The sequence below is a fragment of the Odocoileus virginianus genome, chromosome 19 (assembly GCF_023699985.2).
Source record: "Odocoileus virginianus isolate 20LAN1187 ecotype Illinois chromosome 19, Ovbor_1.2, whole genome shotgun sequence".
Lineage (NCBI taxonomy): Eukaryota > Metazoa > Chordata > Mammalia > Artiodactyla > Cervidae > Odocoileus > Odocoileus virginianus.
Window position 1 is genome coordinate 5,550,278 of NC_069692.1, and position 72,089 is coordinate 5,622,366.

The window sequence follows — 72,089 nt, forward strand, 5'->3', positions numbered from 1 at the left end:
ATTTGTCAGTTTTGGACATTTTGCATGCATGAAATCATATAATTGTTTTCTGTGACAGCCTTCTTTCACTGAGCATGATGTTTTCAAGGTTAATCCTTGTGAGAGTATGTATCGGTACCTCATCCTTTTATATGGTTGAATAATATTCCACTGTGACACACATTTTGTTCATTCATTCATCAATGAATGGACATCTACATTGCTTCCACTTTGGGAAAATAAAAAATACTGCTATAAAATATCATGCACCAGTTTTTGAGTGAATATATTTTCAATTTTCTTGGGTATATATACGTAGGGGTAGAACTCCTGGGTCATTTGGTAACTCTTTCATTTTCCAAGGAGCTTCCAAAACTGTTCTCCAAAAATGCTGCACCATTTTACATTCCCACCAGCAACAAATGAAGGCTTCAATTTCACCAGGTGCTCTCCAACACTTATTTTCAATTTTTTAAAAGTTATCCTAGTGATTGTAAAGTATTGTCTCCTTATGAGTTTGACTTGCATTTCCCTAATAATTTTGAGCATCTCTTTATTTAAATATTGGCTATTGATACATATTGCTGGAGATGTGTCTATTCAAATCCTTTGCCCATTTAAAATTTTAAAATTGTTTATTGTTGGGTTTTAAAATTTTATTACATGTTTTGGATACTAAGTCCTTATCGGATAAATTATTTGTAAAAATTTTCACCCATTCTGTGAACTGTACCTTTCTTGAAGTTTTAAATTTTGATGTCCAATTTATCTAGTTTTATTTGGTTGCTGTGCTTAGAATCTCATACTTAAGAAACCGTTGCCTCATCAAGGTCATGAAGCTTACTCATAAATATAATCCTAAAACCAGCTTTCACTTTCTCTTCTCATACAAGGGAGAGATGTATAATCCCAAATTCCCTTTGCAGTTTTAAAAGAGCCTGAACCTCGACTTGGCATTGGAAAAAAAGGCTCATTTTCACTGAGGCATAGGAGCATCATAATAATATATTTAAAGAATTCACAAATTTTCTCCCAAATTAATTTATGAGAAGTGCTTATTACAGAGTAGTAAATAAATTATGGCTACTTATAATTATTATCTTAATCATTATAATTACTGCAAGATATTTTATACATGTGCTCTGGATAAAATAATAGAAAATAATAAAAGTTCAGAGCTCACAATTAAGAGAGAGGCATTCAAAGAGATATATTAGCATAGGTGACAGCTAAAAATTGAGATGCCTCCTTACATCTGCTGGGATTGGAAACCTGAAGGACAGCACTTGTACCTCTAGCTGAGAAAAACATCTCCTAAAATTTGATGACAGGGAAAAAAACTTTCATTTCATAAACCTGTTTCAAAATCCTTAATCATTTTAACATCCACCCAAGATGTTATAAAACAGTTCACCTACTGTTGGGCTGATGTATCTGATGAATCTTGACTTTTCAGTTCACACGATCTTTCCACAGAACATAAAAATGAGAATTACAGAGCCACTTGCTTCTCAAAGCCCACTCTTATTCCACCACAATCCATGGGCCGGCCTCAGGGAGAATTTTAGGACTACCCCTTACGACTGGACAAGCAGCGCACTGCTCAACCACAAGGCCATGCGATTTGACTCAAAGTCACCCTACATCCAGAGTTATGATTTTCCAGCAGGTTAGGCAGACAAGTGGGCTTTCCAGGTGGTTCACTGGTAAAGAATCTGCCTGCCAATGCAGGAGATGCAAGAGACACAGGTTCGATACCTAGATCAGGAAATGGCAACCCACTCCAGTATTCTTGCCTGGGAAAATAGGTTGCCGTTTTCCCTGGAGTAGAAATTGGTGACCCACTCCAGTATTGCTTCCTGGGAAATCCCAAGGACAGGGGAGCCTGGTGAGGGCCCATGGGGTCGCAAAGAGTTGGGCAGAACTGAGTACAGCACAGCAGAACACAAACAAGCATTTTGGAGGACGCCTGTTTTTCTAACTTGTGTACGTTCACTGAAGGGGTAAGCAATGTGGCAGTGGATGGGATTCCCAAACCTTCACTGCATTTGCAGGCAGCGCACTCATACCCTTGGCTTATCCTTAGGTCTTCAAGTTCTTGAGAAGCAATGCGGGCTTCCTGTATGTTATTTTGGTAGCTATCGGCTCTGCAGTATTCCTTTGTGCTAGTAATAATACCCAAAACTTTAAGAGACGTATACCAACGGCCTACAGAACCCCTTTGTGTCTGAATTAAAAGTAATGACGGCAGTGGCCATGGCAAATAAGGATTTAAAACACACTGATCCCCCAAGAGAAAAATATCACAATTCGTAGAGAAATTAAAGTAACGTTAAACATAGGAAAAGCTCAGTTTTACTAGTAACAAATTTAAAAATTAAAATAGTACAGCATATTTTTCACTTATGAGACTAACCAAAATAAGGGTGCTGACAAACGCAGGAAGAAATGGCATTTATATGCTGTTGATGGAAGTGGATAGGGACCACTTTTTCGGCAACAGTGAGAACATTGAATGTACATTCCCTTTGATTCAGACATTCCACTTCTAGGAAATTATTTGAGTTGAAATATGTTAAGTAGGCAAAACTTTCTGTGTACAAGAATGATTACAGCGGTACTACTGGCGATGCTGCACTGTTAGAGATAATCTTTATATCCTATTGGTTGAATTAAATTCAAAATAGAATGCACAGTATGATTCCTTCTTTTAAAATTATATGCACATATGTACACGTGCATGCAAGTGCTTATATATGCACATATACACACAGTAAAACAGAGAAAATGATGGACAGTGATTATCTCTGGGGGATACGAAGGGGAAAAAGGAGGAGTTTGACTTTATATATCTTTGTAATTTTTTTTTTTTAAAAAGATCACCAGCAGCACTTTAGAAATTAAATGTAAACTTATGAAGTTTATACTTCACTTCGGAACTGGAAGCTAGCCAGAAATGTACTTCAACTGTACATTAACTGCATGATGAAAATATTTTTGTCAAGTGGTCATAGGATACCAGCTATTTTCCTTTGGGATAAAAGTTCTTGGCATATCCAACACTCATCAGTCAAGGTACATTTCATAATAAGAAACTATACATGAGATTATCCTCTATATAATACGGTTCCTATCTGCAGATTAATGCCAAACTTGGGACAATGACACAGGTGTAAATTCTGAGTCCTGAAATTATACCTCGGAGGAGGGAGCTTGTTTTAGTTGATTAGCGAAAAGCATGGAAGGCCCTAGGAACAACAGCCTTTGTGCAAAAGCCTCAGAGCAGCACAGGCAATAACTATTCTCCAGTTTTTCATCCAAGAGGAATCCGCAGATTTCAGCTTTTCTTGGGGTGTTCATGCAGTTACCCAACTTCTCAGGAATGCAAACAAACAAATTTGCATTTAGAAAACAGCTCTTCCGCTCCTCTGTCCTTCCAGAAACAGAAAGACACTGCTATGGCTTGAATGTTTGTGTCCTCCCAAAGTTCCTATGTTGAAATTCTAACTCCCAAAGATGATGGTAGTAGGAGGTGAGGCCTCTGGGAAGAGCTTAAGTCATGAGCCTGGAGGCCCCATGAATGGCATCAGTGCTTATAAAAGAGACACCCCCAGCCCCTTCCCCCATGTGTGGACACAGTGAGCAGTCTCAGATCTGAGGGGTGCCTCGCTCGATCCTGCTGGCCCTTGATCGCAGACTTCCAGCCTCCAGAACTGTGAGAAAGAAATTTCTGCTGTTTATAAGCCACCCAGTTGGTGGTTATTTTTTTACAGCAGCTCAAACAGACTAAGGTGGATGCTATTCAAAAGATCAGGTTCATGTCCGGATTGTTCTCTTTCCTGAGGGCGTGAAGTCAGTCACATACTCTCCTACTTCTTAGCCTAGAGAGTGCTCTAGTGACATCTAGGCCAACTCCTTTTCCAAATGTGGCCAGTTGGGTAAAGAGCATTAGAAACTGTGAAATTCTCAACGAATGGGAAAGCATTTTAATATGAATGTAACTTACTATTGGCTTCCCAAGTGGCACTCGTCATAAAGAACCTGCCTGCCAATGCAGGATATGTAAGTGATGTGGGTTCCATTCCTGGGTTAGGAAGACCCCCTGGAGCAGAAAACGACAACCCACTCCAGTGTTCTTGCCTGGAGAATCCCATGGACAGAGGAGCCTGGTGGGCTACTGTCCACAGGGTCACAGAGCCGGACACGACTAAAGCGACTTATAGGGATTTCAACAAAATAATGTTGCATTAAGTTTTATTATATGGTGACTATTGCTGGCCACTTCTGGTATAAAGGATATTAGAAATAATTCTACACTGGCACTCATAGATGATTCTATTAAAATAACATTTTTAATGGCCAGAAAATTAAGAAACAACCCTATATGAATTATTAGAGGGACCATCATGGGACAGACTGTACAAATTCTTTCCATCTTCTGCAACAAGAAAATGAAACACTGCCTAAATTTAGCAAAGACACTATAAGAGGCAGGTAGTTTGCAGGCAGGAAAACCTTTTATTTTAAACCACAAATAATCAGCAGGTGGCCACAACTATCCATGTTTCATTAAAATCACATAAAACCTAGGTACAAAAGCACCACTGATTATTGCTCTAGAAAAACGGCATGAAAAAATCCAAATACGCACAGTAAAAGCACCACAGTATGCACAGGACTAAATTTTTAAAGCAAGTGCACGGAATGCTGAATCAATTTTACAGACAGCTTCCAATATTAAACCGGTATTTATTTTACTCAAGGATGATGGAAATTTCCAAAAAGCACGACTATGAGAAGGTAAAATGTCCATCCTTATATATTTTTGTATGCCAACTAGTAGAGTCCTAAAAAATTAGCATTTACAAAATACTCGGTAAAAATAGCTTTTAAAAGTTGTCCCAAGAGGTACATAAAATCAACCCCAATTTTCATGACCATTCATTCTCCCTCGTTAGCTACAGATTCAGTTTTCTGTGCCTGTGGAAAAAGAAAGGAAGACAAAAAAGACAGTTACTATTAAAACTACCATAAGCCAAAGAAGACTCCACCCGAGCAACACGCACAGTTTGGAACATCTGTTTTTAGCGGCTCTACTACAAAACCGAGTCAACTCTGGGTGTAAAAACAGACAGGGCAGGGATATATGACACGAACACTTGGCTGCATTTGTTGCTTTCTGCTTTGCAAACGACCACAGAAGCTTTGCCTGCGGGGCTCCCGCAGTTCATGATTAAAGAAAAAGAACACCACCACACTACTATCTGATGCTAGTCACTGCAAACGTGCAGAATTGTCTACTGTACCCTTAACTCTCACTGTTTCAATCTGCCCCTTTACTGACAGTGTGCTGGGTGGGGTACCTCTGGAGGCTGAGACATTAACAGTTGAGCGAGAGATGTGGATCTGCAATCACATTACGGGCAATAAAGAGACACATTATGAATGTGCGGTCGCCGGCTGAAGGATCCAGCAATTGCTTTCAAGACACTGATTCAATCGGCGGGAGGTGTTGGGGAAAGTACCTCTTCAGCTTGAGTGTCACCATTTTCAGCCGGTGCTGCAGTACCTTCCTTCCCAGCTTCCTGCTTCTCCTCCTTCTTCCCTTTAACACCTTTGCTAACCTTTGTTGCTGGTTCTTTCTAACAGAGGGTCAAAGCACAGGGAGACAGAGTGTGTGAGACAGAGTGGGAGGTGGTGGAAACTCAGCCAGCCTCCATCCAAACACAGGGGTGACGGGGTGGCTCTCAGGGAAAAACGGGAACCCGGTTCCGCTGAGCTGTGAGTGGGTTACTCGGAGGCTCCCGTGGAAATGGAACAGGCAACTTAGGAAATCCACTGGACTCTGACTTCTCAAGTGTGTGTCTGGTGAGCATCCTCTCTTGATACAGTGAGAAGCGGTCCTGCCGTGGGGAGAGCAGCTGCAGGGGGACAGTGAAGTCAGGGCAGACCCAGCGAGAGAAACCCTGCACGTGAGGACTTGGGGCTACAAGCTGGGAGAGCCCTGGAGAAGGCAGGCCCAGAGGAAGAAAAACTCCTATTTTAAGACCAAGCCGGGACTGCCCTGGTGTCCAACAGTTAAGACTCTAATGCGCTCCCAAAGCAGGGGGCCCAGGTTCCATCCCTGGTTTGGGAACTAAGATTTCAGATCCCACAGGCAGTGAGGTGTGACCCCCCCCCTTCAAAAAAGACCAAAGCCACAGAAATGAGTTCCGCTTCACAATCGCCTTTTCACACCTCAATACACATCATTTCCAATAATGCACACACAACAAGGGATGACGCTCTGAAGGGCAGAGTAAAGAAAAGCCGTTTGGGGGTAAACTTCCTACCCCCGATAATTCTGCACTGCACTTTCCTCATCTGCCAAACAGAATATGTGTCCCTACCTTAGTAGGACTGATGTGAGTGTCTTATGCATAGGATGAAAGTGAAAGGCGCTCAGTCGTGTCTGACTTTGTGACCCGAGACCACACAATCCATGGAATTCTCCAGGCCAGAATACTGGAGTGGGTAGCCTTTCCCTTCTCCAGGGGATCCTCCCATCCCAGGGATCAAACCCAGGCCTCCTGCATTGCAGGCGGATTCTTACCCGCTGAGCTACCAGGGAAGCCCGTGCATAGGATGAGGGTCTGGCATAGGACAAGAGGCTTCCCAGGTGGCTCAGGGGGTAAAGAATCCGCCTGCAATGCAGGAGCTGGAGCAGAACGTGGCTTCGATCCCTGGGTCAGAAGGATCCCTGGGGGAAGGAAATGGCCACCCACTCCAGTACTCTTGCCTGGAGAATCCCATGGACAAAGGAGTCTGGTGGGCTACAATTCACAGGGTCACAAAGAGTTGGACATGACTGAAGCCACTGACACACACACACATAGGACAAGGGCCATATAACTGTTTGCTGGCATTAATCTGCTGTGTGTTAATATGATTACTGTGTGTGTTAGTCGCTCAGTCGTGTCCGACTCTGCGACCCGGTGGGATGTTGCCTGCCCGGCTCCTCTGTCCATGTGATTCCCCAGGCAAGAATACTGGAGCGGGTGGCCTTTCCCTTCTCCAGGGGAGCTTCCTGACCCAGGGATCAAACCCAGGTCTCCTGCTTCCCTTGTGGCTCAGCTGGTAAAGAATCCGCCTGCAATGCGGGAGACCTGGGTTCGATTCCTGGGTTGGGAAGATCCCCTGGAGAAGGGAAAGGCTACCCACTCCAGTATCCTGGCCTGGAGAACTCCATGGACTGTACAGTCCACGGGGTCACATAGAGTCAGACACGACTGCGCACCTTTCACTTACACTTACTTACCTGCATTGCAGGCAGACTCTCTACCATCTGACCTACCAAGGAAGCCTTAATTATTTGGTAGTATTGACTAATTAACACTCAGCAGACTGGCCTCCTAAGACCAGTTCTAGGAAGCCAGAAGCCCCTCACAAGTCCTCCACCAGCTGTTGGCAGCAGGCCCAGGCTCACTGCTCTGGAGAACCATCTGAACTGTGTGTTTCATGAGGCAGCGACCAAACTCCACCTTGGACATGAGGCTTCTCAGAGCACCATATGCTCTGACTTCCTTTGCTGAATGGACCAAATGGAAAACACACTCCCAGTAAAGTGTAAAAACTGTGCTCTCTGCTTTTTTGAGAAAGCCTGTCTCCAGCTCGGGTGGGTTTTCTAGTCCAGGCACTGAGCCTGAATCATTAAATGTGATCTTTCCTTGGATGACTCTGGGACATGGAATTATAATTTATTCACTGTTGAAAAAGCCAAAGCGGGGGAGGGAGCACCTCTTACCTTAGCAGATGTTTTTCTTGGTTTAGGTTCAGGTTTGGGGGGAGCAGGTTTCTGCAAAGATAAATGAAGTTATACAAATACTGAAAAAGACAACCCTCAGCACCAAAGGAAACAGCAACAAGACTGCCAAAGACAACAGTCCATTTGGACTATGACGTTCATTTCAAAAGAAAAAAATGTCGTCCTCTTTTCAGCACCAGCAAAAAGACCTCCCCATTTCATGACTATTTTCATCCTGGGTTCTCAGGTCAACGACAGGTGAGATCTCAAAGTCAATTCACTATTCCCTGGGCCAGAACAACTCTCTGGGAACACATTTAAGCTTCTGTCTGATGTCTCTTTATTTCCCTTTATCACAGCAATGCAGCAAGAGGAACGACTCAGGCCCTCAGCCAAATGATGCTGTGGATTTGGTTCACACTGGCCTTCCAAACAGTCTAGAAATCCTAGCACCATCACAGGCAAGGCCCATCTGGAAATGAAGAGAGCTGCCCATGAAGTATTCCAAAACCAGTTCCAAATTCTCCCACCTCTGATGTGGGTTTCAAATGCCTGTCTGAGCTTGAGCTTCTTCCTACTTTTCTCTTCCAAGGCCAGTTCAAGGTGAACGGAATCTCCTGGCCACCCAGACCCTGGGCTCCCTAGAGTCTGTTATCAGGAACACAATTATAATGATGCAAGTTTACTGCGTGTGTGCGCGTTCAGTCACTTCAGCCGTGTCCGACTCTTTGCAACCCTGTGGACTGTAGCCCGCCAGGCTCCTCTGTCCGTGGAATTCTCCAGGCCAGGATACTGGAGTGGGTTTCTTTGCCCTCCTCCAGGGGATCTTTCCCGACCCAGGGATCGAACCTGTGTCTCTAATATCTCCTGCACTGGCAGGCGGGTTCTTTACCACTAGCGCCACCTGGGAAGCCCACAATGTATACAGTTAGCTCCCAAAGTTCAAGATCTTTAGGGCTAATAAGCCAAAGGGCCCACCAGGCGATTTTTTTTCTTGCCTTATGTGTTTCTCCCCACTCCTGGGAGCAGGAGTGGCCCCACGCCCCTCCACACAAGGCTTCAGCCCGGCTGCTTCCTAAGGGCCTGAGATGGGTACAAGGAGACACGGGGGCGGGAGGAATTTAAACCTGTGGTTTTTCTAAAGCTATCGTAGGGCAAATAGTTCTCTCATTGAGCTAGGAAAAAATTATATCTCTCTCCTGGCACCAGGGAGCATGGTTTTTAAGTAGAAAATACTGCCAGAGTACCTCCTCCGCCACCCCACCCCCACCCCCCACGGAGAAAAACACGTATTCCTCCCCAGCGATGCCACGTGTTCAGGTTCATACCGAATCCGGCCCTTTCCATCAAGGTCATAAACTGAAATTATCATCAGTTCAATTCTGGAAGACTGGTCGTTGGACATAGCCTCTCAAATAAGAAAAGGAAAGTGAGCTTGAAAAGCAGGGGCTATTTTCCTTAATCTTCTGACCACCATAAATTTGCTCCCCAAATATATCAGCTTGCATAGCTCCTAAATTTTCAGGATATAAAACATTTTACTTCAGGCTTCGATACATTGTACTGACATGTCCGTGTTTTCTCAATTTACAGCAAGATGGACCTTTTCCCCCTAAACTCAGTATTAGTGTTTTAATGGGACAGGAAATGGTGATGTTTTTGTAGTCTGTAATCCCACTGGCTTCCGAGGTTCTGCGTCAGCACTGAGGCCGTGATGTCAGTGGAAGGTATTATATTGCTGGACCCTGGTGCTCAGGAAAGGCCTTGTTTTATATTTCAGTTTTTGACTTAAACGTCTACTCCCCTTGATGGGCTAGATATCCATGCAATACAATGGCTTTCAGCATAAACTACAGTGACATCAAAAAGAGTTAAGACATAATGTTTCAACCATAGTGAAAATTACACCACTGGACAAGCATAACCTTTTGTGTTGGTGTATTGTATTGGTACTGTAGCAGAATCTGGATTAACTACGTATGCATACAAACGCACCTCCCAGGTCTTAACCTTCCAGGTGACTCTGATGTTGCTTCTTAGGTTGGGACTCATGTGGCTCTACTGGTAAAGAACCTGCCTGCCAATGCAGGAGACACAGGAGACATGATCCCTGGGTCAGGAAGATCCCCTGGAGGAGAAACGGCAACCCACTCCAGTATTCTTGCCTGGAGCACCCCATGGACAGAGGAGTCTGGTGGGCTGCAGTCCACGGGGTTGCAAAGAGTCAGACACGCCAGAAGTGACTTAGCATGCACACGTGTGGAACACTGGCTCAACCCAACCTAAACCTGGCTATACTTCCAAACTTGAGAATGGTTCCAGTACCTATTTCTTTCCTTTTAAATTTGTGAAACAAGTTCAGCAAAACTATATTGAGAAGAAAAGCCAGGAACTGATATGTATTTTTTTAATTTGTGAAAAGTTTGCAATATCCATTTCACAGCTTGGATTCCCTGCATTGTGCCAGGCACAGGTGTGGGTTGAGGAAGAAAGCCAGGCTTCCCTGAAGGTCCCAGTACCATCTAGTACGGGCTGTTAGCCAAGAGGTCAGTGCCTTCCCCACTACATCTCATTGGGCAGCACAAGTCCCCCTCCAGAGAGCTGGGCTGACCGGTCTCGGGAGGAGGAGGCCGGGCACATGAGCAGGGTGGGCGGGAGGAGCACAGCGGGGTGAGGAGGGCTGGGGCACAGTCTTGTCAAGGCTTGATCACTGCCCATCCCAGCTTCAATGATCTTAACCCACGCCTCTTGGCCCGGAGAGGGAGACCCCAGGTGGCAGAGTGGAAATGGTTCCTCTTTTAAAGATTGTCTAGTTCTGAAGTGAGGCTACAGCCTATGGATTCAGACGCCTTTCAGAACATTCTGACTACGGTATGGACTTTCTCTTTTCTCGTGGAGAGAGAATCAAGACTTCTTGTCTCCTTTGGTACATCAGGTGTAGGATAGGAGATGAGGGCTTTGCTAATAACGTCACTCTTCATTGCACGGCTCCAGCCATGGCAAACAACTCCCTGGGCTTCATATGCTTGCTCACTGGGCTGGCCACTGTTCTTCACCAGTGTATCTGATCAAGTGAATTGCTTGGCAACACTTGTCCAACCTGCTCGAAATTCTGACCCAGGCAATTTCCAAAAAGGAAATTAAACAAAGCTCAAGAGAAACACCACCTTAGTCTTCATTCTGCTGCCGTGGACAGGAGTGTGTGTTCGTAAGAGCTAACAACAGTGGGGCCCAAAGTACTCACCGCTGACAACCTGGCAGACCGTCTGGTGGGCTACAAAAGGAAAAGAAACACAAAACATAATTTTTCGTGATTATGCACAATCAAGCTAATTTTTAAAAAATTCATTCTTACTGTCTTACTTTGTTGAAAGAATAGAACGCATGATTCCCATTAACCCCCCACCTCCACCCATGGTGAGCACAGTGAAACATAACCCCAAGTACCCTGAGCACTGGAACATTCCAGAAAAAGTGTTTGTAAAGAGGTGCAGGTGCACTGTTCAAAGAAATGGCCTCTCACAGTGAAGGGTGCCGTGGGCAAGGCAAGGAAGATGCATTTAGGCTCCGACCCAAACCATCATCTACTTCTATTATAAAATGGGCAGCAGGAGCACTGAGGCGCTATTTCAGAACCAGTCCAGTCTGACGTGCATTTCTTACAAACGGAACCGAAGCTTATAAATTTATACAAAAAGAGACTTATATAATTGTGCAGAAACTGAAATAGCAGGAGTCTTCTCCCTGGTTACTATGTTAGAAAAGAGAATGACTACAAATCTTAGGCAGTTAACAACCACAGCTTCCTTTCACCTGTAATAAACACAATGATTGATCTATGAAATGCACATGGCTGAAAGATTTAAAGAGTAAAAAGCTCTTTTCATTTGCAAGTTTACAAATTTACAGAACCAGTTGAGATTAGAAATTCTCAAGGAAATCTTCTTCCTCAAGGATGGTACAAGTTCACAGCAAAGGAGATGGTAAAGAAAATTTCTAAGAGCGGAAATGCTCTACGTATTTCAGAAAAACACATACAACTGGTACTCTACTCCTCACCAGCCAAAGTCGGACCTCAAGGGGATTTCACTTTTTCAACTTCCTTTGTTTAAAAGTGTTCCAGGAGCAGATACTCCACCCATTCTCTTTTGTTCACAGCTCTATTTCTATTAGAACAGTGCCACCTAATATATAATGGATATGCAAGAATACTCATGAAAGAAAATAAAAAAAGAACTCAAGCTTGTCTCTAATTTGCTGCCTTATGTGGATGCTGCCTCATGACAACAGCTTAAAGGTCTCAAATAATCTTTTTGAGGGTCAGCCAAATGGTCAGCAGGAACCTGGGTCACAATTCCAAGGAATCATGGAATTCTCAAGTCAGTCTGGATGAGCTGGTCAAGGCCAAAGGGCCTTGGGGCATTTCTTGCCATCTCCACATCGAAGAATTTTCTTGCTGAAAATAGCCAGAGGAAGCTAAAGCCGTCTTTCTTTAAACTACAGAAGGAAATGAAGGGCCAGAGCCTCCAGGAATAACTTTAACCCTTCGTTAAAGTTCATGCGCACAGCTCAGAGCTGGACTTCAGGCGGGCGGGCAAAAGTGTTGAGTCAGGAGACTGTGCAGACACGTCACTGCACAGGGTCGGGGGATGCACAGTTCTACACACAATGTGGGTCTTCCCTCCCGCCCCTTGTCTGTACCCCTTCTGCATGGAACCATCTTCTCTTGCACAGAAACATCTTATCTTGCACTTCTGTAGCTCTGATGCCTGGCGGGGGACCTCAGCAAACATGGAGGTGACTGGACTGGGTGAGCACCAGACACGCACAGCAAGAGTGAACTCGCAGGGAGCGGTGCCAAGGCCACTAGTTACTTAGGATCCGGTCTAGAGCCTGCAAAGGAGCCAACAGCTTAACCATCATTTACAACTGGCTCCCTATCAACCAACGAGCTGTCCCGAGTAACAGCTCATTGAAGGGAAGCCAGATCTTGTGAAAAATTCCCCAACTCGACGGTTCTCTGCTCCCTCCCTCTCCAGGCAAGAGGGGAAGACTGAAGAGGCAGAGTGATGTCACACCCCTACCCCCACCCCCATCCCGGGATTTCCAGAGACATTCCAACAGAGCACTGGCCTGCCAGCTGCTCCGATCCAAATGACTCACTACCTTTTCATAATTCAGGTCCAGTGTAAGAGTTTCAAAATAAAAAGCCTACAAAATGCATGCAAAACAAAGTCTGCCTTTACCAGGCAATCTAAATGGTGCCATCTCTAAAACGCATATATTCTACAGTAAAATGATTTTATGACGTCCTACCTAAAACTTACCAGCTCTTCTATGTTAGGGAGAAAAACAACAACTTCTCTTAAGTATTCTTCTCTTAAACCATTCTAAGACATGCTCTTTCTCACTGCAGAGAGGGGAGGCCGAAACAAACTTTCGCTCACAGTCAGTAGTACTGACTCTGCACCAGGTGTGTATATCTTCCTGGAGAGTTTCATCACATTTCACAAATGACTGGATTCTATTTACTGGATACAAAATAGACCAGGCTGCTCTTCTTCCCTCTTTCAAACACTGGAATTTGAAGTATTCATTTGAGACTCAGACTGTGGGGCAAAACTACTATTAAGAAAAAAAAAAGAATTTTTCTCAATAAACAAGGGTTTACTGTATAGCACAGGGAACTATATTCAATATCTTGTAATAACTTATAGTGGAAAAGAACTTTAAAAAAGAATATAGATGTATATATATATGTGTGTGTGTGTATCACCAAGTCATTTTATGTGCCTAAAACACAATATTGTAAATCAACGATACGTCAATTAAAAAAAAAAAAAGAATGTCTCTCCATTTGTTGATTGTGAATTCGCAGGAAAAGTGGCCAAAAGAGCAGTTCTCGGGGGAAAAATTGGAAGGCTTTGAGAATGATGGGTCGCTAAGAGTTATAGAAACAGTGTGAGTGTTTGTTACTGTGGTCCACAGGTGCTGGACTAAATGGAATTATTCACTGAGTATTTATTGATTACCTGATAAACTTCTTAGGCTGGACAAAATTACAGTGAGGGCTACTATGAAGGATATGGAGTCTTTAATGTCCTGGTTGCAAAAGCAACACGGAAGTCTGATCTCAATATGACAGAATTCCCTGGGAGAGCTAGAGACAAGTAGAATCACCGGATCCCTGGACTTAGCTGAATATTGCTTAAAACATATGGGCCATTCCAGTGGAATTCAGAAGTATATTTACTTTTATGCGATTTCTTAATGCTTCTGTTCTTCACCATGCAGTTCCAAGCAAAGCCTACAAGTCAAGTTGCTTTTAACTTTCAAAAACAAATGGAAGAGCTAGGTAGAATTTCCCTTCTTTGCAGAACTGCAAAGTGGAGCAGGATGCGTATCAGGGTCTTGACTGGAGGATGGAGAAGATAGAGAAAAGGCACTGGGTGACCAGATTCTTTTGTTTTGTTTTTTTGGCCGAGACGTGTGGCATGCGGGATCTTATAGCTTCCTGACCAGGGACTGAACCCGGGCCCCCTGCACTGGGAGTGCAGAGTCTTAACCCCTGTAACACCACGAAGTCCCATGACCAGATTTATGATGACCCCAAGGGGCTAAGGACAGGGATTTTGAGTCAAAAGACTCAGACATCTTTCCTGGTGCTGCAACTGACAAGGTGTGACATGTGACATGTGACTATGTTATTTCTCTGAGAACCTTTTTCACTCTTGTTCAATGGGGATAATAATTGGTGCCTCTGTTGACCAAAACAGTTCTTCTCTGACATAAATTACTTCCTCTGATTGCTTTCTTTTTCTTCATAGCAGATTTCTGATCATTTACTCTTATCTTTTGCCCTCCTACAGTGGAAGCTCCATGAAGGCAGAGACTTGCTCCTTTGTTCACTACACAATCTGCACAGCCTGCTGCATTCAAGTGCCCCACACGTCTTTTGGTTGCTTTGGTTGAAATGCTGTTACTGTTGTTCAGTCATTAAGTCAGTCGTGTCTGACTCTCCGCATCCCCCTGGACTCCAGCATATCAAGCTTCCCTATTCTTCACCATCTCCCAGAGTCTGCTCAAACTCATGTCCACTGAGTCAGTGATGCCATTCAGCCATCTCATCCTCTGCCGCCCCCTTCCCCACCTGCCCTCAACCTCCCCCAGCATCAGGGTCTTTTCCAATGAGTCAGCTCTGGGCATGGCCAAATGTTTCTACGGAAATCCTGAAGGGCTCTCTCCCGTCGTTCCAGGGTTAAATTAAGGGTCAGCTCAAATAATGGAGGTGAAAGGGCTTAGGAATCTGCCCAGTGTAAAATGACTGTAGCCTATCACTTTGGTCATTTATTGTCCAGATACTATACTCTGCACTGTGCCCTTCAAATACCTCAGAGGAGATTTTCAAAAGGGGATCCTCCTTTGTAACTAATATTTATTGACTGTAGACTAGGCTGGGCACACTCAGTGACATAACTAGAAGATCCCATCAATTCAGCAGAGAAAATCAATATATGATCAAACAGTTCTTATCCCAAAGCACTTCTAATTAACCAACCTTTTCACTTCTTAAACAACTGTGTTGGTGTCCTGAAGACAAATCATAAGTTTTACTCTGGTCTTGATTTAAATGATAGGAAGAGTCTTTTTTAGGAAAGATTTCTGATAGCAGTAAGATAATACATGCAATCATATAAAATATTAAAAATAATAATGTAAAAAAAAAGTAATAAAAATTCTGAGGCTAAAAGAATATGCATAAGACAGTTGTATGAGCAAAAATGTTTTTCATATATCCTAATCAGCTTGCTGACTTTTAGTGTTGAAAGGGCGGAAAAGTTGTTTTCACTATCCATGATCTGCTGTACATAATGGTTTCTAGGTTTTCTGACAGATCAATTTAAATAGCAGTCCCCAAGGAGAAACCCAAATGCATTTGTGCCCAAACCTAAAAACATTAAGGCGTATTACACTTAGTCAACTGTCCTACAGATTATGTTTCACCATTTTCCAGAAAATTCAAGCACTGGGACTTTGGTATGATAACATTTTTTTGTTTGCTTCTACCATTTGTTTAGTGACTTGACCTTGGATTGCCAGTTTTACCTCCCAAACTCTGCTAGACACCGAAAACTGGGTAAATGCATGGCGGGGACTTGGCTATAAGCAGTTCTGTTTGTTCTGCTTTTGAATTATTTCTTTACAGATTCTGTTGAAGATTTTCCATTCGGCAGAACGAACTTCCTTTTACAAATCACGTGTAGGGGTTTTGCTCTCTTGACAACCTCTGAATTATTAACACAATATGAGTCACCCAATCAAAGAATATGTAACTAGATATTGTTTTCGTCTCTTTCATGACCCCTTTTAGTTTATAAGTTCAAGGGTTAAGAGCTGCACTGTTTCCACACATTCTAAAGTTCTGTGCAAAAGGGAACGGCTGTCATCACAGTTACCATCTCATTTGCTGCTTTGCTAGCTCCTCTCCTTTTAGAAGTTCATGATATTGCCATGGAAGGTCAACTGCAAGTATCTCTTCCAAGTTCCCAGCTTTTTGGAGTTCTCTGTATTTTCATACAGAGCTTCTTTGACTTACTATCTAATTATCCCAAACCCTAAGAATTTTCCTGGTGAAAAATAAAAACTTTAAAATTCTGACATTTTACACATCTTTTGTAGTTTTTGACTTTAGAAGAGGATTGCTTTTAGGCAAATATTCAGAACCCAAACGGTAATTTATAGTTCACTCACTGGAGTGGAGAATTTATTAAATCAACAGTCTTTCATTTCCTTACTGTGAAAGGCGGACTTTGTTCTCCTTGATGAATTTACCTATTATCTCACTCTTTGCCCAGAAGGAATTCTCAGTATCTGCTTTAACAGACAGCAGCACTGACAAGTAGAAACATAACAGCACAGTAAGTGGAAAACACCTCCTCAGTGCGCCTGAAATCTACCGAGGCCAAGGGCGGTGACAGAGCCACACTTTTCTCTCTGGTTTACGCAGTCTCAACAATCCAGTTTAGAAGAGGAGTCATTCAGATGCAGACAATCATAACAATACTAGAAATTCCAGTTAACAATTAAATGCAGGGTGTTAAAGATACACTTACCTCCTGTTTAGTTACTTTGGATCCATCCTTGCCCTCTGTATTTTCTGGAGACTAAAAAGAAAATATTTGGGTGAATTGTATTTAAGTTGGAAAATGCATATTAAAAGACCACATAAACCAGTGATAATCTCCAGAGAAAAGTAAGTTTGTAAGAGGATACGTTTTATACACACACACACACACACACACACACTGCATTTATCTGCATAACTGCTCTAATATAAAACCAGAATTGTTGCAAGAACTGATCTGAGCCCCTGTTCTCAATGTACACTCACTTGAAGTGATTTTCATTGACTTCTCCTGTCACCGGGGGAAAGAACAGGGAGCCAATAGTCACTTTGTTCCCCTAAGATGAGAGCAGGAAACTCCCAGGCCAAGCGCAAAACTGTATTTTCACCCCATACTCGTCTAGCTTTGATTTCAAGCCCATTTCCTGATAAGACTTTACACATTTATCATGCATTCCCGTTTTTCCATCAGTTAACTCCAGGGTCTCTCCCACACTCCCAGCCTCAGCGGAACGGCCCAGCACCCAGCCACCCTAGCTGATTTCTTCCCAGACTTTGATCCATCTCCCCAGGCAGCATCTGCCCACTCTGCGATAGCTCAAACCTGACTCCTTTCCAGACTCCATAAATACACTTGGATTTATAAGACAAATCAATTATGTCAATATATTTTTATTGGCTGGACAATAAATGAGATGAAAACAATTCAAATAATCAGAAAATTAAAACTGTTTGACACAAGACAGGAATAGAGTGGGCTTCCCAAGTGGCGCTAGTGGTAAAGAACCTGCCTCCCAGTGCAGGAGACTTAATAAGAGATGCGGGTTCGATCCCTGGATGGGGACGATCCCCTGGAGAAGGGAATGGCTACCCACGCCAGTATTCTTGCCTGGAGAATCCCATGGACAGAGGAGCCTAGTGGGCTATGGTCCATAGGGTCACAAAGAATCAGACACAACTGAAGTGACTTAGCAGGCAAGCACGCAGGAATAGAAGAGTGGCTCAGATGGTAAGGAATCTGCTTGTAATGCAGAGACCCAGGTTTGATCCTTGGGTCGGGAAGATCTCCTGGAGAATGGAAGAGACACCCACTTCAGTACTCCTGTCTGGAGAATTCCATGGACAGAGGAGCCTGCTGGGGCTACACTCCATAGGGTCGCAAAGAATCAGACACTAACTGAGCAAATAGAATTCCTAGGACAAAAAAATACAAATAGCAAACTGACATTTGACACAATGCATGACTTAAGAAAATCAAACAGCTATGTGGTAATGCCTAGTCTGAGAAAATGAGAAAAACATTGAAAAGCTCCTCAAACCCACTGTTTGCTGGGGTTGGTGACACTGTAAATTAATACAATATTTTCAAAGAACAGTCTGGCAATATAGAAAAGACACAGAGGACTAATCATGTAATGACAGAGTTAATTCTGATTTTGGAATCAAGACTCAGAGAAAGAAACTTTGTAAAAATACCATTTTGTTTGTATTCTTTCTAATATGAAATAACTGGAAACAACTCACAGGATCAATAAATAACAGACAAATGTTTAGATAAACAATATAAGTATTAATGTTATGGGATTAGAAATAGTTAAGCTATGTGAACACATGGAAAGTCCACATAAAGTAAGATTAAATTTAAACACTTAGATTATAGGAAAATCCCTGGCAGACCAATGGCTAGGACTCCACACTTCCACTGCTGAGGGCCTGGGTGCAATCTTGGGAACTAAGATCATGTAAGCTTCACAGTGCCACCAAGAGAATATTAATAAATAAACAAAGGCTTAGGTTATAAAGAAACATGTAAAAGGTCAGAAGTAGCTAAAGTCTTGGAGAAAGACAGAAGCTTTTCTTCAATACAAACAACTCAGTAAACCTCTTCTTCTCTGCTGCTCCCTGGTACCCAGTCTATGGTTTTCTCTCCTCAAAACCTCCCAGATTCTCTCTCTTCAGAACCTCCCAGATCCATGGAGTTCTCTCCTGTTTCCACATCAACCAACTATTTTCCCCTCATCCATGGAATCCTCTCTATCATCAAGGAACACAGAGCTTCTCTTTTCTCTCCCCACTCTCTGGCACAGGAATGTCTGGCTCACAGATCTTGTGCTGTATCAGCTGGCTGAGTTAGAGACAGAAAAATCTCAGAAAATCTAATAGGTGAGCCATTTGGCTTTGCCATTTCCCCAGTCACCAATGTGACCCTTCTGGCCACAAACCAGGCGCTCTGCTGTCTGAAGTGCTGGGCTCAGCAGACCCGATCTGGGCTACCCTCTACCTGTAACTGACAGGCTTTTAAAGAAGCAGCACACAGCTTCTTATTTGTTTTTTGGCCATGTGGGATGTTAAGTTTCCTGACCGGGGATTGAATCCACCCTCCCTGCATTGTAAGCGCAGAGTCTTAACCACTGGACTTCCAGGGAAGTCTCCACACAGCTTCTACTGACATTAAATGACATTAAATTTTTTTTTCTTAAACTGATATTATCCACAAATTTTTTTCCCCTTAAACTGATATTAATGACATTATGTTCAATATGCTTCCAGGCAGTGGATTTGTGACAGCAATATGACTGATCACTCTCTAAACTGAACTAATATTGTTTGTACTGGATGCAAATTACTGCAACAGAGAAACCTGGAAACCAACCCCCCCATCCCCCAAAAGAGGCAGGTATAACTGAATATGTTAACGCTTCCAGATGAATGAATGAGCCTAAGACTGGAGATGGGAAGGGAGACAACTGTAGCAAAGCTGGTTTCTCTGGCAACCACTCCACGAGATCTCTGTATAAACAAGCACACAGCAAACTGGTAGGCAGGAACGACCCAAATGATCGTCACCCTGGGATCAGTGGGGTTCTGCGGCACGCACGCAGGTCCAGACACCACTGCACTCTTGGCTCTCTAGCTCAGAGCCCTGTGATCTGGGACAGTGACCTGATCATGTGACTCCGTCTCTATCTCTGATCGAGGATGATGACACCAAACTCAAAGGGTCCTTGTTTACGATCAAGCGAGATATTGGGGAAAGCATTTCATACACTGAATGGCTATACAGATGTTATACAACAAAACATGTAAGATCTTAATGAGTCTTTTTTTATAGTAATGATATTTATTTGAGTATAGAGGTAAAATAAAGAACCACCTTTTAATCCTGAAATTCTAGACTTCCATATTTGTGACTAACCCATATCTACTAAGCCGTATTCATCTTAATGAGTCTGTAAATTATCAAATATGATATATTAAATTCAATACAGTCTTGAGGTTGAGCACAATTCCTTACATCCAGATTCCCTGCAACCTTGTCATCTGTTTCTGTTACATGGATTAACAGGTATATGATTTCAGAAAGACCTGTCACCTTTCAGGCTGTCTGTATCACACACTGCTAACACTTAGCCACGAGGCTGGAGAGAGCAGGAGGTCATGGTATAAGGGAATCAAAAGAGAAGCCCGAAGCTTTCGTCCGAGATTTTGAGGAATAAAAATGAGGAAAAGGGAGAAATAAGGCTTGGGGGTGTACATAGATGATCTCAGATATACTTCAACCGCCTTGTGAGCAGAAGGGAAGGATGAAGTGAGTGAGACAGGATGCTGGGGGTTCCAAGGCAGAGGGGTTCCTGCCCGGCTCCCCGAGACAGGGCAGACTCACGCTGATCTAGTTTGAACGCAGAATGGTCAAGAAGGCAGAGAACCACGGTCTAACAAAAAAGATATTCACGTATCTGAGGCTCCTTCAGCATCCAAGTGGATGGGGGCTGAACTAAGAACCAGCAAGGGGTAGGGGACACATGTGGTGGCCTGATGGAAGGCACAGCAGGGATTCTGGGGGAGTCAGAAATACCACTGGGTGGCAGATCACGCAAGTCAGCAGGCAGCTGGATCACCAAACACCTGGTAACCCAATGGGAAAAGAGAATCAGCCAAGAGCACGAACTGTGTATGGCAAAAATCAACAGGTAGTTGAACTTTTTAAATCTGCAAGTTCTGAAAATGCAAGTAGGCTCCTTGAAATTAAAAAGAACTCAAAACATAAACTCTAGACCAGATACAGCAGCAGAAATAATGAACTGTCATGGAGTGCTGAGGAACTAGCCCAGAATGTAACAAACAGCAATGAGGAGATAAACATGAAAGAGAGGTTAGGAGACATGGTGGTTAACTGCAAGGATCCACATATGTTTAATAGACATTCAGAAGCAGAGAACAGAGACACTGGTGGGAAGGCAAAGGCATAATGGGTGAGAATTTTCCCAAACTGAAGTCATGAGTCTCCAGATGGAAAACTCACACCAAGGAACAAACTGGAAACAAAACAAAGCAACCATATACAACGAGACATAATAAAACTACAGAAGGTCAAAGAAAATGAAGAAAGTCATTAAAAGTTTCCAGAATTAACAGATGGATTATTTTCAAAGAATTAACTTCTCACCAGAATCTGTAAACTATAGGAAACTCCAAAGAAATGTTCAAGGAGTTGAGGAAAACTGTCAGCCTAAAATTTTACACCCAGCTATCATTCAAGAGTAAAGGTAAAATGAAGATATGTCAGAATACAAATACTAAGAGTTTACTGCCAACAGAGTCTTTCTTTCAACAAGGATCTAAAACTAAAGGATCAAATTCAGCAAGAAGAAAAGAGAATTGAGATGAAAGAAAAATGTATATGAAAAAAGTATAAAATATATTGGCAATCTATTAATTGTAGATACTAATATCTATTTTTTGTGTTTAAAATATTTCAATAGAAATCATAGACTAGTGTTGCCCTAAAGAATTATAAAATGTAAGTTTAGATTTTTTGATAGCTAATGAAGAAAGTAAAAAGACAAAGGTGAAACTAATTTTGATAATATATTTCATTTAGCTGAAGATACCTGAAACTTTACCATTTCAACACGCTATCAAGATTCAAATTATTAATCAGATATGTGGCAAACGTTCTTAACACTAAATCTTCAAAACTTGGCATGTATTTTACATTTACAGCACATTTCCACTCAAATGCTAAGTTTTCACTAGGAATACCTGACCCATATTTAGAGGTCATAAACTTTACTGTAGTTTCACATATCCAGGTTGTTGCAAACATGTTTAAAACCTCCCAATAACTGAATCGAATATCAGCTTTTAAATTTAAATTGATGAAATTAAAATTTTTAACACTTGGCTCATTCTTTCTCAGTGGCTAATAGCCCCATGTAGTTAGTGACTGCCACACTGCGAGGCACAGGTCTAGACAGTCACAACCATGAAAGATGAGAGGAGGGGGAACAGAGTATCCCCAGCTCCAGCATGGGAGGGTCCTGGTTTTGTTCTGCAGGATTATACAGACACAGAATCATTTTAGATCATATTAAAATAAAATTTTAAAGACAGGCATTACGTTTTTTAAGAAAATAAAAAGCATCTATACACTTAACAAATCAGGAGGAATGAAATAAAGTGAATTTTACAAATCAAAGGCAAGGAAGAAAAGAGTAAAAAAAAAAAAAAAAAGGAAAACACATGATAAATAGAAACCACAAAGTAAGTCATTAGAAAAAGCCCACATATATTAGTTATCATAATATACCTAAACAAATTACACTCATTCATTATAATGTCAAACAGAAGAAATAGAATGCAAGTATATGATTACTTGTAAATTTCCAAACATGCACAAATCAATATTATGGATTTATAAATTACATATACATCATGAACATCTAAAATCATGACCTGCAAGGATATCATGACCTGCAAGGATACTGCAAGGATAGACAATGAATTCATGATCATAGTTATCTTCAGGCAAGGTCACAAGGGAAGGGAACCAAAGGGTGTTTTGAACTTAAACTTTACAACATTTAATTCTTAGGAAGATCTGAAGTAAAGAGGATAAAACATGTTCAAATACGTGCATTCTGAATGATGGGTAAATAGGCATGTCATATTACCTCCTGAATGTTTCTGTATTTAAAACCCCCAAAAGTGTCACCAATATTCAGGGGAAAGGGGGTGGAAATAAAGCCCCGTTGGCAGCGCCACATCTCCTGCCAACACAAATTCCACAACTATTAGTGTTTCTTGTATTTCTTACAAGTCTGAGCAGACACCACCTCTTCCTCTTCTGGCCAAAACATACAGTTCTGAGTCATGTCATTTGTGCTGATATGAAGGAATGTGGAGGCAGGCAAGATGGGAAGCCAGGGTTCCTTTAGCAGCTGACCAACTTCACTGTCTCCACTCTCCCATCTTACAAAGATGCCAGAGTCCTGCATCTGAGGACACGAAAATGCACTGAAGGGGACAAAATCATATGGCCTTAAGACTGCAACAGGATGAGGAGTCCTTCTTGGGAAACGAAGGAAATGAAATCTGGAATTTTCATTCTGCAGATCATCCATAGGTATCAACAGAACAAATGCCCACTTATTGAGATTCTCCTTGAATAAACAGCAGTTCCCACTTTACTCAGGTGCTCTTACTGGGACCATCAGCCCAGCTTTCTCTCTCCAAACTCAGGAAGGTATCTGCAAAGATGAGAGAATCATTATGCCCCTCAACAGTTGCTTGGAAACAGCTCTGGATGGTGCTAGCCTCCAAATTTGTCACTTCTGAGAAAAATCATGAGGGTGTGGCAGGAAGCTGGGAAGTATAGTACCTCCTGGTGCCATCTTTTTCAGCTGCAGAAGAAAGAAAAGAGCTCGGGATTCTTAGCAATGAGTGCTGGACCTTCTGTTAAAGTTCCACATAGTCTTTACTGCTAAGTGCAGGCTCTCAGAGTTTTCCTTCCAAGACCTTAAGTGACAAGGGTTATTGTTTTCTAACTTAAATGAATTCACTGAGATCTTAGAGTATGTACACAATTCAAGTAACCATTAGCCAGCTGCCATAGAACATATTCAGACTCAACTGCTGGATTATCCATGCTGATGCAGGAAAGTTGGGAGCAGATATAACACTGCAAATAAACAATCACTTCTTTTCATCTGGGGAATGTATTACTTTGAACGGACTCTACTTAACTTGCTGGTCAGTATGTTTAAATTAGTATCATTTCTCTTTTAAAATTAATTTTTAAACATTTTCAGAACTAATTTACATTTTGTTACAAATCTAAAGCTGGAGAAAATAGAGCAGTCCAATAGTGAACTGGTTAGCAGAGGAAAACCATTTGAGGACAAAAATCCAAATAACCCACCCAGAGAAAGACTGAAATGTGTCCATAACTAAGTTTTCACTCTTCTGCTAAAATTGACACATAATTAAATTACTTAAGGCAGCATTAATTTCCCTCCACACATGAGGGCACTGTCCATGAAATTCTCATGAAGTTTTCCAAATAACACATATTTCCCTTAAACTCAAATATGCACATATTTGAATTTGACTCATGAAACAGACTGACAATTTTATTCAAAGCCCTAAGGACCACTGTTTAACATCCGCATGGCAGTTTTCTGTTCACTAAGTGTATGTTTGGGATCTTCCAATACTGCCATTTCCTTCTCCAGGAGATCTTCCCAACCCGGGGATTGAACCTGAGTCTCCCGCATTGTAGGCAGACACTTATTGTCTGAGCCAGCAGGGAAGTCCAGCCACCAGGGAAGTCCAATACTGCCTTGGTTGCTAAAATAACCCTTAAAAAATCCAGTATTTGGGAGTGAGAGGTCACATGCAAATGACCTTCATTAATAATGAAACCAACATCAAATTTCTTTCTTACTTCCTCCTTGGCTTACATCTATTAATTTCATCCAACCTCTAGAAACCCAAATAGCTTATTAAGGCCACGAAGCTAGTATGTCTTCCCCAAATAAAATCTTGTTGTTCATGATAAAAGTAATGGAGTAAAGACTCTGCTTTAAAAAGACTCTTGATGAACTGAAATAAACAGCAACTCTCTCTTTTCTGAGGGATTCTTTCAAGGAAAGTATCTCACGGATTCCATTACAAAAGACAACTGAAAGCAAAGAAAAAGCTGTGTTTTAAGTATGCTCAGTGAAATTTTCTTCGTATAAATGTACATAATTTAAAAATGAAAATATATCATTAATATGGAATAACTTAAAAATTTTACACAGCTCTTTGGTCTGAGCTGCCTTTTTCACGAGAGTCACCTCTTCCCATATGTTGGGTGAATGGGATGGTGGAGGAAGCTCCTGGCTGAGGCTGGAAGCCTGACCCCAACCTGGCTTGTATCTTATGTCCCTGGGCCTGAGTCTCTCCATGAAGAAGACTAAGAGGTTGGATCCAAAGATCTCACTCGCCTGACTTACTGAGCTACTCGAATATATACTAATCACATATACTAACATACACTATGAAGTGTATATTGCGGAGATGTCAGGTACTGAAGCCTTGGAAAGGGATACCAGAAGAGACCCAGAGCAACCATCATCCTCTCAGCAAACATGGACTCTGTACTGCACTCATGTGCAAGGCAGTGATCTAAATGAGTTAATCTCTTTCACCACAATCCTGTGAGGCACGTAAACAGCATCATATCCATTGTATGAATGAGGAACTGGCCAGAGAGGTTTAGGTAACTGCCAAGACAACACAGCTGGTAATCTTACTGGTAAGTGTAAGGGCTGGGATTCAGACCCGGGGGCCAGGCTCAGAGTTCATCTTCTCACCCACTATAGGCTCTAAGCACTTTCTTCTGGCTTTGCTAGATTCAAAACTGGGTGCAGAGCTGGGACGTTAGGGTAGCAGGAGGCTTCCAGTCTGGGAAGTACCTTAACCTGATTCTAGACCTGAACAAGCAACACATAATATGTAATGGAGTGTTTCCTCCTCAGTCTCATTTCTGAGCTTCTTAGAATAACAAGAAACAATTTCCCATTAGAAATATGATGTGTTAATTGCTTCCACGTTCTGGCTATTTGCAGCGAACAATGGGGTGCATGTATAGTCCCAAATTACGGTTTTTTCTGGATATATGACCAAGAGTGGGACTGCTGGATCATAGGGTAGCTCTGTTTTTAGTTTTTAAGGAACTAAATGTCCATTTGAATGAATAAACATGTGGGGACTTCCCCAGTGTTCCAGTGGCTAAGATTCCTCTCCTCCAACGCAGGGGCCCAGATTTGATCCCTGGACTGGGAACTAGATCCCACATGCTGCAACTAAAGAGTTCACACACCCTAACTAGAAATCCTGCATGTCACAACTAAGACCCACATAGCCAAATAAAATAAATAGTAAAAAAAAAAAAAGATGTGGTACATATATACAATGGAATATTTCTCAACCGTTAAGAATGAAATAATGACACAGAAACATCGACGGACTTAAGAGATCCTTACACTAAGCAAAATGTCAGGCAGAGAAAAATATCATGACATCATTTGTATGTGGAATCTGTAAAAATGACACAAATGAACTTATTTACAAAACAGAAACAGACTCACAGACTTAGGAAACAAATTTATAGTAAGCAAAGGGGAAAGGTGAGGGTGGGATGAATTGGCAGTTTGGGATTAACACATACACACTACTATATACATTAATAAAACAGATAATCGACAAGGACCTACTGTATAGCACAGGGAACTTTACTCAATATTCTGCAATAAGCTATATGGGAAAAGAATCTGAAAAAGAATAGATATAGGTATATGTAAAACTGAATCACCTTGCTATATACCTGAAACTAACACAATACTGTAAATCAACTATACTGCAACACACCCTATACTGCAAATAAATAAAAAATTTTAAAAGGACTACACCTATTATAAAACTTAAGATAATTCTGAAAAAATAAAAATATTACATGTTGAGATGCACATAAATTCACTATCCTAGGTTTTTAAATGTTCATACATATGGCTACAAGTACTTTCATCTTATTATTAAAAGACAAAACACCAAATAATTTCTGTCATTTTCGTAGCACTTTCTCTATGTACACTCACCTTGTTGCTGTGTTTGATCATCTCAACAGCACTGACATACACAAGGACTGTCTCAATATTCCCATTTTACAGATAAAGAATAGAGACTCAAAGAAGTCAAGTGACTTTCCCCCATTAAAGGGTGGGGGAGACCACCCTAGACCCGTCTCTCAACTTTTACACCAGGGATTTTAAAGGGATGTTGTCAAATCCCTTTATTTTCCTATTTGTTCAGATACGAATTTACTTCTACTAAATGGTAAACAAGTTATGATGTTCCTCATATTTTTGCAAAATGAATCAAGCCGGCTCTGACGTGATGGACGTGTGACCATTAAAAGGGGGGACAGTAAAATTAAAAACTGTAAATAAAAGAAGAGATAAAGGAAAGCAATGAGGAGTAGACAGAAAAGATACAGTTCAAAAATGTATTCTATGGCATATATATGGAACATCAGAAGTCTTTCAAGCTTCACACTCAAGTCTTTGGTGTGTTTACCTCCCACATACACTGGGTTTAGGACTCACAGCAACTTCCCACAAAGTAGAATTTAACTAATTGTGTCCAGTATTGTAAAAAGCCACAGCTTATAACCAAAAAGATAGAAAAGAAAAAAAAAAAAAACACCTTTGGGGGTAAACTTTTTATTTATCTGTGTATGGGGTCAAAATAATAAAAGATATAACTTTAAAATAATGTCACTTCATACCTTTAAAAAATAACTTTTGTAATTAAACACTAATCAACTGGTAATCCAGAACTCTGAAATAAAAATCCATTCAGTTCTAGGTCCAACAGCCTTTCCAAGTTATGAGGCTTTTATTCTTATTTGATGAGTTCCAAACACAAAAGCACTTGCTTGTTTTTTAAATCCAATGCCTAAGCAATGGGGGCTTTGTATACTTATTACAACCTGTCAATGCTGCTGCTTCAGTCGTGTCCGACTTTTCGCGATCCTCCATCCCTGGGATTCTCCAGGCAAGAACACTGGAGTGGGTTGCCATTTCCTTCTCCAGTGCATGAAAGTGAAAAGTGAAAGTAAAGTCGCTCAGTCGTGTCTGACTCTTCATGACCCCATGGACGGCAGACTACCAGGCCCCTCTGTCCATGGGATTTTCCAGGCAAGAGCACTGGCGTGGGTCGCCATTGCCTTCTCCACAACCTGTCAATATTACTGTATAATATGCAAGTGTTCATGGGGTTCTCAGGTCTCTGAGACTCAGATTCCTCATCTGCAAAACTGAGCCAAAAATATATTCTACCATGTTGGGTTACTGGAGACTTTAAATGAGATGGTGAATGCAAAGTTCTTAGCACAGGGCCTGGCATGTGTGACACAGTCAATGGATGTTCCATATAGTGAGGCTGGTATTTTTTTTTAATTGACGTATTGGAAAAGACCCTGATGCTGGGAAAGACTGAAGGCAGGAGGAGAAGGGGACGACAGAGGATGAGATGGTTGGATGGCATCACCAACTCGATGGACGTGGACTTGAGCAAACTCTGGCGGTTGCTAATGGACAGGGGAGCCTGGTGTGCTGCAGTCCATGGGGTCGCAAAGAGTCGGACGCGACTGAAGGACTGAACTGAAACTGATGCAAGTGTATTCACATGTTTCTGGTGACAGGCGAATATCCCTGTTATCTGAAAATATAACAACGAAGACAATACACCTTGGAAATAAATTTGGTGTAAACAAAGGCAGAGAAAATATGAAGTTTAAGACTCTCAATACTCAAAGATGCCAATGCTTAGGGATGGAAACTTCACATATATACCTACGGACCATTAGTTCCTGAAATACCCAGAAGGCTTCATGATAATGTGCATCTTTCTGAAGCCAGAGGTCCGGACCCTGAAGGCAGCCTTAGGGTGTGATCACAGATATAATGACTTGTGGGGTAACTTCTGACTGGTGCCTAGAAGCAATGGCATCAGCCTATATCTTAATAAAGACAATATTTTAAACAGATGGACACACTTATTTACATAACTCTTGAGTCTTCCCTGTTTCATTCATTGGGCGCCTTTATTTAAATACAAATACCTATCACTGACTCAATGGATGTGACTTTAAGCAAACTCCGGGAGATAGTGAAGGACAGGGAAACCTGTCATGCTGCAGTCCATGGGGTCACAAAGAGTCGGACATAACTTTGAGAGACTGAACATCGACCACCACCTGAGATTATCAGAAATGAACATGTAGTACTGTGGTGTCACAGTTAGGAGCAAAATGCTTGAGGGCTGGGGTGGAATTCCTAGTTCTGTCACTTCCCAGCTGTGTGACCCAGGGGAAATGCCTTCATCTGACTAAGTCCCAGTTTTCTCACTGTGTCTGGGGCTGAGACCAGCTGCAGGCTCCGTGGTTCAGGACACAGACTGCAGGCAGATCTGGCTCGGCCACCCCCACCTCTGAAGATGTCATTGTGGAGAATAGACCTGACCCGGCGCTTAGATGATTCAGGTTATTAATGCAAAGTGCTGGGAACAGTGCCTGAGTCATAGAAAGCCACCTAAATGTTATTTATTGTGGCTGTCAGTATCATACTCTGTGAGACGAGGCCAGCCTTGCAGAACTGCAGGGAGAATAAAATGAAATAATATGAAAGTACTCCATAATGCTTCCCACCCAGGTTTATTTCTAACAACTTCACATATTTTTTATTTAAAAGAAGGTATCTAATGACTATAAAGTACAAAGCTCAGCCAGGCATTCAATAAATGGTAGCTATTTAACGTTTAATGGTAATAAATATATGCATATGTTGTTACTGGTAAGTTTCTCTTAAAATATTAAATTTTGGAACCAATTTTGAGACTTAAAACCTTTTTTCTCTACCTCCCTACTTCTGATTATGCATATCATTTACTTTCTGTGACTGAACAAGCATTTGCTTTGGGCAGATTTAAATGGCCCTGTTTTCTGGATATGCCCACAAGATGTAAAAATACTGGACTCAATAAACACCTTGACCAGCGTCCAATACAAGATTCGATTGAACTCTTCTAAGAAGGCAGTGAAATGCACAGTAAATAAGCAGCCAGTGGGGGGGGAGTGGAATTCAACATTTTGATTTGGTTTGTTATCTTCAGCACTGATTTTCAAATTACTCAGGAGACTAACGTCGTATTTCAACACACTAGGTACTCTGAAAGCAGACAGCTTAAATGGTCCTTATGTCAGTCGCCATTTCCAAACTGTAACCTGCAGGAAAGCGGAATATATTTAAATTTGGTATAAACAAAGGCAGTGCTTTAGGGGAAAAATATAGGGAAAATGGATCACTTGATAACTGATTTGCCAAGGGAATTTTAATGTTATATGGTGGAATTTTTAAGCATAATTTTTTTCTGTGAGAAAAATCAACCATGTAAAAATGCACTAGATAAAAGCTTGTGTTCTCTTAAAAACACTACATTTGTTATCTGGTTGTTGAACATTGACTTCTATAATTGCAGTTAATTGGACATACAGGTGAGATCTATGTGCCACTGGTCCTCCTGTAAAATGAAAGCTTGGATTACCACAAGGCTATTATTTCACTGCAATTCTCTTAATAATTAAAAATTATCATTCAGTATCCTATGATAAACCATAATGGAGAAGTACATATATATATATATTCCTATGTGTAAAGATAGATATATACACATAAAACACTTTGCTATATAGCAGAAACTAACACAACACTGTAAATCAACTATACATCAATTAAAAAAAAAACGGTCTCACAACATGGAACATCTATTTGACTGTTTCACACATGCTAGGCCCTGTGCTAAGAACTTTGCATTCACCACCTCATTTAATGTCTCCAATAACCCAACAAGGTAGCATATATTTTTATCCCAGTTTTGCAGATGAGGAATCTGAGTCTGAGAGACCTGAGAACTGAGAGGCTTAGAGTTAAGCAACCTGCCCTAAAACATACAGCTAGTAAACAGTAAAGCCAGGTCAAACTGGACGATCTCCCCAACAAAGACATGAAGTAATTCAAGTTACTACTTTCTTTTCTTGAAAACGATTCATTCATGCACTTGTTCAACAAACAGGTATAGTACCTGTGCTAGATGCTGTGGCAGGAATTAAGAAAAGACCAGAGCCATCAAACACTTCATGGTCAAGTGAAATTAGAAGGACTACAAAATTAATTCAAAATTAGGCAATCAATCAAACAATATATGTCAATTTAGAAACATGGTCCTCACCTTTTAAACATCAGAGGGTGGCTACAAGAAAAGCATGGGGCCAGGAAGTCACAGAATCTTCACTAACGAGAGAGGGTACCTATTGTGCACAATCTAACCTCAACTGCTATGAACATAACAGGCCTTGAATTTAACTTTCTTCTACTTCAAAGAAAGCAAGACTTCACAGAGGACCTCTATTAACAAACTAGCAATGATCCCCTTGAGATTTAAAAAAACAAAGTAACCCCCACAACCCTTTTAACAACTTTTTGTCAGTGTTTTTTCTTTGGACATTCAGTCTGGCCAAACTTGTGAATGTTTAGAGCTCATAGTTTCTCTTGTGGCTCATTATCACTCCTTGTCATGAGTTATAAATACTGTCATATTTATATTACTTACACTGTCAGACTGAGAGATCCTTAAAAACAAGGGCCTTTACTCACTCATTTCAGAAAGTTTGTAATGTCAATAATTCACTTACTTTCCCAAGGTGATGGTACTCTGCATTAAGGTGACGCTTGATAAACGTTTATCTCACATGAAGTGAGTGAAGGGCTGAATAAAATGTATAACCCTGATGTTTTGGAGCCTTTACTCAAATATAGGTTTCATAGACGTTATCAACTCAAACTTAGCAAGTATTTATGGATGGCATACTACGTGTCAGGCCCTTTCACATGCAGACTGGGCAGCTCAAAATGGCATGCGTGCATGCTTAGTCGCTTCACTAGTGTCTGACTCTTTGTGACCCTATGGACTGCAGCCCGCCAGTCTCCTCTGTCCATGGGATTTTCCAGGCAAGAATACTGGAGTGGGTTGCCATTTCCTCCTCCAGGATATCTTCCCAACACAGGGACACAACCCATGTCTCCTGCATCTCCTGCATTGCAGGCAGATTCTTTACCGCTGAGCCACCGGGGAAGCCCAAACCAACTTATAGATTCAATTTAAGCCCTATCAAAATCATGGCAGCATGCTGTAGAAATTTACAAGCTGATTCAAAAATCTGTATGAAAGCCAAAACAATTTTTAAAAAGAACATAGTGAGAGACTGACATTATCAGTATCAAATCTTACTATACCATAGTAATCAAGATAATGTGGTATTAATATATGAATTAAATATATAGATTACGAACACAATTCAGAGCAGACATCAAACCTTTACATTTATGATGAACTGATTTTCGATAAAGGTGCCTAGGCAATTCAGTGAAAAAGGATGGTCTTTTTAAACAATTGGTGCTATAACAAGTAGATATCCACATATACCAAAACAAAAATAATGTAAAACTGAAACCCTTATCTCACACTATTTACAAATTTAACTCAAAATGGGTCATAGACCTAAATATCAGGGTTAAAATTATAAAACTTCTAGAAGTAAAAATCTGTGACCTTAGATTAGGCAAAGATTTATTAGATAAGATGTTAAACGGATTGCATCAAAATTTAAAAAACTTCTGTTCTTCCAAAGACATCAAGACAATACTTTTTAAAAAGCCACAGATTGGAAGGAAAGATCTATAAATCATTTATGATAAAGGACTTGTATCCAGAATATATAAAGAACTCTTACAAATCAATAAGACGAAAATCCAATTTTAAAATGGGCAAAACATTTGAATAGACATTTCACCTAAGGTATCTATTACGCTAGTAAACACATGAAAAGATGCTCATCATCACTACTTATAATGGAAATGTAAATTAGGCTAATTAAAAAGCTACAAGCAAAAAACTCCAACAATATTAGCTATGAGCACAGATGCAGAGAAAACTGGAACCCTCACACACTGACGATACAATTACCATCAAAATCAGTTTGGAAGTTTCTTAAAACATTTAAATATAGACTTTCATACCACCTGTCAGTTCCACCCTTAGGAAACTTCCCAAGAGAAAATGAAAATATGTCCATACAAAGACTTACATATAAATATTCATGACAGCATTATTTATAACAATTCAAAATTAAAACAATTCAGATGTCTATCAACCTGTGAAAGGTTAAACAAAAAGTCGGAAATTCATACAACGGACTACTATTAGACAATAAAAAAGAATGGAGTACAGATACATGCTACTCTACCTCAAAAGCATTGTGCTGAGTGAAAGAAACCAGACACAATTAGATGACATATTGTCTGATTCCTTTTATATAAAATTTCTAGAAAAAGCAAATCTATAGAGATAGTAATCAGTGGTTGCCTAGGACTGGGGTGGGAGTAGGGAATGTCTGCAAACAATGGAGAAGACCTTTCTGGAGTGATGGAAGTGGTTTAGAACTGGACTACAGAAATGTCACACAACTCTATAAATGTATTAAAAGTCACTGATCTGTATACTTTGTATAGATAAATGGACTCTATGGTAAGTACATCATACCTCAATAAACCTTTTTTTTTTTTTAAGGGAATCATAGCCCCATCCATATTGCTTGAGAGTTGCTTAAATGTCAGTGTCACTCAGCACTGCACAGTGACACAATCTTTTTTTTTAAAACCACACTGTTTTTTAAAACTCACATCTCATTATTCTTAATGATATACATTTATTTGATTTCTAGTTAAACTAAACATTTTCATCTATTGGGTCTGTTATTTTCTTATAAGGATATACATCTATTTCATAAGGACATCTTTTCATCTTTTTGAAAGTAGCACATTTTCAGTGGTATGTGGTAGAAATATTTTTTCCCAGTTTTTCATGAGTTTTAAAATTTTGTTAACAGGGTTTTCTTTTTCTTTGCCATATTGACATATTCATTTTCATGTAGTCAAATTTATCTATTTTCATTTACAGAGTCTGTCTCTGGTGTTATAATATGCAATCTTCTTTTGAAACATTAATCAGAAACCTTGAGTATTGTTAGGCAAGCATCCCCTGTCCCAAGCCCAGCGTTACTGGGCTTTTCTATTTTATGAAAAGAGATAAAACATAATTTCAAATCTCAAAGCTGGAGGCAGACGGACTTTTCTGCCTTAAACCTTTACAGGTGAAGAGGGACTAGTGTTGACATCCCAAATTCCTGGAAAATTGTCTCATTAGAGAAAACTTCTAATGTGATACACCTGACATTTCCAGTAGTCCCAGTGATGAGGAATTGGAAAAATAAAAAGAAGGATGTGAAAATGTGCCCGCTGTTGCTAGTCATGCCAGGACGATGGCTCGAGGGCTCGTTGGCTGAGGCCTCTTTGTAGACCATCAGGTCATTCCATAACAACGCGATCACTGCATTCAACGTGATCAGGCATTCGTGGATGTCTGGCCGGAACAGTCTAGAACTCAGTCACTCACTGTCCCACCACCACCTGAGTCCAGGAATATTATCATTTTCCCTGCTGCTCCATTCACTATTAGAGGGTGGTCACTCATTACCCATTAGGTAATGAATACAGGAAACACAACTTTATTTAAATCTCACTGACTCAGGAAGAGATGTAACACTAACTGAAGAACTCGTCACTACTGAGTGATATATTCATCGAAAAATACTACTGCAGTTCCAAAAACCACGTGTTTTCATGCAGCTACGACTGAAAACTCATAAAGGTAAGACAGGCTCAAGGATGTATTGTACAACAGCGGGACTCCGGGACTACAGTTATTATTTCGCAGTAACTGTAAATGGAATGTAATCTTTATAACTGGATAAAAAATTTTAAAAATAATAAAAAATTTTAAAAAAAAGAAATGCCGTAAAAACGTTTTATATTAATGTGGACACTATGGCCTTCAAGGCATATAACCTGAGGCCCGGTCACATTAGATACAATCAGAAGAGGCATTCAAGTACCTGAAAACAGAAAATGACTGATTTTTTTCTCTGTATATTTGAGTCTCCCCCACACACATACATTTCCAAGACTGGCCCCAATTCAACCTCTTTCCTTATCTATCCTACAGTTTTTGGAATCTATACAATATATTCTAGGACCTATATACAGGTTTAATATTATTCAATTGTTTTGTGCCCATTACTCATCAAATTAAACATAAGCTCCATGAGGGCAAACTTTGTATTCCTATGGCATTCAAGCAGTGCTAGGATTCCAGATGCTTCTACTGACTTTGTTAGTGCCATTTCTTCCTCTGCGGCCTCAACAGCGCTCATTAAATAACATTTCTTGATTTCTGGAAAAAGTTGGGCCAAGAAGGTAAACAAACAAAAAAAAGTATTGTGAGGGCACTTTGAAAACTTACAATGTAAAACAGGCAGTGCTTTAGCTAAAAAAAATATCACGGAGTAGTATGTAAATGCTTTGGCAGATACCCCAGCTTTACAGATCTCGAAGAGCAAAGCACAGATTGTCTCCAGTTCTCTTCTTTGCACCTAGGCAGGCTTCATCTAATGACTATAGTTTCCTATGTAAGTTTCAGGGAACCCCAGGGTTCCATGAGGCAGTTCCAGGGTTCTAAGAGGCAGCATCAAGGTTTGCCGGTGAAGGGGATGGCCATGGGAGCCACGTTTAATTTGTGGTTGCTCCTATCCAAGTAACAGCCCAGGTCTTTGAGCTGTATGTATAAATGAAAAGCATTTCTATTAATCAAGGAGAGGTGTCCTGTCTCCAAAGAAGACTGACACATAGGTGCCTGCACACAGGTCCGCCCTCAGTCCCAGGATGCCTGGCTAGCTGCTTCTCTGCTTTCTAGGGAAATAAAACAATAATCAAAACCCAGTTTCTCTACTGTTCTTCTGTTCTTCCCTTCTGTTCCCTTAAGAAAGGGCACTGAGAATAAGTAAGAGCAATGGTTTCACCAACTCTGACTCCTGGACAACAGGATTCCAGCACATCAGGATCTCTTATAATAAAGAATTTATACAAGCTATTTGTCTACCTTTGTTAATAATTCCCAGAATGGAGATGATATCAACTCACTCTGGAACCCAGTTCTTGGTGATTCTACTAGAATTCCCAACCTCATCATTAAACCAAAGATTAAATGCCGAAAATGGTGGCATCATTCTAATATCCTCATTGTAGTACTGGAAAAACCGTACTTTCAAAATAATTAAATTTAACTAATGAATCTGAAGTATCAGTACTCTTAATATGCCATCCATCTTCTCAGGCTGGGCGTTTCTTCGCGTTTCAAATTCCTCTTCACCACCCATGAATGAGTAAATAAAAGAGAATGAGTAAACAATGTCTGAAAGTAAGGCCTTTACCTACAGCATCTAATTAAACCTATGGTTACTAGTTATTGGTAGCTGAGACCCTTAGGTAATTCCTGTCTTAAAGCCCCAGTTCAATGGCAGTACCACCTCTCAAGAGGTTCTGAGGATTAAATGCGACGTTAAACCAAACTCCGCCCACAGTATGAGGCATATAGTATGTGCACAATAAACTCTTAGATTTAAAAAAAAAAAAAACTTTTAATTATATTTTTTTCAAGTGGAGGAGACAGGTTTCCACTAACTTCGAAGTAAAGACAGATAAAAAGGCAAAAGCCTCTGTATTTTTAAAGCTGCAAGATTTTGAAAATAATGAGATCACTTACAAACACAAATCATTCCACCATCTTTAACTGATAGAGCAACATACTATTTGCCCTTTTGCTTCCGATCTAATACCCTCACTGCTTAACACTGTTGGACACGCGAGGCCAGGCGGTGGGAGGGTGCAAAGTATTTTCTTAGCAACAGCCGCCACACTGCAGTTTCTCCTCGGGGTGGAGGAAAAAGCCTTCCCTTCCCTCCCTGGGACAATGACAAGTCGCAGCCGGACTCCGAGGGAAACGTGCGCACCCGGAGCGAGTCAGTTGGGTGTCCGGGCCTGCGCGGAAGGGGACACATAATGGTCCTCCAGGAGGGACCCCCGGCCCCCCCCCTCCGCACCCAGGGGCGCGAGAGCACGCGGAGCCCGCCTTCCCGGACCGAGTGTGGGTTCGGGTCGCCGAATCGGACCCGGTGACCCCTGCCCTTTGCAACCACAGTTGCGCGCGCCCCCGGCGGCGTCCCGTTCCTGCGCAGGGCCAACTCCGCGAGTCCCCGCCGCCAACTGCACGCAGGTCCAGCCGCCCGGCCCTGCCCGACACTGGAGTGGGTACATACGGGTCTGCAGCGGGGGCGGCAGCGGGGTGAGCGCTCCGTTAAAACATGGCTTTCCCTCTCCCGTGGCCTGAGCGCCTTCGCGGCGCACCGGCGTGGGCACGGCCCACAGGGGAATAACCCCGACATCTGCCCGACTTACTGGATTCATTTCCGATCTCCCTGTGCGTGTTACTTGTTACCCCTCCCCTCCCCCGCGTCTCGCAGCTTTTTCCTGCACACCGACCTCAATCTGGCAGTTTTGGAAAAAGAAAACTCCCCTTCTGGAAGCGGGGCGGAGGGGGGGGTGGGTGGTGAAAAGCGCTTTTGCTTCTTGTTCGAGGTAGAAACCATTCCGGCTAGAATGAGTTCGAAAAGAAGGGAAGTCGCGTCGCCGGAAAGAAAGTAACATCCCGAGATCGATGAGGACAGAGGGAGGGAGCAAGATCTGCAACAGGCACCTGAAAACAAGCGTGAAGGAGCAAAGGGAATCGCCGCCGCCGAGTTACTACCGAGTGCATTCCGCGCCATCCACTGCAAAGGCAAGATTTGCTCTTCTCACAGTCTGAAGGCCTTTGAAATCTTTTTGGATAAGACTCACCTTTCTCTTCGGCATGACTGTATTCGTGCAGCTGAAAAGTAATGCAACGGGCTTGAACTGCTGGCACCGCCGCTGGGTGCTGCCGCCGCCGCAGCTGCTCACGCGCAGGTCCTGGCGTAGCCCGGCCTCCGGGACCTCAACCTCGGCGGCTCCCTCCAGGGGCCCTCTACTCGCTGGTCTCCCCGCTCCTCCAATGAGGAGCCCCGGCAGCCGGTCGCGAGGCCCCATTGGCTGCGGCAACGTTCTAAATTCCACGAGGGCACGCCCACCTCCGCGCGCACGGTACGCGCTGTTGTAGTTTCCACTTCACCGAAAAATCTGCCTGGCGACTGAGCATGCCCAGTTCAACTAGTAAACCCCCAAGCCACGGGATCCTGGAGTTTCATTGTTTTGTTGCTCCCTATTTGGATTGTCATCAGTAGGAAGTGTGGGCCTTCCTAAGGAGGAAAAAGAGTAAGGATGGACACATTAACTTTATAAGGTAAATGTATACATAGCAAGCATTTTATATGTTCCCTGTAAAAGCTTGTAATGAGTGCTATGTGGTGCAGAGCTTTGAAAGTGGGAAGGTACTCTGCTCTGAGACAGTCTGGCAATCTCTGAGGGTCTCAGTTTCCCCTTCTAGATTTCTAGTGACAGTAAACCCTAAAACTGCTTAGGAGTAATCTCCTAAAATCTGATTTCATATCGCTTACTAATTCAGTCACCAGCAAGCTAGGCTTGAAGGTGACTTGAAGGAGTATGTTTATTATGGAAATTTAAAAAGACTGAACAAGATCAAATAAGATTATTTTATTTTTTGGAACGTATTTCTCAAAGTTCTGCAAGGCATTCAATAGGAATTGGGTGCCTGGATTAAATATAAATATAAAATATGTAAAATAAAACAAAGTATTTTAATAAAAAATATAAAATAGACACTCGATTTATTTTATGAAATCATTCTTACCCTGATGCCATAACCAGTGATAAACCTCAAAAGTAAAGAGAACTAGAGAGCAATTTCCTTCGTAAACACAGACATGAAATCTTGAATAATATTTTAGTAAATCAAATAACTAAATGAAATGTAAATTTTTAAAATTGTAAATCGCCTTTATTTAGGTTGAATACTTGGAATCTATATAATATTCTACATCAGCTCTACCTCAATAAAAAAAAGTTCTTTTTAGTAAGTTAAATCCAGCAACATTTAAGAGGATAAGACTTCATAACCAGTGAAGTTTATCCTGGGAATGCAGAATTGGTTTAACATCTGAAAGTCAATCAATGTAATTCAACATAGTAATAGAATGAAGGAAAAAAAAACAATTTTTCAACAGATTCAGGAAAAGCACTAGTGAATGGTTCAACAAACTTTAGTAACTGTATACAATAGAATACTACTCAGCTTGATGAAGAGGAACAAAATATTTCTACCTGGATGAATGTCAAAAACAAAATGCTTTGTGAAAGAAGGCACGTATAAAAGACCATACTGAATAATTCCACTTATATGAAAAATTTTAAAGCAAAATTACACATAGTTTTGTAATCATGTTGGAAGGCAAAAGTTCACATTATAGGAAAACACTAATGAGACCTTACACTACAAATATGGCCAAATCCACTTTAATTACACAAAGGCTACAAATATGTATTAAATAGCATCATCAAGTAATTAATTTTATTTTTTATTTTTTTAAGTAATTAATTTTAATGCTTGACATTTTTCTTTGTTAATTCTCACAATAATGAATTAGTATTCTAGAAAACTGCAGAAGTGATCAATGACTTTCTTTTTTGTAATATCTTTAGGAACACATGGATTTTTTGGCATGGATATTTTTTGGCATGCTTCAATCTGTTGCCATTATTACTTTTTTTCATACTCATATTGCTCCAATGTGAGAGACTTTTTTCAAATTAGTGCTTGTCTACTGTTGACATGATCCCAATTGTTTTTGATAGACTCCTTATTTTCAGGTGTTCAGTGGATCACAATACACTTAAAAGAACTGGGATAAAACCAGTTCTTTGTTTCAGCACTGGATGGAACTTGTTTATAATTTTACCATGGTAATTAATTTATAATGAAATTGTTTTCAAAGAGAGTTAACTTGCAAAGTGCTTTTTATTTTTATTTTTTTAATTAAAAAATTTTGTTTTGGCCAAACCACACAGCATGTAGGGTCTCAGTTCCCTGACCAGGGATCAAACTCTGTATTGGAAGCACAGTTTTATCCACTGTACTTTCAGGGAAGTCCTTGCAAAATGCTTTTTAAACCAATGAAAACATTTTAAAATAAGGTATGTGTGGGAAGGATGAGTAGCACTTGAAATCTGGGTTGAATTGTTTTTCTTTATGGAGATAAAATGATGTCACAACAAAGGTGGGACTGGAGTGATTTATTTTTTCCCCTCTGTGATGAAAAGTGATTCATGAAGTTGGCTGCTTTAGCTGATGTTTGTCGAGACTAACCACTCAACCAACAACAGCAAACACAATTGTGACTGTTTTTACTGCATATAATTAAATAGTGGCACTGGTTTATGGAATTCTTCAAGCCTGAATATTGGAGTGGATAGCCATTCAATAAAAATGAGCATTGCTAATTAGATAAAGAGGGTTGATTGTGGGGACCTTGGGTCCTTTGAGCCCCAGAGTTCATTTACAAGTGATGAGAATAATAGCTTTAGTTGTAAAAATAAATAACAGCATTGGTTCTTTTTACTTTGAAGGCACTTGTACCTGCCTGAGCAGGATGTTAGGGAAGGGAGAGCTTGCCCTGTACCTTCAATAGCCTTCACTGGCAGCCCTGGGGGTGAGGAGGCAGGCAAGGAGGATGATTTTGCAGGTAGCTGCAATTCCAAATTAGAAGGTAAAAACAGCCAAGTAGAAGTGAGCATGCCCTCTGCAAGACAGCGAGAAGGCCAACCTGGTAAGAGGAGACTCCTTGGTTTATCAGTAAATTCCTCTGAGTGTTTCACTTACTTTGACCGATCAACGTCTAAGACTGTAAAGTCTTCTCTGTAGGTTGTGGGTGCTGTTTTAGCCAAGATAGACAAAGGATAAATGAAGAGGGTTACTGCCTGAGGAAGGAAGAAGGAAAAATGAGTGAACAGACCGCTTTTCCAATTCCAGCTCTTCTCCCCTTCTTTCCTTCCCATAATGGTTGGAATCTTACGTGGACCCCCGCACTTTTCAAACACCAAGGTGAAACCATATATGGTACCATGACTGTCATTAAAGAAGGTAGGGGAGGGACAAAGGAAAAGAAAAAAGGGCAGAGGGTAGAAAATACTAGAATGCACTTCAGATGATAAAGATAAGTCTGTTTTAGAAAGTGTTTCCATTTTCCATATGTTTCCACGTAAACACATGCCACACATAGATACACATATGTGGAGTGTGTATGTGTGTGTGTGTTCTAGGTTGTGACTCAAAATTTATTTTTAGGAAGGGTCTTGGTGAAAAACCTTGAAGCTACTGCACAGTCCTAATAAATATTCATTGGAAGGACTGATTCTGAAGCTGAAGCTCCAACACTTTGGCCACCTGATGTGAAGAGCCAGCTCATTGGAAAGGACCCTGATGCTGGGAAGGATTAAAGGGAGAAGAAGGGGATGACAGAGGATGAGATGGTTGGATGGCACCACCGACGTAATGGACGTGAGTTTGAGAAAACTCCAGGAGATGGTGAAGGACAGGGAAGCCTGGCGTGCTGCAGTCCATGGGGTTGCAAAGAGTTGGGCACAGCTGAGTGACTGAACAATAATAGCCCTAATGAGTCTTGTGGATTTGGGGGCTCCAGCAATTTCTTCCTCTGGAGGAACGATGCTTCATCTTCGAATCTTGAAAAGAAAATTTGAAAGGAAGGGGTCACCTCCTTTTTCTGTCCCTCCTTCCCTCTTTCAGGCAGGCACAGGCAGGTTTTGCTCGAAGTAATGGCAGCTGTGGAGAAATCAGAAGTAGAATCATATTTTGTTGCTCCTGATAGACCTGTAATTCCTGGATAAGTTACTGTTCTTCAGTGAATAGGCCAAAGAACTCCAGAAGTCAATGAACAAGAGGTGACAAAAAAGTACTCCTTTGTCGTCGTTGTTGGTATTGTTATCAGTCAAGTCTCTAATTGTACTGAGTGCTTTTTTTTTGAAGAGACCATAGTTTTTACAAAGTAACTAGAACAGTCCATGGCTTCCCGGGTGGTGCAGTGGTAAAGAACTTGCCTGCCAATGCAGGAGGTGCAAGAGACTCAAGCTCGATCCCTGGGTCGGGAGGATCCCCTGGAGTAGGAAACGGCAACCCGCTCCAATATTCTTGCCTGGAAAATTCCATGGACAGAGAAGCCTGGTGGGCAACAGTTCCTGAGTCACAAAGAGTCGGAGTTCTTTGTGACGTTTGTGGGGTTCCATCACTCTAACCCCAGTTTACTGAATCAGGATCTTTTAATGGCTGGATTTGGGAATATACGTTTCAAACAAGCTTCTCGTGTGTTTTTTACACTAGAATTTGAGAATTCTAGTCTGGGCCTGAATGCTGGTACTTAGATTGTATATCTGTGAAAGCCTCTAAAATTAACACACCTCCAAAGTAGGACCTTCATTCTGTGGGTGAAACTTTTCCCCCCCAGACCTCATCTTGAGCTCGGGCTTCATCCCCGCTCAGTTCCAGTGTTGCCAGGCACTACCTACCGTCTTCTCTAGTTGCAAGGAGAGTAAAAACGTCCCACCTTGAGATCTTAGAAAAGCATCTCATCCCAGCTTCCCAGGCAGCTCCTCAGTCTCTGGCAAGGTTAAATTCTGTGGCCCCGCATCCTCAAAGGGCACCCAACCTAAGCAAAACCCCACAAGCCATGCCTCCAAGGCTCTATTATTTCAGCAACTGGACAAACACACCTTGTAACTGCATTATCGAGGAGGCCCAGGGTGTTCTGTGATCTTCCAACAGTAACCCCCCTTTTGTTTTCCCAGCCTTCAACAAATGTGGTTTACACAGTTTTCCCACACCCCCCACCCCACCCCCTGGTCCTTTTCAGTTTCAATCTCTGTGTTATTTACCTCTCCTCCTTGTTGTTGCTGCTGCTTAAACTCACAGGAGTGGAATTAATTTGCTCTTTGTAGTTCTCCAAAGACGATTTGGGCAGAAATTAACCATGCTCTGTAACTCGAACCAGGGATTGGGCTACATTCCTTCAGCCATCCCTTTCGGCTGCATGGTCCACGTGTCCTCTGCCAGGAGCCAGCCAAGTTCAAGGTGGTGAAAGTGGGGGAATCCCCAAGGTTCAAGGCAAGGACACAGCCAAGTCAGGACACATCCTATCCCTTTAAGGCAGAAGCCACAGCCTGCCAGGTACCCAAGGCCAGCTAGGGGTTGTTGTCAGGCTCCCAGGAAGAGTTGTACTTTTTTTTTTTTTAATTGGTGTCTTTTAATTTTTATTTATTTATTGTTTTGGCCTCACTGTGAAGCGTGCAGGATCTTGGTTCCTGACCAAGGATCCAGCCCGGGTTCTCCTGCATTGTGATTGCAGCCCCCTGGGCTGCCAGGGAAGTCCCCTGAGTTGCACATTCTTGCAAACTATGGCCAGGGAAATACACTCTCAAGCAGACCCACCTCTGCCCTCCCAGCTGGGATCTTGGTACCCATTTCTGATGTCTTCTGCATTTTCTTCAAACCTCAGTATCCTTGCGAGCTTGTACAAAACATCCAGTAGCTCCACCTCCGTCACTATTTGCAGGGCTCCTGCCTTTCAGGGCAGATCAAACCATTTCCTTTCCTCAATGGTAGCAAAAACAAAACAAAAAAACACCAACCAAGAAATAAACAAAAATATCTAGGTTTAGGGAAATGAGAATCAAATGAATCCTTCTGGGAAACACCACATAGCAACTGGAGATGGTCTTCAGGTCAGCTTGGTTAAGAGCTGCTCTAGTTCTCAGGCATGAGGTTAGAGTTAATAGAGGCAATAAAATGACTTTGCCAGGTCAGAATGAGTTCTAGCCACGAGGCAATGAATTTTTTACCCACAGTGGGAAACTAGCCTGAAAATGTGCCATAATCTTTAAGGTTGCTTTTAAGCATGGAGGGTTTTTATCGTTGTTTTTACTGTTTAAGCATTAGATTGTGCTGTTCCCACCAAAAATCTCATCTTTTCCCTCTTTCTCATTCCTACTTCCACTTCTCCAGAATATTTAACAAATGGTTTCTTTTTTGTTTGTTTGTTTTCTAAATAATTCAGTTTACCCCTTGATAAGTCAAAATATTTTTGATTTAACTATTTTAAAAGTAAATTCTTTCACAGACATGGAAAACAAACTTGTAAGTTACCAAAGAAATTATGGGGGAGGGGGTAGATAAATCAGGAGTTTGAGATTAACAGATACACCCTACTAAATATAAAATAAATAAACAACAAGGTCCTACTGTACAGCACAGGAAACTATTCTCAGTATCTTGTAATAATGTGTAATGGAAAATAATCTGAAAAAGAAAATATGTATGTATATATCCAACTGAATCACTTTGCTGTACACTTGAAACTGACACAACACTGTAAATTAACTATGTTAATTGTTCAGTCATTAAGTCATGTCCAACTCTTTTTCGATCCCACGGACTGTAGCCCGCCAGGCTTCTCTATCCATCGGATTTACTATACTTCAATAAAAAAAATTCCTCCCACCAAATAAATAAATTCTTATCAGAAAGCCCTGAATTTGCACTTACAGAACTTGAATTCCCAAGTCACTAAGCTATGATCACCTTACTCAACCTCTTTGAACCCTGGTTTCCTTGTTGTAGAATGAAAATAATGTTTATCTGAGCCAGACACTACCAGTCACCTGCCCAATATTCAAACTGGTTTTCTTTCTTACTAACAGAATTCTGATTTTGGTAATAGCTGTCACCAAAACAAACCCTTTAGTCCCCCGGTTCCCCAGAAGAGAGAGGTTGCTATGTAACACTGTTTTGGAAACGAGATGTGTGTGGAAGTCAAGAGGTTGTAGTGTAAACACCGCCTGTAGCTGGGCAGACCTAGCCCCACAGCTGCCTTCTGCCTTTGAACCTCCCCTTTCCATTCTGGAAGTTGCTAGTAATGTCTGGAGGTGGACTGAATGTCTTATGTCCGTGAGGATCAGGGCCAGAAGATTAGGACTAAGGAGCAGAAAGACAGGCATCTGGCTCTCTAAATCAGCCCTGGTTTACTGGGATTTCCCAAGTAGCTCAGTGGTAAAGAATCCACCAATGCAGGAGACTTGGGAGATGTGGGTTCAATCTCTGGGTCAGGAAGATCCCCTGGAGTAGGAAATGGCAACCCACTCCAGTATTCTTGCCTGGGATAGTCCCATGGACAGAGGAGCCTGGTGGGCTATATAGTTCACAGGGTGGCAAAGAGTCAGACATGACTGAGCATACACACATAGAGACTGCTTATTACATATGGAAAATGAACACTTTGCTTGTTCAAGCTGCTATAGCTGAGTGCCTGTGACATACAGCTAAACACAATCCCTCATTGGTACATGACCTCATAGAATTGGTGTCAGAATTGGAAACTAAACTGTGGGAGTGCATAAAAACCTGAAGCACAGTCCTTCACATTTTTGTTCGATGAAACTATTATCAGGTCTTCTCTGGCCCAGTGGTTAGGTCTTTGTCTTCCAATGGTGGGGGGAGGACAGCAGTTTGATCTTTGGTTGGGGAGATAAGATCCCACACGCCCAAAAAGCCAGAACAAAGACAGAGGCAATATTGTAACAAATTCAGTAAAGACATTGCGTCAAAACAAAATCTGTGTTTTTTTTAAAGTATATATATCTTCCCCCATAGATTGTAAAAGATAACACACAAAAAATTTAATTTTTCCGGATCCCTAAGGGCCTGACTTTGGCTGTTCAGTGTCAACCTCTTAAAATTAAAGTAGGTGGGGCCTGGGAGTATGTGAAAATTATAAACAAGCTTTATTGTTGCTATAGCACCTGCTGCCGAATGGTAAAGGATGGATGTGTTGCTTAACAACCTCACCTTCGCTGTGATGGGTCTCCATGTGTATAGATGCTAGAATCTAAAAACCAGATCCCAGAGCCCGCTGCAGCTCAGGTTCTGGGCGTGCTTTGAATCTGGCCAATCAGATGAACTGGCATGGATTTAGAAAGCCGAGATTAGAAGGCCACGCTTGCGTCTGTCTGTCCTGTCTGTTGCTTTGTCTTTTCCTCTGACAGTATCAGCAGAGATACCAGGCACCAGCTCTGTGGGTTCCGAGAGGCAGGCCTCCCGGCACCCAGCCTGTAGACCTAGCCGGTGCCAGGTGTGGTGTGGTCTAGAACTAGTGGCAATGCTGGTTCCCTGATGGAGAGAGAGAGTTTTCATCCTCAAGGCATCCTGATGCTAACGGACTCCTGATTGCAGGGGAGACAGCTCTGTTGATGACCTGGTTCTGGGGTGTGACTTTGGGAGAGTTTTCTGAAAGCTCAACCTACAATCTATTTCTTTATTCCTCCACCTGTCCACGAACCACTGAATCTTCAAATCTCTCTTTTCCTCCTTGAATTAGATACAATGGGTTCTGTTCCCTGCATCAGAACTCAGAGCTATAGAGCTTCTATTCTTGTGTATATGTGCTCGGTCATGTGTGATTTTTTTGTGACTCCATGGACTGTAGCCCTCAGGCTCCTCTGTCCATGAGATTTCCCAGCAAGAATACTGGAGTGGGTTGCCATTTCCCACTCCAAGGGATCTTCCTGACCTAGAGACTGATTCCTTGTCACTTGCCCCTCCTGCACTGGCAGGCGGACTGCTGCTTACCAAATATTTCCAGCTCTAAGAGGCTCCCCCTCTTCCCCCACAGCTCTGCTTAAGGAAGCAGTTGTTGAGACGGAGACTGGCCATCTGTTTCCGTGAGGGACCACCTTGAACAGAGTCATCTCAAGACCCCTCCAAGGCACATGGGACACAAGAGAAAAGAAACCTCTTATTTAAGCTGTTGGTATTGGGGGTGGGGGGAGTTTGTCACCATGGGATTATCTTATCCTGAAATGACACAGACTTTGGAAGAGTGAGCTGCTGCTTTAATAATAAAATAAACCCTGAAATATGTGGCATTTGGATTTACTGCTGGTCAAAGGAATCAAGGTAACTGTTCTTGAAGGACTGAAAATCTATCCATGTTTGTTTTGTTTTTTCTTTAATAAGTTTTTCCCATGCCCCCCACAGTGAATGCGTGGAGTCCTAACCACTGGACCACCATGGAAACCCCTGGAAATCCATGTTTTCTAGTGGGCAAAAAGTCGGTAAAGTGTTGCCAGTGGTCAACTGGAAAGTAAAAGGCGTACCTAACTTTAGGGAAGAGACTGAAAGCAAGTTATTATCATTATTGTTTATTTGCTTGCTATTGACTGCATTTGACAAGATATTGCAAGAAAGATATGAGGAGAAGGTTGGTCAGTTTTGGTAAAGATGAGTAAAAGAGACAGAGTTTCTAAATTTGAGGACTTTCAAGGTTGGAAAGGCAATGGTTTCTCAATCCAAACAATAAAAGATAAAACTGATACGTTGAGCCATGAAGTCTGTTAAAACCCAGCATTGCAGTGAGGGTCAGATCTCTGAACATGGATTAGGGCGTGCTGGCTGATATCCCCTTCAGTTGGACCAAATGGCTCAAAATGACTTGAACACGGTTCAGGGGAAGAGATGTTGCTCTCACTGCTGAGCTCAAGGAACCCACAATTAGGGAGGGAGGTGGAGAAAGAGGGAGAGAGAGCAGGGAAGTATGGCAAAGAAACATGTCTAGAAAGGAAACATAGGGCTAAGTAAGAAGTCAGACAAGGTTTAATCTGAAAGACACTTTTACTGGTAAAAGAGGTACCAACTTGGATTAAAGGCAGTTGGGACAACTTGAAACTTAAAATGATCCTTGATTCCTATCAGAATGGGCAAGAACTATGCTGACAAGACAGCTCAACCTCTACAATAGATAAAATCATTGTCACTGGCTATCCACTGGGCGACTGGTTCCACAACTCCCGTGGATACCAAACTCCACGGTGATCAAATCCCTTGTATAAAATGGTGTGGTACCTGCAGCCCTCAGATGCGGAACCCCCCAGGTATGGAGGGCTGACTGTATTTTTCAATACCTACTTCAGACAAGGCCAAGAAGAAGAATTAAGGAAAGGGAGGAGCCTCCCAAAAGGAAACTCCAAGGCCCCGTGGAGATCAACCGTCAGGGGACTCCCTCCTAGGAAACTCAAATGAAACCTCTTCAGGGAAAATTCCTCACCCTGCCAGGGGGCTCCTTCACCTTCGGTGCAGACTAATATCAGGATTGTAATAGGCCAGTGACTGCCGTGTGTTTTCCATCTTTCTTATTTTTACTTCTAGTATTTGAAATATTGTTTGTTTATTTGGCTGCACCAGGTCTTAGTAGTAGGACACAGGATCTAGTTCTCTTAGCCTCTGGACCACCAGGGGAGTGTCAGTAAAGTTTATTAAAGTTATCCTGATCCTGCTCTACCTCTGGTGTGTGTGTGTGTGTGTGTGTGTGTGTGTGTGTGTGTGTGTGTGTGTGTTAGGGGAGGCTTGGCTCTGTGGATCAAGAGGAGCTCCACTTGGCCCTGTGAGAGAGGCTGGTTGCACATTCCCCTCTGATACAAAAACTCCCAGGCATCACCCAGAGACCCTGGGCTTTGAGCTTGATGCCATCACTGGGACTTCCTGGAAAGCAAGTGAATGAATGCATCCTTACATGCAGGAAGGAGGGTAAAAGAAATATTTCATATCCAGAAGAAGAGCTTGCGATAATAATTAATACTGTTCACCAGTGCTTCCCTGGTGGCTCAGTAGTATAGAATCTGCCTGCTAATGCAGGAGATACAGGTTCGATCCCTGGTCCGGGAAGATCCCACATGCTTCAGAGCAACTAAGCCCACGTGCCACAACTATTGAGCCTGTGCTGTAGAAAACTGGAGCTGCAGGTCCTCAGCACCCTAGAGCCTGTGCCGCAGGAGAAGCCGTGCATGCAGCCAGAGCAGCCCCCGCTTGCTGTAACTAGAGAAGAGCCTGTGAAGCAACGAAGACCCACCACAGCCAAAAATAAATAAAATTATAAAAAAAAATAACTGTTCACCAAATGGATTTGTGCTACTGCTAATGGGCCCATACCAGGTTCATACCTCCCCTCCCCCTACTTTTAAAGTCAGGCGCCGCTACTGTAACTTATTTTGCTAATTAACTGTGAACAGAAGCCACACCTTTCCTAAGCAACATTTTTTAAGTTGTGGTTAAAAACCCAGTTGTGTACAGTTTACCATTGTAGCTGTTTTGAAGTGTACACTTCTGTGGTGTGAAGCATACTCATGGGAATGTCTGTAAAACAGGGCTCCAGAACTTTTCCATCTTGCAAAACTGAAACTCTCTGCCCATTAAACAGCGACTCCTCATCCTTCCCCCCCCCCCCCACCCCAGCCCCATATAGCCACCATTCTGCTTTCCGTCTCTATAAATTTGACTGCTCTGGCTAACTCATGTAACTGGAATCAAGCGTACAGTATTTGTCTTCTGTGACTGCTTCTTTTACTTAGCACAGTGTCCTCATGGTTCATCCATGTTGTTGCATGTGACAAGATATCCTTCCTTTTAAAGGCTGAATAGTATTCCACTGTGTGTGTATCTTGCATTTTGTTTATTCATTCATCCATCAATGGGCATTTGGGTTGCTTCCACCTCTTGACTATTATGAATAGTGCTGATTTGCTGAGCACCATTTTTTAAGAGCCCCTTTTTCTGCTGTGACAAGCAAAAGGGCACATGTTAAGATGAGGTTTTCTCAGCCTGAGTCCCTGAATTATTAAAATGAGTGGTGCTCCATGCTGGCCCACATTGAACTTGTACCATGAACAAGAAATAAGCCTTTGTTGTTTTAAGGCACTGAGATCTTGGGCCCTTTTCCCCCCAGTGAACACTGGTAAGGTTTTAACTTTTAAAATGAAAATTTAACTCCTGCAGAGTTTGCAGAGACAGGCATTGATCACAGGTTCCCCCCGTGTAGCTTCATTTGAACCCTGTTCTTCCATTGTTCCCTTCAGTTACACTTTCCTCTTGAGGTTTTGTTTTGTTTTTGTCATACTCATGACTTCTTCAGCTGGCCAAAGCCTGGAGAAATTTCAAATCCCTTTTTTGTAATTTCCTATTCATCTACCTTGTTTCCTATACTTTGAATTGGCAGTGTTTTTGCATCCTGTGTATTTGATAGGAGCAGGTTTGATTGAGCATCCAAACCCCCTGATAATAGAAGCTAAGAAGATACATGTTGATTCCGCCTCCTCCCCACCCCCCTACACCCCCGCTGCTTGCCTTAATGACATAGGGTCAGTATGATAGCTCACAATCCATTGGGATGCAGTCTCCCATGACTGTCATCCTCATTATGCACCTTCTCTGTCATACTCCACAATACCTGACCCAGCTTCACTCCTCATGTGTGCGTTTTAGCCAGCAGAAAGGATAAAAAGAAAGAGAAAGACATGCCCTCCTCTCTTTAAGGCAGCTTCCAGAAGTTGCACATATCACTTCCACTTCCATCACATGGTAGAATTCAGTCATGTCAAACATGTCACAGGAAACTGGGCAACATGATCTGTGCTCTGGGCAGTGATATTCCCTGCTTTTAGTAAATAACATGGAGGTCTTACTTCTGAAGAAGTGGAAAATAGATATTGAGGTATATGCCTGTGGTAGGCAGAATAATTATCCCCCAAAGATACCCACATCCTAGTTCTCAGGTGTTCCTGTGCAGATGTTACTGATTATGGAGAAGTGACCTTTCAGTAGGAACCTTAAGATGTGGAGATTCTCCTGGATCATTCAACTGGGCCCAACATAATCACATAGACTCTTAAAAGTGGAGAACTTGGGGAAACAATGGAAACAGTGTCAGACTTTATTTTTCTGGGCTCCAAAATCACTACAGATGGTGATTGCAGCCATGAAATGAAAAGACGCTTACTCCTTGGAAGGAAAGTTATGACCAACCTAGATAGCATATTAAAAAGTAGAGACGTTACTTAGTCAACAAAGGTCCGTCTAGTCAAGGCTATGGTTTTTCCAGTGGTCATGTATGGATGTGAGAGTTGTACTATAAAGAAAGCTGAGCACTGAAGAATTGATGCTTTTGAACTGTGGTGTTGGAGAAGACTCTTGAGAGTCCCTTGGACTGCAAGGAGATCCATCCTAAAGGAGATCAGTCCTGGGTGTTCCTTGGAAGGACTGATGTTGAAGCTGAAACTCCAGTACTTTGGCCACCTCATGCAAAGAGCTGACTCATTTGAAAGACCCTGATGCTGGGAAAGATTGAGGGCAGGAGGAGAAGGGGACGACAGAGGATGAGATGGATGGATGGCATCACCAACTCGATGGACATGGGTTTGGGTGGACTCCAGGAGTTGGTGATGGACAGGGAGGCCTGGCATGCTGCGGTTCATCAGGTCACAAAGAGTTGGACATGACTGAGCGACTGAACTGAACTGATGGCCCAATGGTGAAGAGTCAGCCTGCCAATGCAGGAGACATGGGTTCTATCCCTGATCCAAGATGATCCCACATGCCATGGAGCAGCTGAACTTGTATGCCGTAACTATTGAGCCTGTGCTCTAGAGCATGGGAGCCACAGCTACTGGGCTGACATGCCACAACTACTGAAGCCCGACTGCCCTAGAACCCATGATTTGCAACGAGAGAAGCCACTGCAATGAGATGCTCATGCACAGCACCTAGAGGGTAACCCTGCTCACCACAACTAGAGAAAAGCCCTTGCAGCAATGAAGACCCAGCACAGTCAAAAAATAAATAAGTGAAATTTTTTTTTTTTTAAGGCAGAGAACTTTTCCTGGCTGTGGTCAGAAGGCAGGTCAGAGAGATTCCATACAGGCCTTGAAGAAGAAGGGTACTATGAGCTAGGGATTGCAGGTGGCCTCTAGAAACTGGAAAAAGCAAGGGAACAGATTTTCCCCCAGACCCTTCAAAAGGAACACCTTAATCTTAGTGCAGTGGCAAGACATGTTGGACTTCTGACCTGTAGGACTGTAGGATCATAATCTCCTTGTCTTTAGCCACTAAACTTATGGTACTTTGTCACAGCAGCAATAGAAATTGAACACACTAGCATCTCAGCCACAATGCCCTCCTTTGGCAACCCAAACACCTGTGTCCAGTCTTTTCTTCACACACAGAACAGATTCACCCTCTGGGAGAAGCCTCTCAAATTCCATCCATCTCTTCCATTTACGTTGTCCAGCTCAAAGTCCAAGACTCCAGGAGCTATTCAGTTCTCTCCATCGAGTCTGGATGTAGCCAAGTTACCTGCTTCCCAAACACCTGATATATTGCTACTGGCAGACTGGTAGACAAGGCTCATTCTCTAGCACCTAAGTTATTTGACTGACTCATCTGGCAGCCTTAATGGCAAGGTCTCATATCCAGAAGGATCTCCCATGCCCACTTTCTCTACATACTCCCTGACTCTGCCCTCTGAAAAGGTCTTCCTTGTGCTACATCCTCCAGGGCCAAAATTATGTGGGCTTTGAAGAGCTCATACCATTTGGAAGCCACTAAACTTTACCATAAAAGCAAAGACATCACTTTGCTGGCAAAGGGCTGTATAGTCTGAGCTATGGTCTTTCCACTAGTCATGTATGGATTTGAGTGTGGACCATTAAGAAAGCTGAGCAGGAAAGAATTGATGCTTTTGAATTGCAGTGCTGGAGAAGACTCTTGAGAGTCTCTTGAACAGCAAGGAGATCAAACCAGTTGATTTCCTTATGAAATCAGCCCTGACTATTCATTGGAAGAACTGATGCTGAAGCTCCAATACTTTGGCCACCTGATGCAAAGAACTGACTCACTGGAAAAGACCCTGATGCTGGGAAAGGTAGAGGACAGGAGAAGTGGCGATAAAGGATGACATGGTTAGATGGCATCATTGACTCAATGGACATAAACTTTGGCAAACTTTGGGAAATAGTGTAGCAAAAAAAAAAAAAAAATAGTGTAGCACAGGGAAACCTGTGTGCTGAAGTCCATGGTGTCACAAGAGTGAGACATGGCTTAGTGAGTGAAGAACAACAACAACAATAAACTTTGGTATCCCACCTCTTCTTAGCATGGGTTTGAGTGCCCAAGAATTGCTCTGCAGATTAAACAGTTTGAGGTTTTTTAAGTTTGCTCTTTCTTTGACAATCTATTTCTCCCAAATGCTTGACAAGCATTTATTTACTTTCAGTTAATTCCACTGTCAATTAACAATAGCCAGATAAGTCTAGATATAATTATTAAGCCTCAAGATTATTCTTTAGGGCTACCCTCATAGCTCGGTGGATAAAGAATCTACCTGAAATGCGGGAGACCCAGGTTTGATCCCTGGGTTGGGAAGATCCCCTGAAGAAGGAAATGGCAACCCTCTCCAGTATTCTTGCCTGGAGAATCCCATGGACAGAGGAGCCTGGCAGGTTACAGTACATGAAGGTGCAAGAGTCGGACATGACTTAGCAACTAAACTTCTACTAAGATTATTCTTTAAGTCTTGATTATTAATTAATTGGGCATATGGAAACAGAGGTGTTGGGCTGTGCCTGGCAGCTTCCCAAAGACCCTGATGGGTTTTGCTTTAATTGTCGACCACATGGAAGCTAGACAGTGTGCTTCCTAGTTTACAAAGTTCTCCAAAACTGAGGTATAAGAGCCAGAGTGACCTTCACCATGGCCAACTGTCACACAAATACATCATTCTGACTGCCAAGGGGACCAGATGCCAGGACAGTTCCTTAATATCAGGTCCAACCATGTAATACTAGATATAGTATAACAAGCTTTTGGCTTCTCTTAATGATGGAGAAAGCCTTGAACACTTTGGTTAAGTTCAGAAGGACTTTTGTAATTGATTCAAGATGGCAGAGTAGAGGGATGTGCACTCATCTTCTCCTGTGAAAACTCCAAAATTACAACTAACCACTGTACAACCATTGACAGGAGAATATTGGATTCTACCAAAAAAGATACCCCATATCCAACGGCAAAGGAGAAGCCCCAATAAGACAGTACGAGGGGCAAAATCACGTTTAGAATCAAACTCCATATTGTCCAGAAATGCTCGGAGGGTGTGCACAAACAGGGACCCCACAAGAGGCTGAACCAGACCTGCCTTTGAGTGGCTGATTGTCTCCTGCAGAGGCATGGGACAGCAGTGGCCTGCCACGGGGACAGGGGCTCTGGCTGCAGCAGACCTGGGTCACACAGTGTTACTCACCATACAGTTGTCAAGTAGACAACCCACAAACTGGAGAACAGTTATACCAAAGAAGTTCTTGCACTGTTGGAAAAGTCCTATGGTCCGCAATGATTTCCCAACTGGGGATCTGGCAAAGGGACTGAGAACCACCAAGGAATTTGACTTTGAAGGCTGTTGGGATTTGATTACAGAACTTCCCTAGGGAAACACTCTTGGAGGGCACAAGCAAAACATTGTGTGTACCAGGACCCAGGAGAAAGGAACATTGACCACACAAGAGACCGAGCCAGACTTGCCCGTGAGTGTCCAGGAATCTCCAGCAGAGGTGTGGGTCGGCAGTGGCCTGCAGTGGGGTCAGAGGCGCTGAATACAACAGTCCTGGCATATGCCCCTTTGAAGGAGGTTCCTGTTACTGCCATTGCCCCTACCATAGTTTGGCCTCAGGTAACGTAGCCCCACCCATCAACAGTAAATGGGATTAAAGATTTACTGAGCATGAACCCGCCCATCAAAGCAAGACCCAGATTCCCTTACAGCCAGTCCCTTCCATCAGGAAGCTTTCACAAGCCTCTTATCCTTATCCACCAGAGGGCAGACAGAATGGAAACCACAGTTATAGAAAACTAACCAAACTGATCACTTGGATCACAGCCTTGTCTAACTCAATAAAACTATAAGCCATGCCCTGTAGGGCCACCCAAGATGGACGAGTCATGGTGGAGAGTTCTGACAAAACATAGTCCACTGGAGAAGGGAATGGCAAACCACTTCAGCGTTCTTCCCTTGAGGAGCCCATGAATAGTATGAAAAGGCAAAAAGATATGACACTGAAAGATGAACTAGCCAGGTTGGTAGGTGCCCAACATGCTATGGAGAAATATCTCCAGAAAGAAGAGGCTGAACCAAAGCAAAACAAAAACAAACAAACAAAGAAACAAAAAAAACGCCTAGTTGTCATACCTATAGTAACAGACAAGTTTGGCCTTGGAGTACAAAATGAAGCAGGGCAAAGGCTAACAGAGTTTTGCCAAGAGAAGGAACTGGTCATAGCAAACACCCTCTTCCAACAATACAAGAGAGGACTCTACACATGGACATCACCAGATGGTCAATACCAAGAACAGATTGATTATATCTTTTGCAGCCAAAGATGGAGAAGCTCTATACAGTCAGCAAAAACATGATCAGTGGCTCAGATCATGAGCTCCTTATTGCAAAATTAAAACTTAAATTGAAGAAAGTAGGGGAAACCATTAGACCATTCAGGTATGACCTAAATCAAATTCCTTACAATTATACAGTGGAAGTGACAAATAGATTCAAGGGATTAGATCTGATAGAGTGTCTGATGAACTATGGACCAAAGTGCAAAACACTGTACAGGAAAGTGAAAGAAAGTGACAGTGAAAGTCGCTCAGTCATGTCCAACTCTTTGCGACCCCATGGACTGTACAGTTCATGGAATTCTCCAGGCCAGAATACTGGAGTGGGTCCTTCCCTGGTCGCTCAGTTGGTAAAGAATCCGCCTGCAATGCAGGAGACCTCCCAGTTTGATTCCTGGGTTGGGAAGATCCGCTGAAGAAGGGATAGGCTACCGACTTCAGTATTCTTGGGCTTCCCTTGTGGCTCAGCTGGTAAAGAATCTGCCTGCAATGCGAGAGACCTGGGTTCGAACCCTGGTTGGGAAGATCCCCTGGAGAAGGGAAAGGAAACTCACTCCAGTATTCTGGCCTGGAAAATTCCATGGGGTCGTAAAGAGTTGGATGTGACCAAGCAGCTTTCACTTTCTCCTGCACTGCAGGCAGATTCTTTACTAACTGAGCTATGAGGGAAGCCCATAGGCGGTGATCAAAACCATCCCCAAGAAGAAACGCAAAAAGGCAAAATGGCTGTCTGAGGAGGCCTTACAAACAGCTGAGGAAAGAAGAGAAGCAAAAGGCAAAGGAGAAAAGGAAAGATATACCCATCTGAATGCAGAGTTCCAAAGAATAGCAAGGAGAGATAAGAAAGTCTTCCTTGGTGATCAATGCAAAGAAATAGAAGAAAACAATAGAATAAGAAAGACTAGAGGTCTCACAGGAGTTTCATACAAAGGTGGGCACAGTAAAGGACAGAAATGGTATGGACCTAACAGAAGCAGAAGATATTAAGAAGAGGTGGGATGAAAACAGAGAGCTATACAAAAAGATCTCAATAACGCAGATAACCATGGTGGTGTGATCACTCACAGCCATACATCCAGGAGTGCAAAGTCAAGTGGGCCTTAGGAAGCATCACTAGGAGAAAAGCTATTGGAGGTGATGGAATTCCAGCTGAGCTATTTCAAATCCCAAAAGATGATTCTGTGAAAGTGCTGCACTCAATATGCCAGCAAATTTGGAAAACTCAGCACTGGCTACAGGACTGGAAAAGGTCAGTTTTCATTCCAATCCCAAAGAAAGGCAATGCCAAAGAATGTTCAAACTACCTCACAATTGCACTCATCTCACACGCTAGCAAAGTAATGCTCAAAATTCTCCAAGCTAGGCTTCAACAGTACATGAACCAAGAACTTCCAGGTGTTCAAACTGGATTTAGAAAAGGCAGAGGAAACAGAGATCAAGTTGCCAACATTCGTTGGATTGTAAAAAAGCAAAAGAGTTCCAGAAAACATCTACTTCTGCTTCATTGACTACGCGAAAGCCTTTGACAGTATGGATCATAACAAACTGTGGAAAATTCTTAAAGAGATGGGCATACCTTAGCTGCCTCCTGAGAAATCTGTATGCAGGTCAAGAAGCAACAGTTAGAACCAGACATGGAACAATGGACTGGTTCCAAATTGTGAAAGGAGTATATCAAGGCTGTATATTGTCACCCTGCTTATTTAACTTATATGCAGAGTACAACATGTGAAATGCTGGGCTGGATGAAGCACAAGCTATAATCAAGATTGCCAGGAGGAATATCAATAACCTCAGATATGCAGAAGACACCACCCTTAGGGCAGAGAGCAAAGAGGAACTAAAGAGCGTCTTGATGAAAGTGAAAGAAGAAAGTGAAAAGCCTGGCTGAAAACTCAACTTTCAAAAAACAAAGATCATGGCATCCAGTCCCATCACTTCATGGCAAATAGATGGGGAAACAATGGAAACAGTGAGAAACTTTATTTTCTTGGGCTCCAAAATCACTGCAGATGGTGAGTGAAGCCATGAAATTAAAAGACACTGGCTCCTTGGAAGGAAAGCTATGACCAACCTAGACAGCATAATTAAAAGCAGAGACATTACTTTACCAACAAAGGTCTGTCTAGTCAAAGCTATGGTTTTTCCAGTAGTCATGTATGGGTGTGAGGGTTGGACCATAAAGAGAGCTGAGTGCCAAAGAATTGATGCTTTTGAACTGTGGCATTGGAGAAGACTATTCAGAGTCCCTTGGACAGCAAGGAGATCAAACCAGTCCATCCTAAAGGAAATCAGTCCTGAATATTCATTGGAAGGACGGATGCTGAAGCTGAAACTCCAATACTTTAGCCACCTGATGCGAACAAAGGACTGACTCATTTGAAAAGACCCTGACGCTGGGAAAGATTGAGGGCAGGAGGAGAAGGGGATGACAGAGGATGAGATGGTTGGATGGCATCACTGACTCAATGGGCACAAGTTTGAGCAAGCTCTGGGAGTTGGTGATGGAAGGGAAGCCTGGCGTGCTGCAGTCCATGGGATCGTAAGAGCTGGACATGACTGAGGGATTAAACTGAGAAGGACATTTTGTATTTTGGACCATAAACAAAACAGGAGTTTCATTCAGCCTCTGTTTCCCAAAGGACTGGAGATAGGAACTTATAGAGCTTTTGCTTATGCCACTGGGCTTGAAGGGAAGCTTTGAGAATGATCAGTGGTTTCCAACAAAATTTTTAAAGCTTTAGTGTGAATGAGGTTATAAATAAATCAAATCTTATTTATGTAGCAAAATGATTATGTATTTTTTTTTCCTATTCAGAGGTTTTTAAACTCAGTTTTCAGCTAACTCATCACGTTCTTTACTTGTAGTACAAGAATGTCTCACTTCAGGGAAATGATCACATATTAGAACACACAACTTCCCAAAGAGGTCTCCTCTGCCTAACTCTGGGCCTTTATAACCTGTGCTCCACACAGGGCCACCAAGTAGGGACGTTAGAAACCCCCTTTGAGATCTTTAATCTGCTCTGATATTATACACTCTTTTGACCAACGTCTCTTACTAGACCAAAGAGAAAAGGCTCTCAAAAGGCATCACGTCTGCTTTTGGACCTAAGAAGAAACCATGGGAAATGTTAGCTATAAGCTGAGGATCAACTGACTTTATGTAAGAAGGATTTGAAGAGCTTTTGCCCCACAGTCTGAGCACCGCCATGGTTCCCAGTGTTGTAACCCATTTTTTTCATTTATTATTTCATTTTTATTTTATTATTTCATTTAATATTTTTATTGGGGTATAATCCACCTGCAATGCAGGAGACCCCAGTTCAATTCCTGGGTTGGGAAGATCCTCTGGAGAAGGGATAGGCTACCTCACTCCAATATTTTTGATTTCCCCTTGTAGCTCAGTTGGTAAAGAATCCACCTGCAATGTGGGAGACCTGGGTTAGATCCCTGGGTTGGGAAGATCCCCTGGAGAAGGAAAAGGCTACCCACTCCAGTATTCTGGCCTGGTCACAAAGAGTCGGACACGACTGAGTGACCTTCACTTTCACTTTTCATAATTGCTTTACAATGTTGCATTCGCTTCTGCTGTATAACAAGGTGAATCATCTATGCCTGCCTGCTAAATTGCTTCAGTTGTATCTGACTCTTTGTGACCCTATGGACTGTAGCCTTCCAGGATCCTCTGTCCATGGGATTCTCCAGGCAAGAGTACTCAGGTGGGTTGCCAGTTTCTTCTCAAGGAGATCTTCCTGACCCATGGATTGAGCCTGCATCTCATATCTTCTGCACTGGCAGGTTCTTTACCACTAGCACCATCTGGGAATCAGCTGTATGTATACACATATCCCCTCCTTCTGTAACCCATTTATAAATATTTCATTTTGGATTCTTCCATGTCCTAAGACCCTTTTCAGAGTAACCTTCCTAGTGTGTTACTAGGCTGGAGAAGTAATCCTCGCCTCAGATGCTGGCATGCCCCTTCTGCCTTAAAGGCTTAAATCAAACATAAAATCCCTGGATAGTATTGACTTTTTTCCCTTTTCCCTGGCAAAATTAAAATAAATGGTATTTTGCTCCAGATAGGATGTAGACAGTTGTGACAAAAATCACTTTCATATTTAAAGAGAAAAAAATTAAATAAACTAAGAAAGTCATTCAAAAAAGATAAATGTTTTTGAGTGCAAAGAAGTTAACTAAATTCCATAGAGGGGACAGATCCTAAATATGTATACATATATGTTTGTATATATGTGTGTGTGTCTGTGTGTACATGTGTGTGTGTGCATGTGCATGCTCAGTAGCTCAGTTGTGTCTGACTCTTTGTAACCCCATGGGCTATAGCCTGCTAGGCTCCTCTGTCCCTGGGATTCTCCAGGCCAGAATACTGGAGCGGGTAGTCATTCTGTTCTCCAGGGGATCTTCTCAACCCATGGACTGAACACACATCTCCTGTGTCTCCTGCATTGGCAAGTAAATTTTTTACCACTGTGCCACCCGGGAAGCCCATACATATGTGTGTGTATATATGTATATACATATATATGTATATGTATGTATGTGTGTATATATATATATATATATAATTATATATAGGTAATAATATATATTCTATGTACATAATGATAATAGCAATGTAACTGAATGTATTTTAAATCACTCAAGGTGTTATTTTTCCAGCAAAAAAAAGCTATTGAAAAATTATTTCTTAATTATTTAGTAAACTTTTTTTTTAACTTTTAATTTTGTATTGGGGTATAGCTGATTAACAAACAATATTGTGACAGCTGCAAGTGAACCGTGAAGGGACTCATCCATATACATGTATATGTATCTATTCTCTCCCAAACTCCCCTCTCATCCAGGCTGCCACCTAACATTGAGCAGAATTCCATGTGCTATATAGTAGGTCCTTGTTGGTTATTCATTTTCAATATAGCAGTTTGTACATGTCCATCTCAAACTCCCTAACGATCCCTTCCCCCATTAACTTAATGTTTTCTAATATTTAAGTTTGTTATTGAAATATAGTTGATTTGTAATATTACATTAATTTCAGGTATACAATGTAGTGATTCACTACTTTTATAGATTATGCTCCATTTAATGTTATTATTAAATAATGTGGAGAAGGAAATGGCAACCCATTCCAGTATTCTTGCCTGGATTGTATTTTCCTGTGCTGTTTAAATTTAACCTTAGACTTTTGCTTGATATGAAAATATAACTTATAATTTAGTTGCTGGATATTCATGCCAAGATTGTTGACATTTTTCTTTTCAGCATTTGACGTCATTAAAATTGTATCGCACAATTTTTGCCAAGTTAAATAATGAAAGAGAAAGTATTTTTACTTAATTCTCAAAGTCCAACTCACATACAAGAGCATGAGGAGCAAACATAAACAACTATGCCACTTGAGAAGCCCTTACACCACTCACAGAAAATATTTACAAAGTGAGTATTTGTAAGAAAGACATATTTCCCCTTGAATTGTATAATTTAAAATATTTTGACTTCTTATATGTAGTTTTATATGCACAAGGGATAAATTGCCCCCCTCTAAAAATGTTTTCCCTAAGTTGATTACCAAAAATCAGTGATCCAAAAACTCATTTAATAAAATTTCATTTTGGAGCACACTTTTCCTAGGGACTTTAGGAATCACCTTGTACAGAGAGGCCTATCTAGCCTGTGATCTTTAAATAATTACAATAGTAGTTAATGGGTGTCATGAGCTATTTTCGATATTGCAAAATGCAATCATCCTATTGCTGGGCTTTCCCTCCCCGCAATGTGCACAGTTTTATAGGTCTTTCTTCTGTAAAAACAGGACATCAAATTGTTGCTTAATTACCTGATGAAATTGACTTGTCCTTCTGGCCCAATCGCCTACCTTACCCTCTGCCTCTTACTGCTTCACCCATTTTTGTGTCACCACCTTTTCTAATTCCCTTAGATGTTTGTCAGAATTAAAAAAAAAAAAAAACAGAAAATGAAACATTTAATTATTGTTCACTAAGTGATTTTTCTAGACACGATATTTTGGAACACAAAGTTCATGGTTAAAAATTATTAGCAGAAGAGCTCAGTAGTGGAAATGTTTCAACTGTTTATCTGGTTTAACATTCTACAGAGGTCTAAAGAGGTCAAATGCATTTTCCAAGGTCATGCAACTGGTTAATGACAGAGGCAGAACTAAGTTTCCAATTTCTGGCTAAAACCTGTCATGCTTTTCATTAGTGCTGTCCTCAGAGTGGACAGCATTAAATGCTGTGCCATAAATGGCACGAAGGTCATTTTCTGTGGGTGGAGGTTAGTGGCTGTCTTCACCGCCTAAGGCATGTGAGAGCTACTTCTGCTTGAGCTTGTACCCCAGGGCACAGTCATCAGCCCAGACACAGCAGAAGGCTGCGAAGCAAAATACTGCTGCAGCATTTTTCACAGATCCCTGGAAAAAAGCTCACGTTGTCTGTGACTGCTGAGTTGTGCTGTGATGATAGTGGTTCGCAAATGATGTCCCCAAGGCACTGCAGGTCTCCAGGATACAATATGCAGGATCAAAGAGTTATTAGATTTGGAACAGTTGTAGCATTTACTACATATGATAGCATGCTAAGGTGACAATATGGCAACTCAACAACCAAACAAGTTGTTTAATTGGACTTGAAGGCTTCTGGAATACAATTTAAATGAAGACTAAAGGCCTAGAGTCATAAAGCTTGTTTTTATAGTTTATACTTGTTATAATAGTTTTACTTTTGCCTCATCAAGCCTTTGTTGACTATTATGGTATGGCTCTCCTTGATTCTTTTTTTTTTTTTTAACTTCTTTGAACTACTGAGTTCATTAAAATAATTAATTCATCATTTATGCATTCATTTAATATGTTCATGGAGCATTTACTATGGGCCAGATTTATGCTAGATACTGGCAAAAAAACAAACATAAAACATCGAGACTATAGAACTTATATTACAAATAAGTATAAAATTGATTAAGTATACCAATTGATGAGTGCTTCTTAAGGGAGGGTATGGTGATATCACAGTTTATTAAAGGCAGATTTGATGAAATTGGGGATAACAGAAAAGGGTGTCTTGAGGATGGGATGATTAAACAAAAGTCTGAAAAAATAGCCTTTAAATAAGTGAAAAAAACAGAGAAGGGGCTTTCAGGCAGCACAGCATGTGCAAAGGCCCTGTGGCGAGAGGGTGGTTCGGTGAAATGAAGATCAGTGTTGCTGAAGTGTGGACAAGTTTGGAAGCTGTTAGATGAGATTGATGTGAATTAATCAGGTCATGCATAATTTATAGGTAGTGCTAGGCATCTTGGCTTTATTCTGAGGGCTGTTGAAAGCATTGAAGGAGGTGAGGTGATCAAGGTTTATGTTTTGGAAAATCATTCTATACTGTGAGGAGAGAACAGATTGGAGAGGCAAGAAGGTGGTACAATAGACCACACCCCACCCCTGTTATTGATGGGGACTACATTCCAAGACCCCCGGTGGATACCTGAAATCTCAGACTATGCTAAGCCCCATATATGCTAAATTTTTTCCTATACATACATACCTATGATAAAGATTAATTTATAAATTAGGCACAATAAGAGATTATTAATAAGTTCATTTTCTATGTTTGTGAGTCTATTTCTGTTTTGTAAATAGGTTCATTTGTCTCATTTTTTTTAAATTTCACATGTAAGTGATATCATAAGATATTTGTCTGACTGACTTTACTTAGTATGATAACCTCTAGGCCCATCATGTTGCTTCAAATGACATTATTTCATTCCTTTTTATGACTGAGTAATAGTCTTCTATATGTATATGCGTGTGTGTGTATGTGTAATCTCACATCCTCTTTATTCATTCCTCTGTTGATGGACACTTACATTGCTTTCATGTCCTAACTATTGAAAATAACACTGCTGTGAACATTGGGATACATGTGTCTTTTTGAATTATGGTTTTCTCTGGGTATATGTCCATGAGAGGAATTGGTGGTCACTTGGTAGTTCTATTTTTAGTTTTTTAAGGAACCTCCATACTGTTCTCCATTGTGGCTGCACCAGTTTACATTCCCATCAACTGTGGAGGGTTCCCTTTTCTCCACACTCTCTCCAGCATTTATTATTTGCAAACTTTTTGGTTTGTTGATTTTCGGACGATAGCCCTTCTGACATTTTAACTTGGGCATTTTTCTTAGCCATTCCTAATCCTCTACTGAATATAAAGAGTAAGATTTATAATTACTCTTTTTATATATAAATCACAGCTGTCCAGTATATTTGTTGCATTTACATTTCATGGGTGGAACAATTGGAAAAAAATAGAAAAAAATGTCTAAAAGTTCTTCTTGAAACATAATAATAAAATGAAGTTTAATACAAGTGGTTTAGATTATGGTGATGGAAGTAGACATGCAGAAATACAGAAAATTGGCGGATGGGGAATCTCTAGGATTCAATGATAAATGGGATTTGAAGAGGGAGACAGGAGAAGGTCTAGTTTACACAACAACATAGGTGATTCAGCTAGCCACTAGATTGGGAGGCACTCGAAGAACACCAGGAATTTGTCATCTAGTTGTTTATTTTGTGGAGTCTATTAGTGTATATGTTTGTGGGCATATATTTAATAAAAAGTTGTTGGATATATTGACTTTCAGTGGTAGATAGACTAATGGTCTCAAAATTTCCCATCCAAACCTCTGGAACCTGTGAATAAATGATGTCACATGGTAAAGAGGAATTTAAGTTACAGGTGGAATTAAGGTTGTTAATTAGCTGACCTTAAGATATTAATGGTAGGGACTTCCCTAGTGGTTGAGAAGTTACACCTCTGTGCTTCCACTGCAGGGGGCATGGATTCAGTTCCTGGTTGGGGATCTAAGATCTCACAAGCTCTGCAGCGTAGCTTGGCCAAATAACAAAATGCAAACAAACGAAACCAAAAAGATATCAATGATAATCCCCAGAAAAACCACTAAGAAAACTCAGAAATATATAGTAAAAGATAAATACCACAGTGAGATTTTAATACTACACTAGAACATATCTATTTAGCATAAAAGAAGGCAGTAATGGAGGAATTGAGAAATGCCAAAGACATAATAGAAAACAAATAGCAAAACAGATAGATTTTATTATGCATAGAGTATTAGACATCTATAGATAATAAATTCTATCTTAGCAATAATTGCTTATGTAAATTAATTAAATACTTTCATTTAATTTAATTTAAAGGCAGAGATTGGCAGATGACATTTTAAAAGACATAAACCAACAACATGCTGCCTAAAGAGATTGCCTTTAGATCCAGATAGTAAATAGGTTGAAAATAAAAGGGTGAACAAGAGATTTCTGCAAACAGTAATCAACTGAGACTAAAACTAGACAAAACAGACCCAAAGACAAAAAGTATTACTAGAGACAAAGATGGATATCTTATAGTGATAAGAGGTCACTCTACCAGGAAGATATCATAAATGCAAACATACATGTACCTCACAGAAACTCAATATATATGAAGCAAAAGGTGACAAAATTGAACAGGGAAATAGTCAACACAGTAATATTTTAATACTTTAATAACAATTTGATAATAAGACTTTAATGTCCTACTTGTCATAATGAATAGTTGAGTAGACGGAAGGTGAGCAAGGAAATAGATTTGAACGACACTATCAACCAATTAGATCTAGTAGACATATGTGGAGCACTCCATGCAAAAACAACAGAATACACATTCTTCTCAAGTACTCATGAAATGTTCACCAGGATAGACCATATGTGAAGCCACTAAGTCTCAATAAATTTAAAAGGATTCAAGTCGTATAAAATATGTCCTTTCAACCACAGTGGAAGGAAATAAAAAACAAAAGGAAATTTTGAAAATTCACACATATGGGAGAATTAAACAACCCACATCTAAAGAACCAATGATACAAAGAAGAAACCACAAGGGAAGTTAGAAAATACTTTGCTATGAATGAAAGTGAAAACACAGCATACCAAAACTTATGGGATACAAAAGCAGCGTATCCTTTATATCCCTGTTACACTAAGGAGATTTACAGCTTGAAGTATCTACATTTACAAAAGAAGGAATATCTCAAATCAATAACCTAAACTTCTACTTTAAGTTATAAGAGAAAAAATAAAAAGAACAAACTAAACCCAAAGCAATCAGAAGGGTGGAAGTAATAAAGATTAAAGGTGAAATAATCAAAATAGAGAGTAGAAAAATAATACAGGAAATGAAACAGATCAGAAATTGGTTCTCTGAAGAGATCAACAAAATTGACAAAATTTTACGTAGATTAAATATGGTAAAAACAGAGAAGATTCAATTACTAATGGGGGAATGAAAAAAGGGATCATTATTACCAACCCTATAGAAATAAAAAGGCTTATAATGAAATAGTATAAATAATAATATGTCATAAATTAGATCATCTAGATGAAATGGACATATTTCATTGTGTGAAGTGAAGATATAAATTATCAACACAGACTCATTCAGAAAGAGAAAATATGTATGATTTATAACAAGTAAGGAGATTGAATCAGTAAACCTTCCATCAAAGAAAAGCCCAGGACCAGATGGCTTCACTTGTGAATTCTACCAAGTATTTAACAATAATTAGTACCAATCCATCACAAACTCTTCCCAAAAATAGAAGAGAAAGAAACACTATATAACTCATTCTATAAGGCCAATATTACCTTGATACCAAAGCCAAATAAGAACATCATAAGAAAATTACAGACCAATATCTCTTATGAATCTTCAATAAAATACTAGTAAACCAAGCCAAAAACATATAAAAAGGAATATACACCATGACCAAAGGGGATTTATTCTAGAAATCCAAAGTTATTTCGATATACAAAAATGAATCAATGAAATATACATAGAAGAAAAAAAAAAACCCACGATCATTTCAATAGAAGGAAAAAGAAAAAGAAAAAAAGAAAAACCTAAAAGCATTTAACCGAAATACTTTTTCATGACAAAAATACAAAACAAACTAGGGGCAGAAAGGAATTTCCTCCAACTAGTAAAGGGCATCTGTGAAAAAGCTACAGCTAATATTATAGTTCATAGTAAAAGATTGATACATACTACCACATGGATGGACCTGGAAGTACCGATACATGCTACCACATGGATGAGCTAAGTGAAAGAAGCCAGAGACAAAAGAGCCATATATTGCATGTTTTCATTTATATGAAATATTCATAATAGGCAAGTCCATAGATTAGCTACTACAAATCCAGAGTAGATTAGTGGTGTTCAGTGTTATGGAAGGGAGAAATGAAGAATCTCTGCTAAGGGCAGTAGGATATCTTTTGGGGGTGATGGAGAAATTTTGGAATTAGGGGTACTACTTATACAACTTTGTAAATATACTAACAACCACTGACTTTTATCTTTTAAAATAATGAATTTAATGATATAGAATTACATCTTAATTTTTTTTAATAAGTGAAGAAGGAGGCAGAGGAAAGTCAGAGAAAGAGCTGCAATGTTGATGGCTTTGCAGATGGAGAGGGGACCATGACCCAAGGAATATAGGTGGTAGACTTTGGAAGTTGGAAAAGGCAGAGAAAAAGATTTCCTTCTTGGGCTTCCAGAAAGGAAATTAGCCCTACCTTCACCTTGATTTTAGACATGTGTATGAGCTCAGTCGCGTCTGTCTCTTTATGACCCTGTGGACTGTAGCCGCCAGGCTTCTCTGTCCATGGGATTTTCCAGGCAAGAATACTGGAGCGGGTTGTCATTTCCTCCTCCAGAGTTTAGCCTGTATCAGACTAACCTTTGGAAGTATAGGATAGTAAGCTTAATTTGTTTTTAAATCACTAAATTTGTAGTAATTTATTACAGCAACAATAGAAAGCTAATATAGTATCTGTGAGACATTGAACTACAAATGTCCAGTATGCAGTTCAATATGGTGAGTACAGGGTTCAAAAGAAAGGTGATTCCTAGGCTCTAATCTGGCTATGTATGCATGTGAGAGAATTAATGCATTTAGTACCTACAAGTCTTTGAGTTTCAGTTCAGTTCAGTCACTCAGTTGTTTCTGACTGTTTGCGACCCCATGAACCACAGCACACCAGGCCTCCCTGTTCATCACCAACTCCTGGAGTTTACCCAAACTCATGTCCATTGAGTTGGTTATGCCATCCAACCATCTCATCCTCTGTCGTCCCCTTCTCCTCCCGCCTTCAATCTTTCCCAACATCAGGGTCTTTCCAAATGAGTCAGCTCTTCACATCAGGTGGCCAAAATTTGGAGTTTCAGCTTCAACATCCGTCCTTCCAGTGAACACCCAGGACTGATTTCCTTTAGGATGAACTAGTTGGATCTCCTTGCAGTCCAAGGGACTCTCAAGAGTCTTCTCCAACACCACAGTTCAAAAGCATCAATTCTGTGCTCAGATTTCTTTATAGTCCAACTCTCACATCCATACATGACCACTGGAAAAAACCACAGCCATTACCTATATGCATTTTTTTTTTAATATAAGGAAATCATGGGATTGAAAGGTTCAGTCACTTCTCTCAGGTACAGAAGCATTAAATAGTAGAGCTATAACTCATGTCTGGCCTCAGAGTTGGGGTCACCTTTCACAGATAGATCTTGAATTAGTATCATGTAAGTGATAATTGAGGGGCTTCCCTGGTGGCTTAGTGGGTGAAGAATCCGCCTTCAATGCATTAGATGCAGGAGATGCAGGTTTGATCCCTGGGTCGGGAAGATCCCCTGGAGGAGGGCATGGTGATCCACTCCAGTATTCTTGCCTGGAGAATCCCATGGACACAGGGGCCTGGTGGGCTATAGGTTGCAGAGTCAGACACAACTGAAGAGCCTGAGCATGGGCACACACAAGTGATAACTGAAGTTCCCTGAAAACACCCAAGAATTTACCAACATGGAGCTCATCGCTCACATTTTCAAGAACCCTTTAGTCAGAGTGATGGAGCAGAAGCCATACTGGACAGATGAGTGAATGAGAATTGAGGAGGTAGAAATTACAGGTGTGGACTATTCTTTTACAAAACATGCCTGTGAAGTGGGAGAGAAAGATAGCACAGTCTCTGAGGGGGAGTGGGAGTTGAGAGGAGTAGTTTTTTTTTAATTATGTTTTTGAAGTATAGTTGATTTACAATGTTATGTTAATTTCTGCTGTGCAGCAAGTGATTCAGTTACACACACACACACATATATATATTTGCTGTGTTTAGTTGTTCAGTTGTGTCTGACTCTTTACAACCCCGTGGACTGTAGCCCACCAGGCTCCTCTTTCTATGGGGTTTCCCAGGCAAGAATACTGGAGTGGGATGCCATGGTCTCCTCCAGGGGATCTTCCCAACCCCAGGATTGAACCCAGGTCTCCTGCATTGCAGGCAGATTCTTTACCAGCTGAGCTACCAGGGAAGCCTATATATATATATATATATATATATAAACATTCTTTTTCATACTCTTTTTCCATTATGGTTTATCACAGAATATTGAATATAGTTCCTTATGCTATAAAGTACGACATTGTTATTTATCCATTCTATATACAATAGGTTGCATCTGCTAACCCCAAACTCCCACTGCATTCCTCCCCTTCCCCTGCTTCTCCTCAGCAACCACAAGTCTGTTCTCTGTGAGTCTGTTGCTGTTTTATAGATAAGCTCATATGTGTCATATTTTAGACTCCACATACAAGTGATATCATATGATATTTGTCTTTCTCATTCTGACTTACCTCAGTTTGATAGTCTCTAGGTCCATCCACATCTCTACAAGTAGCATTATTTCATTCTTTTCTATGGCCAAGTAATATTCCATTGTGTATTTGTACTACATCTTCTTTATCCATTCCTCTGTCGATGGACATTTAGGTTGCTTCCATGTCCTTGTGAAATTGTGCACAGTGATATAATGAGCATTGGGCTGCATGTCTCTTTTTGAATTAGAGTTTTTTTCAGATCTATGCCCAGCAGGGGGATTTCAGGATCACATGGCAACTCTACTTTTAGTTTTTTAAGGAACCTCCATACTGTTTTCCATAGTGGCTGCACCAGTTTGCATTCCACCAACCATGTAGAAGTACTCCCTTTTATCTACACCCTTTCCAGCACTTATTTGTAGACTTTTTAATGATGACCATTATGATGGTGTGAGGCGATACCTCATTGTAATTTTGATTAGCATCAAAAGAAGTCATTTTTAAATATTTAAAACTTTTAATTGTTTAAAATGTTTAAGAACCCATTCTGGTTTTATTCTGATGGGAAATGCTGATGGAGGGAGTGAAGAAATGGTGAAGAAACATGTGAGAAAGAATAGGCATCTCTATCTACGAATTCTGAGAAAGAAGGAAGGGGGAGAAGTCCGTCACACTGTGGAAGGCTTGCTCTTACACCGAGCAGGGGTAGGTCTTTTACTATATCAGAATGGAGTAAAGGGAAGGGGGTGGGTTAATACATTCGGCTTCAGGAGATGAGGAAGCTGCTGAGGGCTTTGGTGTTTTCTTCTCTCTTGTGAGATAGGAGTCAAGGTCACACTGAGGCTGGGGGAGGTGCCAGGAGCACGAGTGAATTTAGTGACTGTGGCCATGGCAGCCGTGAATCAGGAGCCTAAGGAGAGTGGAGAAGGCTGGACTTCTTATTTTGGAGAACAGGACAATACGTTGGCTGGAGGGATATAGGAGGATTTTTGTCAGTTTCAAGGGCCTATTTAAGGATTTATCTGATTTGCTACTATGGTCTTAGGTTGACTGTAAATTATTGCATGTGTCTTAAACTTCTCATTACCCTCAGTTGTACTGGAAAATTCTTCTGACCTCTTCTCAATGTCTAGGACAGTGTTGAGAAAGCATTTAGGAAATATTTTTGGACTGATTAACTAGAATGCTCAATTAATCAGAATATCTCAGTTCCCAACATTTATAACTTGGTTGTAAAAGGCAACTGTAATAATTTGTATTTCTGTCCCAAATCCTGATTTTAGTAGAAGTTTTCCATTAAAAAAAAAAAAAAACAAAACAATTATAGAGTATCTGGTTACTTTTTTTTTTAGTGTTTACAATATTTATATTTTTTAGTTTTTCATTTTTATTTGGTTGTCCTACCTTTAGGCAGACACAGATATGGAATAAAGAAAAGAAAGGCCAAATTCTGACCTAATAGCACAGCATGGGAATTGTAGATACATTTCATTCTGTTCCTGCATTTAGAGTATCTGTTTTCAAGTTTAAAAGGAAAACAATAACAAAAAGACTTTCTCTTCCCACAAAAGTAAAAAAAAAAAAAAAAACAAACCCCAAAGCTTCAACCCTCTCTTTTATGTTGAGGATAATAAAAACCTCCTCACCATTTAATTTTATACATCTATTACCAATGGAGTGAGCATTCAAACTGGAGTGTGGAACAGTGAGAAACCGGGGTCCTTTCAGAGGAAGTAGATGGTGAAATAAGACAGGAGGGATGGCTCTGCTCAGAGATAAGGAAGCTCCTGCCAAATTCCTTCCCTGCCTGCCACGGTCCGCAAATATGTGTGTGGTTGCAATTGAACTTCTCTGAGTCCTTGCTGCATTCCAGAGGCTGATAAAAAATGTGACCATTTAGCTACAAATGTAACTGAGTACTAGAAGCAGAGCAACTAGGAGAGATTTTCAAGGAAGTCACCCAGCAAAAATCAGAAAGTTGAAAACAAAGCAACCCAGTCACCAAAACATAATCCAGACAGACTAAGGAAAGAAGGAACCACTCAGGCAGAGTGGAGAGGCTCTGTGTCGGATTCAAGTCTGCAGAGTCACAAGACTCGTATTTGCCCACTCATATTTAGTGGATGCCTGCTGTGTGCCAGTGCTTCCCCCAAATCATTGCCAGAGTTATCCAATTTCTCAAGTTGAATAAGAAACAGTCCCTGTCTTCAATAAAATAATGATAATATATATTTAATCCCCCAGCTGTACTGTGTGATAAATGCTACTATAAACCATCATCAAAGGATCATGGCAGCATAGAGAGTTGAGGGGTATAGGGTTGGGTTTAATTTGAGATGTTTGGGGATACTCAAGTGGATCTACTCATTTGACCATTGGATGTACAGACCAGAGGTTAGAGCAGACATATAGATGTGGAGGAAGTCAGGGGTTTGGAGGAAGCCATGGAGAAACTCATGAAAATGAGTGAAGCGCTCTATGGAGCTTCACACTCTATGGAGCATTGACAGTTAGAAAGGGAAGAGTAGATGCAAGTGGGTAGAAGTAAACCAGGAAGGAGAAGCCATGGGCAGGGAGGGAAGAGAAATCATCAAGAAGTATCCAGCGCATCTCGGTACTCAAAGTCCATATCGCATTGACATTCATCAACACAGCTTAGAGCAGTGCCTGAAGGAAGCCACACTTCCAGCCTTGAGAAGTCACTGAGGTTGAGGAAGGAGGGAGAGCAAACAGTATTTTCCTGGTGTTGTAAAGACAAATGTAGCAACCTTTGCGATGGCATGGTGTCCTCTGACACTCACTCGCTAGCAGCTATTTGAATAATCATTCTAGGCTCTGTTGCAAGACTTTCCCCTAATTAGTAAGATCTGTGATCAAACACTGAGAAGCTAGGAGAGAGGGCAAGGGAACTAACACTTTCCAGCAGTTACCAGGGACAAAGTCCTTTCTATCCATGATTTCATTTAATTCCCACAACAAATCTTTTAGTAAAATTATTCTTCGTGGTTTAAGAGCTGAAGTAATGACAGAAGTGAGATGTAAGTTACGTAGGAATTTTACTACGCTCAACTGTTACCATCTTGCTTTGATTTTGTAGCTTTAGGAAGACCTTTCATCGCTCTTGCTTATGGTCTTCCAGGTTTTGAAAAGCACTGGGCCACTGACGGACTGTGATTTACCTGACCACTGCTTTTAGATCTGTCTTTCCTTCTGCAGGGCTTCCCAGGTCGCCCTAGTGGTAGAGAATCTGCTTGCCAATGCAGGAAATGTAATAGACACAGATTCAACCCCTGGGTCGGGAAACTCCCCT

At 41.2% G+C, this 72,089-nt stretch overlaps 1 protein-coding gene and 1 long non-coding RNA gene across 12 annotated transcripts; one reads left to right on the forward strand and one right to left on the reverse strand.

Annotated features, from left to right (window-relative positions):
* Positions 1–4,216: 4,216 nt before the first annotated feature.
* On the reverse strand, positions 4,217–37,946 carry HMGN3 (high mobility group nucleosomal binding domain 3). 11 transcript variants are annotated; one of them, XM_070449819.1, is made up of 7 exons: positions 37,619–37,946; positions 16,876–16,926; positions 11,007–11,036; positions 7,763–7,813; positions 5,505–5,617; positions 5,343–5,385; positions 4,217–4,959 (listed from the first exon to the last, which is right to left on the reverse strand). In XM_070449819.1, the coding sequence occupies exons 1-7, from the start codon at positions 37,844–37,846 to the stop codon at positions 4,921–4,923; spliced, it is 555 nt and encodes a 184-aa protein (XP_070305920.1). In that variant the 5' UTR covers positions 37,847–37,946; the 3' UTR covers positions 4,217–4,920. The 11 variants fall into 11 exon arrangements, with proteins under 11 accessions (XP_070305920.1, XP_070305922.1, XP_020754847.2 ...); XM_070449821.1 differs by having other exon boundaries at positions 5,286–5,385; XM_020899188.2 differs by having other exon boundaries at positions 5,505–5,621.
* A 75-nt stretch (positions 37,947–38,021) lies between these two features.
* LOC139029681 (uncharacterized) lies at positions 38,022–42,083 on the forward strand. Its single transcript, XR_011481872.1, has 2 exons — positions 38,022–38,099; positions 41,058–42,083. It is a non-coding gene; the product is annotated as an uncharacterized lncRNA (long non-coding RNA).
* The last annotated feature ends 30,006 nt before the right edge of the window (positions 42,084–72,089 follow it).

What these genes read in the sequence shown, in the direction of transcription:
- HMGN3 (XM_020899173.2), bottom strand. Translation starts at nt 37,846, where the DNA reads ATGGGGCCTCGCGACCGGCTGCCGGGGCTCCTCATTGGAGGAGCGGGG. An exon ending in CCAAAGTAACTAAACAGGAG is followed by an intron (nt 11,037 to 16,875) that starts GTAAGTGTATCT and finishes TTCCTTTTGTAG; the next exon opens with CCCACCAGACGGTCTGCCAG. An exon ending in GTGACACTCAAGCTGAAGAG is followed by an intron (nt 5,386 to 5,504) that starts GTACTTTCCCCA and finishes ATGTGATTGCAG; the next exon opens with ATCCACATCTCTCGCTCAAC.